The 72,089-nt window shown below is 36.8% G+C and overlaps 6 protein-coding genes across 17 annotated transcripts; 2 read left to right on the top strand and 4 right to left on the bottom strand.

Moving 5' to 3' along the window:
- Nucleotides 1-12,810: 12,810 nt before the first annotated feature.
- On the bottom strand, nucleotides 12,811-15,147 carry LOC110879407 (putative receptor protein kinase ZmPK1). The gene has a single exon (XM_022127860.2). The coding sequence runs from the start codon at nucleotides 15,055-15,057 to the stop codon at nucleotides 12,943-12,945; it is 2,115 nt and encodes a 704-aa protein (XP_021983552.1). The 5' UTR covers nucleotides 15,058-15,147; the 3' UTR covers nucleotides 12,811-12,942.
- A 6,217-nt stretch (nucleotides 15,148-21,364) lies between these two features.
- Nucleotides 21,365-23,939, bottom strand: LOC110879406 (putative receptor protein kinase ZmPK1). Its single transcript, XM_022127859.2, has one exon. The coding sequence runs from the start codon at nucleotides 23,880-23,882 to the stop codon at nucleotides 21,468-21,470; it is 2,415 nt and encodes an 804-aa protein (XP_021983551.1). The 5' UTR covers nucleotides 23,883-23,939; the 3' UTR covers nucleotides 21,365-21,467.
- Nucleotides 23,940-40,395: 16,456 nt separating this feature from the next.
- On the top strand, nucleotides 40,396-40,938 carry LOC110879405 (histone H3.2-like). The gene has a single exon (XM_022127858.2). It carries the CDS (start codon nucleotides 40,447-40,449, stop codon nucleotides 40,855-40,857), a length of 411 nt encoding a protein of 136 aa, XP_021983550.1. The 5' UTR covers nucleotides 40,396-40,446; the 3' UTR covers nucleotides 40,858-40,938.
- A 1,003-nt stretch (nucleotides 40,939-41,941) lies between these two features.
- LOC110876679 (putative receptor protein kinase ZmPK1) lies at nucleotides 41,942-44,606 on the bottom strand. The gene has a single exon (XM_022124843.2). It carries the CDS (start codon nucleotides 44,604-44,606, stop codon nucleotides 42,195-42,197), a length of 2,412 nt encoding a protein of 803 aa, XP_021980535.1. The 3' UTR covers nucleotides 41,942-42,194.
- A 3,560-nt stretch (nucleotides 44,607-48,166) lies between these two features.
- Nucleotides 48,167-51,880, bottom strand: LOC110879403. 12 transcript variants are annotated; one of them, XR_004867734.1, is made up of 11 exons: nucleotides 51,652-51,842; nucleotides 51,501-51,589; nucleotides 51,235-51,294; nucleotides 51,059-51,157; nucleotides 50,771-50,892; nucleotides 50,213-50,387; nucleotides 50,057-50,138; nucleotides 48,916-49,326; nucleotides 48,719-48,788; nucleotides 48,503-48,601; nucleotides 48,167-48,372 (listed from the first exon to the last, which is right to left on the bottom strand). XR_004867734.1 is itself a non-coding variant. In XM_035977804.1 (11 exons), the coding sequence occupies exons 7-11, from the start codon at nucleotides 49,229-49,231 to the stop codon at nucleotides 48,277-48,279; spliced, it is 516 nt and encodes a 171-aa protein (XP_035833697.1). In that variant the 5' UTR covers nucleotides 49,232-49,326; nucleotides 50,057-50,387; nucleotides 50,771-50,892; nucleotides 51,059-51,157; nucleotides 51,235-51,294; nucleotides 51,501-51,589; nucleotides 51,652-51,840; the 3' UTR covers nucleotides 48,167-48,276. The 12 variants fall into 12 exon arrangements, 9 of the variants coding, with proteins under 9 accessions (XP_035833697.1, XP_035833698.1, XP_035833696.1 ...); XM_035977804.1 differs by having other exon boundaries at nucleotides 48,916-49,103; nucleotides 49,169-49,326; nucleotides 50,057-50,387; nucleotides 51,652-51,840; XM_035977805.1 differs by having other exon boundaries at nucleotides 48,916-49,103; nucleotides 49,169-49,326; nucleotides 50,057-50,387; ... (1 more) ...; nucleotides 51,235-51,589; nucleotides 51,652-51,840.
- Nucleotides 51,881-61,360: 9,480 nt separating this feature from the next.
- LOC110879402 (F-box protein GID2) lies at nucleotides 61,361-62,418 on the top strand. The gene has a single exon (XM_022127853.2). It carries the CDS (start codon nucleotides 61,601-61,603, stop codon nucleotides 62,207-62,209), a length of 609 nt encoding a protein of 202 aa, XP_021983545.1. The 5' UTR covers nucleotides 61,361-61,600; the 3' UTR covers nucleotides 62,210-62,418.
- The last annotated feature ends 9,671 nt before the right edge of the window (nucleotides 62,419-72,089 follow it).

The following is a 72,089-nucleotide window of genomic DNA, read 5'->3' as shown; positions in this document are numbered from 1 at the left end:
CCTGGTTTACCTCCTCACCGTCAGGTCAAATTTCAAATCGAGCTCGCTCCAGGAGCAGCACCCATAGCTCGCGCACCATATCGTCTAGCTCCATCAGAATTGGAGGAATTGTCAAAGCAGCTACAAGAGCTCTTGGAAAAGGGCTTCATCCGTCCAAGCTCTTCGCCTTGGGGAGCTCCAGTATTATTCGTGAAAAAGAAAGACGGTACGTTCAGGATGTGCATAGACTACCGTGAACTGAACAAGGTGACGGTGAAGAACCGTTATCCTCTTCCACGCATTGACGACTTATTCGACCAGTTGCAAGGGTCGTGCTACTATTCGAAGATAGACCTGAGGTGAGGTTATCATCAGCTGAGAGTCCGGGAGGAGGACGTCTCCAAGACAGCATTTAGAACTCGCTACGGTCACTACGAGTTTCTTGTCATGCCGTTCGGGTTAACGAACGCTCCTGCCGTATTTATGGACCTTATGAACAGGGTGTGCAAACCCTAACTTGACAAGTTCGTCATAGTATTCATCGACGACATTCTGATTTACTCCAAGAGTCAGGAGGAGCACGAGCAGCACCTACGCCTTATTCTGGAACTCCTACGGAAGGAACAGCTGTACGCTAAGTTGTCGAAATGCGACTTCTGGCTTCGTGAAGTCCACTTTCTAGGCCACTAGTGAACAAGGATGGGATCCATGTCGATCCATCCAAGGTAGACTCGATCAGAAACTGGCCTGCACCACGTACGCCAACGGAAATACGCCAATTCTTGGGTTTGGCGGGTTACTACAGGCGGTTTATTAAAGACTTCTCAAAGATTGCTCAGCCGCTTACACTACTGACACAGAAGGGTGTCACCTACCGTTGGGGCAACACGCAGGAAACTGCTTTTCAGTACTTAAAGGATAGACTTTGCAGTGCACCTATCCTCTCTTTGCCAGAGGGCACAGACGATTTCGTAGTATATTGTGATGCATCCATCCAGGGTCTTGGGTGTGTATTGATGCAGCGCGACAAGGTTATTGCTTACGCTTCACGCCAACTTAAGATTCACGAACGGAACTACACGACGCACGATTTAGAGCTGGGAGCTGTTGTTTTTGCGCTTAAGATATGGCGACACTACCTGTACGGTACCAGGTGCATGATTTACACCGATCACAGGAGTCTCGAGCATATCCTTAAGCAGAAGGATTTGAACATGCGTCAACGGCGATGGGTCGAGTTACTGAACGATTACGAATGCGCTATCAAGTACCATCCAGGCAAGGCCAATGTTGTGGCTGACGCCCTCAGTCGGAAAGACACTTTACCACGGCGCGTGCGAGCGCTACAGCTTACGATTCAGTCTAGCCTTCCAGCACAGATACGAAATGCTTAGGTAGAAGCATTGAAGCCCGAAAACGTCAAGGCTGAAGCCTTACGCGGCTCACGACAACGATTAGAGCAGAAGGCAGACGGCGCCTACTATGTAACGGGGCGTATTTGGGTCCCACTTTACGGCGGTCTACGCGAACTTGTAATGGATGAAGCTCACAAGTCTCGCTACTCGGTACATCCAGGGTCGGATAAGATGTACCACGACATTAGAACTACTTATTGGTGGCCTAGCATGAAGGCCCACATCGCTACATACGTTGGAAAATGCTTGACCTGTGCGAGAGTCAAGGTTGAATACTAGAAACCAGCGGGACTACTTCAGCAGCCTAAGATACCTCAATGGAAATGGGAAGAAATTTCCATGGATTTCGTTACGGGCTTACCTAGATCCCAGCGTGGGAATGATACCATATGGGTGATCGTGGATCGACTCACCAAGTCTGCACACTTCCTAGCTATAAAGGAAACGGATAAGTTCTCCACTCTCGCAGACGTCTATCTTAAAGAAGTTGTTTCGAGGCACGGAGTGCCCACTTCCATCATTTCGGATCGGGATGCACGATTCACGTCAGAACTATGGCAAGCAATGCACAAATCTTTCGGCTCACGATTGGACATGAGCACAGCGTATCACCCACAGACGGATGGGCAGTCTGAGCGTACGATTCAAACTCTTGAAGACATGCTTCGGGCATGCGTTATTGATTTCGGCAACGGCTGGGAAAAGCACCTCCCTTTGGTGGAGTTCTCGTATAATAATAGTTATCACACCAGCATTCAAGCCGCTCCATTCGAGGCATTGTACGGGCGTAAATGCCGGTCACCTCTCTGTTGGGCAGAGGTGGGGGATAGTCAGATCACGGGTCCAGAAATTGTAGTGGACGCCACAGAAAAGATAGCACAGATACGACAACGCATGGCGGCAGCACGCGACCGTCAGAAAGCCTACGCGGACAAGCGTAGAAAGCCATTGGAATTTCAGGTCGGGGACCGGGTTTTATTAAAAGTTTCACCCTGGAAGGGTGTAGTTCGTTTTGGCAAACGGGGCAAACTAAATCCGCGGTATGTCGGACCGTTCGAAATCATTGAGAAAATCGGCAAAGTGGCCTACAAGTTGAACCTACCAGCTGAACTCGGTGCAGTTCACAATGTCTTTCACGTGTCGAATCTGAAGAAGTGCCTATCAGATGAGACCCTTATCATTCCTTTTAAGGAACTCACAATCGACGAGCGGTTGCAGTTCGTCGAGGAGCCAGTTGAAATCACGGACCGGGATGTGAAGGTCCTCAAAAACAATAGAATCCCTCTTGTTCGAGTACGTTGGAACTCCAAACGTGGCCCAGAGTACACCTGGGAATGCGAAGATAGGATGACAGAAAAGTACCCCCAGTTATTCGGAACCAATGCAACCACTACTGAGGCTGAAGCTACTACTTCGGAATTTCGGGACGAAATTCCAGATCAACGGGGGGAGGATGTGACACCCCAGGAAAACCAGTGAACGATTGAACTTATCTAGCTTCCTCAGTGAGTGCATACCAAATTTCGGGACGAAATTTCTTTTTAGTTGGGGATAATGTGACAACTCGAACTTTAGACCTACTTTGTGTAACGTATGTGAACGTTTTATGATTATATATACGAACCTTATCTATTGAACGTTATGTTGTTATGCGATATGTGTTTTAATGATTTTGTACATGATACGTTATGTGTATGTATATAAGTTACATGAAACTCGAACTGCACAACACCTACACACTCGACCGCACAAGCCTTTGGGCCGTATCACTTGTATCCGGTTAGATGGCAGCCCAAGTGATGGGTTCGGCCCATCCTACCTTAGCCGATTAACATATGGGGATGTTGTAACCATTCCTCACTTTTTACAAAATCACAACACACACAAGAAACCCTAGACTTCCTCTCTCTCTCTCTCGTTTTGCTTGAAACTCGACGGCGAACAACCAGGCAAACAACCATTCGGATCGAGGATCTTGTGTTTCATTCGGCTTACCTTCTCGTTGTTCGAATTCAGCCGGTTAGTGTTTGATTGTTGTGATGTTTTTGATAGGTGTTATAATAGTCACGCATGATGTTATAGGGTTCTTGCTTATCATGATCGATTATGTTAATTGAATGATATATATGTTTACTTGTCATGTAATCGGCTCGCTTGTTCCGTATTATAGATCGATTTAGTGTTGTTAATCACTTGATGCTTGAAGTAACCGGCTGTGAAATAGTAGAACTCGGATTGATGATTAGTTTTAATTCGATTAAATGATTAATAGGTTGTTCATGAATGGTTCGGTTAGGGTTCTTGAAGAAACATTTGATTATGCATGTTTGATCCGTATAAGTTGTAAGATTTGGATGGAAACTGTTAATTGAATATCATAAATTTGGAAACCATTTAATTAGTTGTAACCGAATGCATGAAATCCGGAAATAAAAACTGATCGGGCAAGGCTCCTCTCAATCGCACAAGACTTCTTGGTCGAACAAGAGGTCCAATCGCACAATACGACCCGATCACACAAGGTGGTCCACTCGCACAAGACCCCTTGGATCGCACAAGTTGGGCCGGGTAAACATACTGGATTGGGCTGGTACGGGTCACACAAGCCCAATTCCAATCGCACAAAGCACCTAGTCGCACAAGCTTATCAAATCGTACAAGGACCTTCGGATCGCACAAAGTATAAATTTGTTAACTGTTGGGCCATAAAGCCCAAGACACGATCGCACAACCCGAATTGGATCGCACAAGTTCACTACGCGTTATGTTTTTGGGCCGCATATATTGTTGGATCACTTACACTATTTGGGCCGATACATGATGGATCGCACAACATGTTGTGGATCGCACAACATGTTGGGCCGTTTACATTTGGGCTAATAGTTTAGACGCACAAGTATGATTGCATTGTTATGCTTTGACTGTTTACGTGTTATACGTGTTGCTGTGATTTATATGTGCATTACTAGAACCAAACCTGACTTGTGTGGTAACCCTGTTAGGGCGTGGTTGACCATCCTTAGTTCAAGAAACCCTTTTTGTGTGTATCTGCCGAGCAACCCAAGGTGAGTTCACACTCTTACCAAGGCATGGGATTCCCGGGGTGTTGGGAATGGGATTGATAAGGATAAGGTTGGATAGACTCATACGGACACTGTTACTAGACTACTATACCATCGTCCTCGGTTGTGCAGGACACATACGTAAAACCTACGTATAACCAAGTTACTCGCTATCCTCGGTTGTGAAGGATACTCACGTAAAGCCTGCGTGAACGGATACTTACTACTGCCTCGGTTGTGTCAGGCACTTACGTAAAACCTACGTAAACCCCCGCGTACCCTATCCTCGGTTGTGAAGGATACTTACGTAAATCCTGCGTAAACTTGTACGTAATACTGTTCTCGGTTGTGAAGAGCACATATGGTTACGCATAGTCTAGTGGATTAATAACATGGGAAGCCCCCACCAATAGGAACCTATATTGGCCCAGTAGAGCCACTTGATACTCATGAACTTACTGTTACGCATTTACTTTCTGTGAACTCGCTCAACAAGTTTGTTGACTCTCTACTACATGCCTTGCAGGACCTTAGGTACTTTATGAAGCTTGCACAGGGAGGAGCAGGTCGTTGTGGGCAAAGGATCGTGAATGCTATTTGAACACTTATGATATTTCACACATTAATACTTATGTTTGGGTTTACTTAAATGCTTCCGCTATACTTAACTATGTTGGTTTGATAAACACCTTTCGTATTGATGGATAACTATTACTATTTATTTACATGTTCAATATGATTGGTGGCTTGATCCTGGTCAGTCACGCTCCCAAGCGGTGATACGCCGCGTGTGGATTTTGGGGTTGTGACAAATCGGATATCCGAAATTCGGATTCGGATAGTGATTTTCAAAATTTTCGGATATCCGAAATATCCGAAAATTTAATTTTCATTTTTTTCGGATATCCGAATATCCGAAAATATCTGAAGTATCCGAAAATATCTGAAATATCCGAAAAATATCCGAAAAATATCCGAAAAATATCCGAAAAATATCCGAAATATACGAAAAATATCTGAAAACTTATATTCGGATATCCGAAACTATCCAAAATATCTGTTTCCGAATATGAAAAAAATAATAAAAAAATAAAAATTAAATAAAAAGTTGGATTTTCGGATATCCGGATATCCGAAATTTCGGATACGGATTCGGATAGTGAAATCTGGTATCTGAAAATTTCGGATATTTGAATTTCGGATATCCGGTTTTGAATACCCCTACCTTCCAAAGGTTTGCTTGGGTCCTAATCAAAGGTGTACCACTGCAGTTCTGGGGTCGAGACATCTTTAATCAAATTGGAAATATGGTCGGAAAGGTGATCATCCCCTCAAATGCTTCCGATGAGGATTCCGACCTATCCGTTAACATGATAGGTGTCTTATCCGATAAGGTCGGTCGTATCAATAATAAGTTAACGCTACAATGGAGTGGGGATCCTTTACTAATTTGGATTTCGGAATCGGACGGATACCGGAATGAGTGCGTAGAAGACAGCCGGTCACCGGAATGGGGAAAAAGAATTCCAGAGGTCATGCACATGGATACCGAAACATCATAATCGGAGACTGAATAGTCGCGTAGTGGAAAGATTGATCTTGAAAAAAACAAATGAGCCATTAAAAAAGTCGGCTAATAAGCTGGCTGGAGATTTGTGTTCCAAGGATGGTAGCTGCGATATGGGGACCACACAAGAATCCAATTCGGAACCACCTATTATTGATAATTATAATGCTGAGTCACCACTCCCGAATAATAACAACAATAATTCTGCAAATCCTTTTGACACCCCCCCCCCTCCCCCACCAGATCATCATTTTAGATCCAATATGAAGCCCAATTCGGGCTTGGGCCTAGATAATCTGTTTAATGAGGAGGAAGTTGTGGAGGATACTCCTTCCAACAGGCCCAGTGAAGATTATAACAACGGTGATAATTCGTCTGACCCATTTAACCTAATGGAAATTATTAATCAGGTGGCCCAATAACATAAAAAAATTGACCTGAATAATATACCGAGCTCCTCACAACAGAGTGACAATGATGTTAGGTGCTCTGCACAGGCTCCTCCTACTCAGCAGAAACTAGGGCAAAAGAAGAAGAGACACAATTTTCCATCGATGAAAATGAAAGATGCTCTTTGGTTGGGAAGAAACTCTGAATCCTCAAAGATCAAAAGTAAAACAATGACTGGTGGTGGGATATCGTCGATTGGCAGCGAAGATGAGGAGGATGGTAACACAAGAGACACTAATTATCGATCAATAGCAGAGGAGGCGGCTTCGACAATAAAGGTTGGCGAATCTGTTGTTTTTCGGGTTTTTGGCTATGGTGAAAGAGTCACGAGACAAATCAGAGAGGCACAGGCGACAAATCATTCTCAATGGATTTTGTTACGGCTAATATCAGGGGGGGCAAGTGACTCTAGCAAGGCGGAGCACATAAGGAATCTCAAACGGAACAACAAACTCGGATTTATTGCTATTCAAGAAACACAGATGTCAAATTCCTCGAACATACAGGTCAGTAATTTTTGGGATAATAATCACTTTGATTTTGATTCTATTGAAGCTACTGGTAGATCGGGGGGTCTACTCAGTATCTGGGAGCCTGGGCTCTTTGCTAAAAAGATGACAGTAAAGAACAGATACTTTTAGCCACAATGCGGGAACTTTGTAATGGTGGGGGAGAGATTTCAGTCGTAAATATCTATGCACCTCATGACCAAAATCAGAAAAACAACTTTGGGTAGACTTACTCGTTCTAATGAGATCCTTCTCTGGCTCGTGGATCTTCCTTGGTGATTTCAACTGTGTGAGGGAACCCACTGAAAGAAAAAATTCCAGATTCAATAAAAAAGAGGCAGACGACTTCAATTCCTTCATCAACGAAGCAGGTTTGGTGGAATATTCCATGTTGGGGTGTGCCTTTACATATGTAACCGATGATGATGTAAAGTTTAGTAAAATTGATCGGGTTCTGGTGTGTCATTCTTTTCTATCTTTGTGGCCTTCGGCAAACTTTTGGGGTTATCGAGATACAAATCGGATCATAGACCATTACTCTTGCTATGCTCTGATGTGTTTTTCGGTAGACCACCCTTTCACTTCTTCAACTCTTGGTTAAAAGAGGATGGGTTAGCCGAGATTATGAAGAAGGCGTATGATGAAGTCACATGCATCTATCCTCCAGATAAATTATTAGCAGCAAAACTAAAAGCGGTCAAAGCTGCAATAAAACCTTGGTGTGAAAAGATAAAAAACAGGGATAGCAAATTGCTAAAAGATCTTCAAAAAGAGGTGGATGATATGGATTTGAAAGCTGAATCTATTGTGTTAACTGAACAGGAGGTATGTGAAAGGGGCTCGTGGCTAAAAATGATAAATGAGTTGGACGATAACAGGTTGGAAGATCTTAAACAGAGGGCGAAAGTTAAATGTGCGGTAGATGAGGATGAAAACACGGCATTCTTTCATGGCGTCATTAACGGACATCGAAAAAATAATAGAATTAATGGGCTGAATTTTGATGGGGTATGGATATCACAACCGGAGGAGCTTAAAGCAAATATAAAAAGGTACTATGAATCCATCTTTACTGAACAAGAGGCCGTTAGACCAAAATTCAGTAACAATGGTTTCAAAGTACTAACTATGCCTCAGTCCGCCATCTTAGTAAAAAGATTTTATAAGGAGGAGATTAAGGAAGTTGTATGGAGTTGTGGGGGGAGACAAAACACCGGGTCCAGATGGCTTTACTATCAAGTTCATAAAGAATTTTTGGGACTTGTTTGAAAAGGATTTCGAGTCGGCACTTGATTACTTCTATGTTCATGGCAAGCTGAATCGGGGGTGTAACTTGAGCTTCATTTCACTCATTCCCAAAACAAACAACCCTCAAACAATTAATAATTTTAGACCAATTAGTTTGATTGGTTGTATCTTAAAAGTTGTGACCAAAATTCTATCGAGCAGGCTCAAAAAGGTCATGGATTTCTTGGTTAGTGACGTGCAAATGGCCTACATTGAAGGGCGGAGTATTCTTGAAGGACCTTTAATTATCAATGAACTCATCTCTTAGGCAAAAAGCAGTAAAAAGAAAATGATGCTATTTAAGTTGGACTTTGAGAAAGCTTTCGACTCGATAAGTTGGGAATTCTTGGATTCAGTTTTAGATCAAATGGGGTTTCCGGCTCTTTGGAGGAAATGGGTGATGGGAATATTAAAAACGGCTAGAACATCGGTTTTAGTTAATGGGTCACCAACTTTGGAATTTGAAATTCAAAGGGGGGTCAGACAAGGTGATCCATTATCTCCACTTTTATTCATCTTGGCGATGGAAGCATTACATATAGCTACGGAATCTGCGGTTGACTTGGGAATTTTCAGAGGTGTCACAACACCGGGAGCAGGTCCTAGCGTTTCACATCTTCTATATGCTGATGATGCACTATTTGTGGGTGAATGGTCGGAAGATAACTTCCACAACCTTGCTAGGCTTCTAAGATGTTTTCACTTTATCCTTGGGTGTGAAAGAGGCTCGATACCGTTTACCTATTTAGGTCTTCCGGTCGGTTCCAATATGGGTTTGGTAAAAAATTGGAAACCAGTCATTGACAGATTTGTAAGCAAACTTTCATTATGGAAGGCGCGGACACGATCATTTGGTGGACGAACGACACTTGTGAAAGCAGTCTTAGGTAACCTTACAACTTACTATTTCTCCTTATTTAGTGCACCTTTACATGTCATTAAATATTTAGAAAAAGTAAGGCGTAAATTCCTATGGGGAGGTTGTATGGATAAACATAAGAAGTGTTGGGTACCTTGGTTTAAAGTTGTGGCACCAAAACAACAGGGAGGGTTAGGTATTGGCAGTCTAGCTTCAATGAATAAAGCTATGATGGTAAAATGGATAGTGAAACTTAGAAATGAAACATCACATCTCTGGGCGAAAGTTATAATGGTGATACATGGTAGGAGACGCATCCATATGCCTATTCCAATGAAGAATTCGATAAGTGGTGTATGGAAAAATATTGTGCAGCTAGGAAAGGGTTCGAATCTCACGCTATCAGATGTACAAAACAGGCTGGAGGTAAAATTGGGCTGTGGTAACAAAACATTTTTTTGGTTAGATAAGTAGGTAGGCGACTACTCACTAAAGGAACGATTTCCTAGTCTTTTGCATTACAAACTGATAAATCTTGTTTGGTTCAGCAACGGTACAGTCTTACAAATGGGCACATCGTGTGGAATTGGGGTGGCGGGTCTCCGGTTACTCAATCAGAGACGAGTAAACTATGGGAAGAATGTGTAAAACTGTTAGAACAAGTGAAAACAGAGAATAAATCAGACATTTAGTTATGGAAACCGGAGGAAAAACGGGAAATATTCAAAGTGTGCGATTTTCGGTCAGAACTGGATGGTATAAATATGATCCTGGAAACACAGGTTCTCAAATGGCTTAGCTGGATACCGAAGAAAATAAATTGCTTCCTATGGAGAGTGGTGCTGGATCGAATACCGACTAGAGACGCTTTGGCTTTAAGAAACATACATATCCCGTCGGTTTTATGTGCATTATGTAACTCAGCTACTGAATCCGTTGATCATTTATTGATTTCATGTCAATATGCTCAACTAGTTTGGACGGCGGTCTCGCTATGGGTCAAAATACCCCTTCCGAGATATCTACTGAGCTTGGTGGGACTAATGGAATATATCGAGTCACATAGTTCGTCACAAGATAAAACGAAGGCGGTCTACCTTATTATTGCAGCAACATGTTGGATATTATGGCGGATAAGAAACAACTTAATTTTCAATGGGAAGACAACTCACGTCTCAAGGGCAGTCGGTAACATTAAGGCTATTTCGTTCTTATGGGTTAAAGCAAGGGCTGGAAAACGGATTTAGAATAGAAGGAATGGAGCGAATTCAGATGCTTCAAATAATGTTTACTTGCTATTAATCATTGTATTTCTCTTCTGTTGCTGTACTGGACTACTGCCTTAGCACCTTGCTAAGGTTGTTTGTTTGTTTTTCAATTTTATAAAACCGCCTTTTATAAAAAAAAAAAAAAAAAGCCAAAAGTTGGAAAATCAAGTAAATTAGGGATTGGTCGATTACACAGGCCTTGGTTCTAGATTTTTATATTTGGTGACGTGTCACTATCATGGAAGTCAGAATGAAAGCAAATATCCATAATATTAAGATAAAAGACAAAAACCCATAAATAAAATCCGAAGTATTTTATTTCTTACATTCCCATTCATATTGGGTCTTAAAGTATTTTATTTCTTACATTCCTATCAGGGGCGGACCTACACTATCCGGTGGAAATAAGAGAGATGTCCACAAATAAAGTTCACGAATTCAAACACACATTTCCCCGTCCACAAGTAAAGTTCTTGTCTAACATCCACATGTGAAATTCTAATTTCTCACGGTTTAAGCACACAAGTTAAAACCACTTTTGGGCACTCATACAACTACATAGTTTGAGATCTCCAATTTCAATAACATATTACCAGTTACACATGTGAAGTTCTTCTTTCACACTACATAAGCACACATGTGAAAGTTGCCACAACCACATATGTAGGATCCAAGACCACATGTGTAGATTTTGGTTTTGAGATCACTGAAACATTAAGCGATGTTAACAGTGATATCAACAAAAGTTCCACCATAGACACATAGGGAATGAACAAATGAACGAGGAAATAAGAGAGTTGTTAAGAGTATAAATATAATATTTTACGAGATTAATTTAGCGATTGAATTTCCTTCATAAAAATATATTTTTAACACTTACACGCATTATCTTAAGGGAATCTTCTCATGAAAATTTGTCACAACAACGAATTTGCCATCGATTTTTTCTTAACTGACAATCTTAATTAATGACTTGCAAGAAACCTTATCATCCACTTTATTCATATGTACTTGGGACCGGCTTAATAAACTAAATAGTTTATAGTACGTTGTAAAAGCTAAACTATATGCTAAATTACATGTTTTATATGAAACAAATTGTAATATATTTGTATCAAAGAAATCATTTTGAATTAACAAAATAACCAAACAATTTATATTTTCTTGTAGTATCATGGATTTTAAGTAACTTTTATCAGCTGTAGTTTGAACTCTTTTTTATTTGATATGTAAGGGTAACCAAAAGTAGCTAACATGATCCTATATGTAATATATGCATTTTGAATTATTTTTTTGTTTGTTTGTTAAATATAGGTTCAATTCGTATTTTTTTGTTTGTTTGTTAAATGTAGGTTCAATTCGTATTTTAACAAGGTTGCCTTAAAAATTTAAGTTCCTAAAATAAATTTAAACATCAATATTTATCTTAGTTTACTATATAACAAGACCTTATTAGTTTAGAAGACTATTATGGCTTCTTCTTTTTTCAAAAGTTCATTTCACAATATATATTAGACAGTTCATTTATATAATAATTCAAAAAAACATATATCAAACCTTTCACAATATAGAGCCTAGGGACCTAATAACTAATTATTTTCTTAATTAGCAAGAGTTTCTCATTCCAACATGACTATATAAACAATATGTATTTAGGAAAAAAATAAATAATACTGTAATATAATTTTAAGGGTGTCACCCTTCTACATACAGTGGCGGATCCTGAAATGTTTTCTACCGGGTTCCTTTTGGTAGATTTTCACTAAGTCTCACTATTTTTTTAAAAAATCTACAAAATTTCCATTATTTTTTTCATTTTTTTCCCAAACCGAGGGGGTTCCTGGGAACCCCCAAAACACCCCTGGATCCGCCACTGTCTACATATACCATTTTTTTAATTTTTAATTCTTACTAGATATAGATACTGAAGTAATTATTTTAAAAGGCTTACGGTTTTATAGTTTAAATTTGAAACATTTTCAGCCAATTATTTATTTCTGTTATTATTCTAGAGAAAGTTAAGATCTTCTAAATGTTGGGACATAAAGCTTGCTTAACTTGAACTTGTAAATTGTATTCCATTATAAAACCAGCAGCCACCTATACATGCAAAGTATGCATCTCAGTTACTTGGAACATTTAATGCTTTGTGTATTAAATGCCTTATCAGAAACACGTAGCTACCATCTCCATTATCAGACACAAATAACTAAAATTGCATTATCAGACACAAATAATTAAAACTCAGTTAGTTGAATTTGGTTAGCATGGGTCATTGTCCAACTGGACCAACTCTAATATATTATAATTCGAATGGGCTTACAATATTATTGGAAGATTAAGCTATCTCAACTCACAGGTAGATTTTATGAAGATCTCCAATATAATAGCTATATCATATATTGGATAATATATAACTAAAATAAAGCAGGATTGTAATCATTCAACTATATAAAACTGAACAGTGATGAAGTTGTTAATATTAGTGCATAATTTATTAGTGACATATTCTAGCTAATAACATCATAATTAAAACCATTACCTTATTAATCATCTTCTTCTACATGCAACAACATGTCCACCACTTGGCTCATGGTTGGTCTTGCATCCTTATCTTCCTCACAACACCTTAAAGCCACCTTAATTAGAGCTCCCATTGTACTCATGTTGTAATTTCCATCGACTGTGGAGTCGACAACTTCTCGAATCCAATCATTCTTTCCACCCGCGGCTATAATCTTTTCTCTCACCCAGCTATCCAGCCTTCCCTCTGACCCCCCACATTGACTGGTACCTGTTATCATCTCTAACATAACCACCCCATAGCTATACACATCAACCTTTGAGGTTATAGGAAGATTAACAAACAACCATTCCGGTGCCATGTAACCTCTTGTTCCTCGCGCTCTTGTAAACTCCAAATCGCGAGTCCCATTTCTGTCCAATAATTTAGACAGCCCAAAATCTGCCACCTTTGGCTTGTAATCGCGATCTAGCAATATATTATGAGGCTTGACGTCGCAATGCAAAATCCATTCCAAGCATTCTTCATGTAGATAAGCAAGCCCTTTTGCAGTGCCCAATGCAATATCAAGCCTCTTATCCCAGTCCAGCTTATTGGACTGTAAATTCTGAGACAATGATCCATTCTCCATATACTCATACACCAAAAGCCTATGCTTACCCTCAGCACAATACCCCCAAATCTCTATCAAATTCATGTGGTTGAGACTCCCAAGGGTACTTATCTCTGCTAGAAGTTCAGCTTCATCTTGCCTGTTACTGAATTCATTAAGATGCTTGATCGCTACAACGCGGTTGTCTGATAACACTCCTTTATACACAATGCCACCTCCACCTCTTCCTATCTCTTCGCTAAAATTTTTTGACGCTTTTTTTAACTCTGCATAGCTGAATCTCCTAAATCCTGTGGCAGCTTGGAGGTAACCTTGTCCTTGTGTACTCAAACGTGAACGCGTTCCATAAAAGAAGTAACTTATGCAAATGATCTCCAGTGCACCAACTACATATGCAGTCAGCATCAGAAACTTGATGGATTCTTTTTGGTGGTTTCTATCATAACTTCTGTCAAGTTGGATAGTGGTTTTCACAGAACAGTTTAACTTGAATCCCTGAACATCCCTACTGTTATTCAAAGATAAAGGGACACTTTTGGGCACCTTTAGATACATGGAACCATTAAAATTTGCAGACCGTAATCCGTTAACCAACAGAAACTTTGGGTAACAAATAGAAAAACCTTTGTTCCAATCATACTTGAACTGGAACCCTTTGCAACTGCATCTCTTTATGCACTCTTGCTTACATTCACTTAGAGTGGTATTTGGCATGTATCTAGAATCATAACCCCAAAAATCAGAATGAGGAAGGAGCAAGAAGTTGTACTCGCTATTGCCACATGAAGTCGGTTTGAACTCCGGTTCACAACCATACGACCAATCCGTTAGATTGATCATCCTGTGATTTGGTATGCAAGAGCATTTTCTTCCATGAACAGGATCATTAGAACAAGTACTATTTTCTCCGCAACTTCCATGGATTTTACATCCTTCAGACATAGCTTGCCATGTAACTTGCCAAATTCCTCTAGATTCATCTAGACTATAAGCTCGAAAGTTGCCATCAAAGTCTATAGTCAGCCTTCTTGATGGCTGATCTCCAGCATCTGATGTGTTGAAGACTAGATCATCAGTTGAGATGAAATGACCGGAAGAATCCATGGTTGCAATCCGTTGGCTTCCGTATATATTCCTACCAGATTCCCATGCTCGAAACTCCGGGTTAGGCCAATAGATGCCTGTTAATCTAGAGTCGCTGTATACAAGTCTAACAACATTGTCGTTGTCGAAAAAGAGCTTGTAGAAACCAGAAGAATGATTGGTTGAACTTCTTGAAGAAACAAGTGACACAAGTTTTGTCAGTGGTTGATTTGGAAGAAGGGTATTTGTTGGGAAGTCAAAGCTTTGCCATAGAACTTTTCCATCTCTAGTTTGTATAAAAAGGTTCCCTGAATTATTCAATCTCAACATTGCAGTTTCTGTTGAATCTTTAGTGCTTGTGGTCCATATTGGAACCCGTTGATACGCATCCCTCAAGACCAGGTTGCCAGTTTTCAACAAGGAGCTTAGAGAACTTTCCATTAACAGGTGAGTCTCGGTTAGCCATCCACACTATGGTTTGTGTCCGGTCTGAGAGAGGCTTAGTTAACCAGATTGAAAAGCAATAAGCATTCTTTCCAACACTGTAGAATCCAGCAGTGTAATGGCTGTTTGGTGAGATCAAAAAATCATCTTTGTCCTCAACCGAGAGAGATGAGCCCAGTTTCAAGGCAAAGGGTAGTGAAGAAAAAGTGGAAGAGGATATGAGTGGTGTTAGGGATATGAATATTATTAACCCAATGACATTTAAAAGAAATGATGAAGCCATTGGTAACTAGAATGTTACATAAAGTTCTTCATAACATGTAGGCAGTAGACAAAATCTAGGCATTTTATAGTGTTATATTGGTTTGATGGCATTATAAGAGTTTGACTTTGATATTATGATAATTGAGGATTTTCTATTAAAAAATACGCGCCCAACTCCTTTCATATTTTTCAAAAGTATCAATTTTGAATTTTCTCTAACCCTGTTATGTAATACTTACACTTTCATATCATTATATTTTATATTTTTATTTTCCATAATAAAAATGTTTTATGTAAGACTATTATTTTTAAATTCATACAATTAAAAATAATATAATATGATTATATAGTATTATAATATATTTGATTTTTCTAAAATTGGGGGCAAATTTGAAAACTTGTAATTAATAAAATTAAACATTACATATATTAGAAGTTTCAAACAACAAACTTTACAAAAACTAAACTTTGATGCTATATAAAGCTTTAATCTTAGCAGACACATGCTCATGGGTTGCGCATGTGAGGTCATTTATGATTAGCAATTTCTTTTCTTCCGGTTCAAGAAAAGTCTTCATTTGATTATCGAAATTTCTAACCACTTTTGATTTTTGTCTGAATGTGTTGGTTAGTTCTTCAACGAGCTCGGCTTTGCTTTTGTCGAGAAATGATACCCCGTTCGCCTTCTCACCTTGTTCATCCTCATTGGACGTCGATGTTATCTTTAGCTTTGATCATAGCACACACATGTCCATGGGTTGCGCGTGTGATGGTCCATGTGGCTTATATCGATGATTAGCATTTTATTTTCTTTTGGTTTAAGGAAAGTTTTCATTTGTTATCGAAATTTCTGAACACTTTTGATTTTTGTCTGCATACGTTGGTTAGTTCTTCAACGAATCGGCTTTGCTTTTGTCTGAGAGAGATAATACCCCCTTCGCCTTCTCACCTTGTTCATCCTCATTGGACGCACTAGTGTCTCAACTAAAGCTGCATACAAACCAAACGTTCAGCGAATACTTCATAAATATTCGGCGGGAGGTTCGTTTGTTTCCGTTCGTTTAATAAATAAACAAACACGAACAAGAAATTCCGTTCGTCGAATTAAACGAGTAAACATGAATAGAGGTCACGTCCGTTCATCTATGTTCATTAACGTGTTCCTTTCTATTCGATAGTTCATTATGGTTTTTAATTTCGATAGTTCATTATGGATAGTAATGTTATGACCTCGAGATCTATGGACGTAGTTTTTAAAAGGCTTAGTTTTGCTATTCAAAAAAGGGGTAGCGGCGCAGCTTGTTGCCCGTTTACCAACTATCTCGATGTAAATTATTATACGTTAATACTAAAGAAAAAAAAAACAAAAAAAAAACAAAATATATAATAAATATCAGTGTATTGTCATATTTTATAATATTCCAAACTTTCAACCTCGGTTGCAGTAGTTTTTCTGTAGCACAACTTTGTTTGATTCATATTTTTTCCCTTTATTTTCTTTACCCTTCTTGCTTTCTATGTAATATCTAAGTCAACACTATTTCTAGCAAATGTAACATACATCCAAGAATAATAATCCAGCAAGAACAAGCCATGAAGCCATGTTAATTTCATACATGTGTATATATATGTGATTGACAATGATCTCTAGATCAAGTGGTGGAATGCTTGCATTTCTCTTGAGAGATCCAGGTTCAACTCTCACTTGGTACAGAGTGAGGCACTGGTGAACAATGATAGAAGACCCAGGGAAACCTGGTTTGAATCCTTGAGTCAAACGGGTTTTACTGGTAATTTCACTGTCGTTGCCTACGGGCGGGTGGGTTACTCGGTTTTCCCTGGAATTGGTGGTGGACTCGGGTTACTTTCGGAGTACTCCGTTTGTCCAGTAGGTGCCCCGAGAGTGCTCGGGATTGATTTTGTTGGACTTAAGAAAAAAAGAATATATATGTGTGATTATAGTTGAACATAAATGCTTGGTCAAGCTTAATTACTCACATCAAATGTCGACTTTCTGATTACCTTTTTCTAGTCAACGGTGGCTAGCTAGAAGTCCGTTATAATTGGTGGGCACTTTTTTTTTTTTTTTTTTTTGAAAAGAGAACTTCATTCACAACTCCGAACCCGAAGACCGGGCCGGAAAAACGAAACAAACAAAAACTACAAACACTACATACTCACAAATTTACACCAATCTCCCCACTCAAAAACCCCTTTCTTAGCTCTATGTTTATACCAAAAAAAACTGACAACTCTAACTTCACTAAAGATCTCCTCCACACTACTCCTATATCCGTTGAATCTTGCGTTATTTCTCGCTTTCCACAGCAACCAACAAGTCGTAATCATAATCCCGTGGAGGGCCACACGAACCGCTTTGTTGCATACCCCCACATTGTGTAACTCGATTAAATCCCTGAACGAAAATATGAATTACTTGATTCAAGTCATTGTCATATATACTGTATTAACCAAGGATACGTTTATGATGTTTGGAAGACCGGATTGAAGTTTGGTAAAGATGAAAGTGGTATCATTTCAAGAGATGAAATCAAGAGTAAAGTCGAGCAGCTTCTAAAAGACAAGGAATGTAAGGTTAGAGCCGCTGAACTTAAAGAAAAGGTTAAAATTGCTGTCAGAAGAGGTGGCCATTCTTATATGAATCTCAACAGCTTCATTGACTGGATACAGGAATGAGATACATGGTTTGACTATCATTCTAATAACACATGGATGACTTGAAATAGTAAGCACAATGTGTTAAAAAGTTACTAAATGATCTCTCCAATTTAGCTATATAGTGGCAGTGTGCGATGAGCACTGACTACTATCCATAAGTTTCAAGAAATAAAGAAAAGTGTGTTGGTTATTTTTGTTTCATTAATCGTTTTATGGAACTTAATTGTCACAAAGTGCTAAGCTAGTTTTATCAATAATAAGTTTATTAATTCAAATGAATTAGTAGGCAGCTGGCTGAACTTTTCATTAGATGTTAGTATCATATACTATGACCACCTCTATTGAATTATAACGGTTTGCTTATATGAACAGGGCCGGCCCTGAGAATTCATGTACCTTGTTCGAGTTCGAAAAAACGTACCCTTAGTTTTCATACAACTTTGAATTTCTATGACGTTTTTGCCATCCGGATGCTTGTTTAGGAGCCATTAACGCCTAAATAATCGACAAAGTTTGTATCAAATTAAGTTAACGCCTAAATAATGATCGACAACCACTACAAGAAACGGACACCTTTAGCGGCGCCAGGTGTCACTGCTATTGCCCTATTTTGTCGCCACTATTAACCTTTAGCGGCGACGTGTGGCCGCTAAAGGGTCGTTGGTATTGATGGGTCAGTATTGCCCAGTGTGTCGCCGGTAAAGGTCTATGTCGTCGCTATTGCCTGTGTCGGAGACTTTGCCGGAGATGGATTTCCATATTTCTTACCAACAAAACACGATTGACTCGCATGATATTTTGTTATTAACCAAGTTGAAGTCAATAATCCAACAAAACACGATTAACTCGCATGATATTTTGTTATTAACCAAGTTGAAGTCAATAATCCAACAAAACACGAATAATTTTCATTAAAATCTGTTTACATGATTTCTACAAATTCAACCTGTTTACATGCCTACATTACAAAATCTGTCATCACGCCGGAGATGGTGGTCACATGCCGGTGGAGCTTGACAGTGGTGGTGGTCCGGTGGAGCTTGACGGTGGTGGTGGTGGTACGGTGCAGTGCCGGAGATGCTTGCTGGGTGGTGAACGGTGAAGATGCTCGCTGATGACGGTGACGAAGATGCTTGCTGGGTGGTGAACGGTGAAGTGCCGGAGGTCGATGGTGGCGGTTGGCAGGTGAAGGTGGTGATTATTGCTTGGTAGTGAATGGTGGAGTTTGATGAACGAAGATGAAGGTTGAAAGGGGTGTTAAGATGGGTTTGTGTTTTAGGAGGATAAGGTATAAGTGGTGTGTGTTTGTTTGAGCAGGAGGTTGATGGTGGCCATTGGATCAATTTTTAATCAATGATCAGCAACAAATCTTGAAGAAGTACACGGATTGAGCCCTTTAGTGGCGACAAAGAGCCTTTAGCGGCAACGCGTGTCTAGGCCGTCGCTATTGCTCTTGTCGCCGCTATTTCCGTCGCCGCTAAAAGTGGTAGTTTCTTGTAGTGAACAAAAGGATCCTAAAATCATAAATCAACTAATCATAGAAATCGTAAATAATAAGTTCAATGTGAATCCTAAATCATAAGTTAACAACTCAATTTGACAATTTGATGTTTACCTGAATACGAGAACTGATCCGTGATCGAACTGTGAACTGATCCGTGATCGAAGGCTGTGAAATCGAAGGCCTGCTATGAACTGTGGGCTGATGAAATCGAAGGCCTGTGAAATCGAACAAAAACTTAAAACTGCAGAATGATGATGATGAAATCGCTCTCTGCTGATCTCTCCGGCCCTGCGAGTGACGTTCCAATACCCACCGAACTAGTTGCCGCCCATTTCTATTTCTTTATTTTTATTAGTTTTTAGAATTATTTAGGTATTGGGCTCACTAACCTAATGGGCTAACTAATTTAAACAATATGATTTTTTTAAGTAGGCCTATGTTATTATTTGTTTGACTATACACTATTAATTTTCTTTTACATATATAATATCGTATTTTCTTAATAAAAAAAAATTACGTGTCCTACGAAATCACAGGTCGGTGGTCCTCCCCGCCCATCTTCAAGGCCGACTTCTGTATATGAAGGGTATGTTTGGCAAAAGTAGCTGGTGGCTGGTAGCTGTAAGCTGTAAGCTGGTAGCTGATGGCTGGAAGCTGGTAGCTGTAGCTGGTAGCTAGTAGCTGGTAGCTAGTAGCTGGTAGCTAGTAGCTGGTAGCTAGTAGCTATAGCTTTTTAAATATATTTGGTGTTTGGTAGAGTAGCTGGAGCTTTTAATAAAATGTATAAAATGACCAAAATGGACATAACTAAAAATTTAGAAAGTTTGTGCATTAAAAAGTTTCCTATTTTTAGAGGTTAAAATAGTCATTTTTTCCCTAAAAGCTTGTAGCTCCTTCTAAACGCTACTAGTAGTAGCGTTCAACCAAAAATTTCAAGCTCCTAACCTAAAAGCTTAAAGCTCCTTCAACCAAACAAGACTTTTTATTGAGTAGGAGCTTTTTCTTAAAAGCTTAAAGCTAAAAGCTCCTAAAAGCTCCATGCCAAACATACCCGAAGTACAGTTATGGAAGATTAAACCATTTTCAAGGTTAATCAGCTTGTTATAAATTATTTATATTCTATCTCGAAATTCCGTATATATGTGGTACATGAAATCCCCAACCTTTTTACCGCCATTTTATAAGCATATAACAGATAAACCTGGGAGGAAACTAAAAAATTAACTCTAGCAAAGATAATGACTAAATAAAATTCTCAAAGTAATCACTATGATCCTCAACATGTAGCAGCAGGGGCGGAACTACAGGGGGGTCAGGAGGGTCCGTTGACCCTCCGGCCACCGGCCTACCATGTACGTTTTCTTTCTTCTTCCAGTGGGTTTTTGTATTTTGACCTCTAATATTGTTAGCAGAAGGGTAGTTATAGCGAAAATGAAGAAAAGCGTAAAAAATGGCTGGTCGGATCGATCTGTTCAAAGTTTACACCTGCAAGTGGATGGACTGGTGTGAAGAAGATGATATATTTGAGAAGAAGAGTATTTCTGTCATTCAACTTATCTAATAAAATAAAGTCTGAAAATGAGCTGTCAATCTCAGTAGCCAGTAGCTTTTCTTTTTAATTTTTTTTGAGCGTACATCGTTAGTTTTCAATTGCTTTAATATAGTTTTTAAATATAAAATGAAATAATAATCATACATAATAATCTATAAATATTAGTTTGGACCATTTCTTTGATTTGATTTTGCTAGAATTTTCAATTTTTTTTTTTTTAATTTTCGCTTTGTCACATTGTGTAATTTAGATAAAAAATGTCAAGATTCATATTTATGTAAGATTCTTTTATTTTTAAAGATTCTTTTATTTTTAATTTTCTTTGAGGCTTTTTTACACCATTAAAGTAATTATTATTACATGTTAGTAGATATAGTATATATATACATACACATTATGACCCTCCAATTAAAAGTTTCTGGTTCCGCCATTGTCTAGCAGCATATCCACCACTTGGCTCATTGTTGGTCTTGCATCTTTATCTTCCTCGGAACAACGTAAAGCCACCTTAGTCAGAATTTCCATCTTACTTGAGTCATAGTTACCAACAACAGTATTGTCTACAACTTCTTTGATCCAATCATTCGTTCCACCAGCTGCTATCATCTTTTCTTTCACCCAACTATCGAGCCTTCCCTTTGACTCGACACTTTGATCACCGGTTGGGCTCCTCCCGGTTATCATCTCTAACACAACAACACCATAGCTATACACATCAACTTTTGAGGTTATTGGATGATTAACAAACAACCACTCTGGAGCCATGTAACCTCTTGTCCCTCTTGCCCTTGTGAACTCCAAATTATGAGTTCCATCGCGGTCTAGTAACTTAGACAGCCCAAAATCTGCAACCTTTGGATTCCAATTGCTATCCAGCAATATATTATGAGGCTTAACATCACAATGCAAAACCCATTCCAAGCATTCTTCGTGTAGATAAGCTAGCCCTTTCGCAGTACCCACCGCAATGTCAAACCTCTTACCCCAATCTAGCTTACTGGAATGCAAGTTTTGAGCCAGTGACCCATTTTCCATGTACTCGTAAACCAACAATTTGTGTTTTCTCTCAGCACAGTACCCCCATATGTCAATTAAATTCATGTGGTTAAGCCTCCCAAGGGTACTTATCTCTGCCAGAAGTTCACCTTCACCTTGGTGGTTACTAAATTCCTTGAGAAGTTTCACTGCGGCAACTCGATTGTTTGAAAATTCTCCTTTGTACACAATTCCACCACCTCCTCTCCCTATCTCTTTGCTAAAATTGTTCGTGGCCTTTTTCAATTCCGCATAGCTGAATCTCTGAAATCCTGTAGCAGCTTGGATGTAACCTTGTGTTGTCTTCAATGGATTACGGGTTCGATAAAAGAAATAGATAAAGCAAATGGCCTCAAGTGCACCAAAGACATAGGTAAAAATCATTAGGGACTTGACTGACTCATTTTTTGGGTTCTTTTCGTACGCTCTGTCGATTCGGATTGTTGGTAATTTCTCGCTGCAAACTAAGCTGTCTCCATGAACAAAGTTTTTGTTGTTTGACGATAGGCGTATACTCTTGGGCACCTTTAGATACATGGAACCATTTGAATCCACTGTTCGGAACCCGTTTAGCAGTCTAAATTTGGTGTAACACGAGAAAACGCCATTCGTCTCATAGTTGAAGTGGAATCCTTTGCAATTGCAGATGCCTAGACACACTTTCTTACATTCATCTAGTGTTACATTAGGCACAAATCTAGCCTCATAACCAAAGAAATCAAAATGAGGAAAATGTAAGAATTCATCCTCATCATTTCCACATAATGTTATATTGAATTTTGGTCTACAACCATATGACCAATCTGTTTGATTAATCATTGTGTGATTGGGTATGCAAGAACATTTCCTACCATGATTAGGACTGATAGAACATGTACTATTTTCTCCACATATTCCATGAACTCTGCAAGTGTCAGCAATAGCCTGCCAAGTAACTTTCCAAATGCCTCTGGTCTCATCTAGACTGTAGGCTCGGAAGTTACCATCAACATCCACTGTCAACCTTCTCACCGCCTGATTTTCAGAATCTGAAGTGTTGAAGATTAAACTATCACTTGATACGAAATGACCATTTAAATCCAGGCTGGCAGTCCTTCGGCTTGCAAAGGTGCTCCTTCCAGACGCCCATGCTGTTATCATGGGATTTGGCCAATAAACCCCTGATACTCTAGGCCCATTATAGACAAGTCTAATGACATTATCATTGTCAAAATAGAGCTTGTAGAACCCTGAAGAGTAATTCGTTAAACTTCTTGAAGATACAAGTGGTGTATCTTTGGTGAGTTGTTGAAGTGGAAGAAGGGTATCAGTCGGTGACCCAAAGCTTTGCCAAATAACTTGGTTCTCTTCGTTTTTAAGATAAAGGTTATTGTTCATAACTAGCTGGGCAGGTTCTTTGGAATCTATAATATTTGTAGTCCAAATGGGTAATGGTTGTGCTGCGTCCCTTAAAACAAGATTTCCGGTTTTTGACAAGGAAAGCTTTGAACGCTTTCCATTAACTGGAACATCTCGATTAGCCATCCAAACAATGGTGTGGCTTTCGTCTGCAAGAGGTTTAGTAAACCATACCGAGAAGCAATAGGCATTCTCACCAACACTGTAAAAGCCGGCGGTGAAAAGCCCATTGGGTGAGATTAAGATGTCATCTTTGTTCTCCACGGAGAGAGATGAACCCGGTTTCAGTACCGAGGGTAGCGAAAGAGAAGTAGGAGAAGCAGAAAGCATTGGTGTTTTAGATAGTAACAGTACTAAACTAACCACATGCAAAAGAAATAGAGAGGCCATCAAGAAAGAAAGAGTATATATTTTAAGTGTGGAAGCTATTTTGTATTTATATATAAACACCACCTACATATATATCGATTATTCGATTTGTAATCAACTAATCACAGATATATAATATAGTCTGCGGTCCAAGGTCAAACTTGGAAGAATGCATGGGTTTGTATATAAATTAAGATAATGTTGTACGGGACCCAAACATGTATTATCACTGCATTCAATTCGGTAGTTGACATAATAATGCAAATATTTTATTTCCAGATAAAGTCTAACTTTTCTTTCGATCAATTAACATTCGCAAGGTGACAGACAAACGCGTCTAATTATAATATTAACTAGAAACTTAATTTGAACGCACCAAAACTTTGTTTCATTGATTGTGTTGTAGCGAATATGAATTTTAGTTACTTGAAACCGTTTTAACTCAACACATGCACAACGTTATACTACTCAACGCTTCAGATTAACTTGGGAAGCAATTGAACACAAATCCGGAGTGCATTCGTATGGTGTGGATTAAATTTCTTGCCTCAAATTTAGTTCCGATTGGACCAATACGAACATTTTTATGGTGAACTAGCGACAATTTTGAGGACAAATGCGATGGACACAGTGATGGTTTCCTAGACCGGTTTGCGTTGGAATTAGTGACGCTTTTTTGGACGAGTTTGCGACAAAGTTAGCGTCCGTTTGGATATCTCATTAACGACATTTTGAGATCCTACAAGCGATTGTTTTGGGGCCTATATGTGACGGTTTTGGGTGCATCTAGCGACGATATTAGAGAAAAATCACGTGACCCTTTTCCGACAAATTCCATCGCTTGATGCTAAACTGACTCGATTTAAACAACTCACTTTTTTTTATTTTCAGTCAAAGTACTCGAATTCACATTATTACAAATCACATCACACACAAAAAAAACATAGAGTAAATTACAAAACTCGTCCTTTATGTTGACACCAGATTGCAAAGTGTGTCCTTTATCTTCAAAAGGTAAAAATAACGTACTCAATTTTTGCAAACTCTTGCACATTATGTACTTTAGCCCTAACTCTGTTATTTTTCATGGTTAAATCAGACCAAATGTACCCCACAAAAGGGTATTTTGGTCATTTTATAACCCCTTCCCCTTTCCATCACCCACCTACCACCATCATCTCCACCACCCACCATCAACTCCCTAACCACCACCACATCATTCCAACAAGAGTTTATGGCTAAAAACCAGGAACCAATGAAGCAATTGCAAACCAAATCAAACTATTCTATCCATAATTTTTTTTATTATCATTTCAAAACAACATAACAACTTTCCAAACATAAACGTTCTATTTTCTTTTCGGTTATTTCAAATCGTATCTCAGCTTTTGGACCAAAATAAGAACACCTGAAATTGTTGCAATCATCAAACCTGCCTAAACTATTTTTCGTCACCGGTATAAAAACCTGTCCCTAAATCAACAGCAAACCTTTTCCCCATACGCAATTTCTCTGCCCGACCTTTTGTGACTCAATCCGACTCGCTGGAGACTTTATAACTCCGGCCATGACCCGTCTTTGTCATCCTCGCACCACACCCTCACCTGAACCCCACATCGAATACCCAAATCAACAACCAGTCGCCGCCTCCTTCCAGATCTGAGAGATGAATGGCTCGTGGGAGTGGTAATGGCGGTGGTGCGGTAGTCGTGGCGGTGCGGAGGCTGGCGGGTCGGGTGGCGCGTGGGAGTTATAATGGCGGTGTTGCGGTGGTCGTGGTCGTGGTGGTGGGGGTGTATGGTGGAGGTAATGGTGGTGGCTAGTGGTTGGTGGAGGTGATGGCAGAGTGTGTGTGTGTGTGTGGTGGAGGTAAATTGTTTTATATAAATAAATGGTAAATTACACTTTTCGTCCTTTACGTTTATACCAGATTGCAATGGATGACCTTTAACTTCAGTAATTACAGTCACAGTCCTTTATATGGAAAACTCGTTACACATTTCGTCCTTTATTACTAACCAGGTTAAAATTTAAGTTAAGTCGGGTCATGTACACTTCATGTGATGGCATTTCTGTCTTTTCATACTTTGTTTCTTCTCCATAATGAAATTCCTCTCTCTTTCTCAAACTCAGACTACTCAACTCAGACTTCTATATCTTTCTCAAAACCACCCTCACACAACTGGCACCGGCGGTGCACACCACCACTTCCATCCCCACCCTCACACAACTAGCACCCTAGATCAGATCGAGCCCTAAACCCTACTATCTGGAAACCCTGGGCCCGAATCTGGATGATGAACACCAAATCGAGCCCATGTTTAACCTAAATCAGAACCATAACGTCAAATATGGGTCGCCTAAGAGCTTAAATCGGACTGAAGTCGTCGGATAGATACCAAATCGAGCCCATGTTTAACCTAAATCGGAACCATAACTACCAAATCGAGCCCATGGTCTCGTTAGATACCCTAGATCATTGAATTGGACTAAAGTCGCCGGATCTGCACTGAAGTCGTTGGATTTTGGAGTGTTCGTTGTCGGAAAAACGGTGTGCGGCAGTGGTGGGTTCTTTCGAGGATCTAATGGGCGCTGAAGGCTGAAGGAGGTTGGAGATGACCAGTGCTGGTCTTGGTTACTGACTCATGTGTGCGTTTGTTTGTTTCAACGTGAAAAGGTGTTGCCGGAAAACATTGCAGGTCACCTGTGATGAGAGAGCGACAGTGAAAGCTTTTAGTGAGGGGGAGAGAAAGAGAGTATTTATATTGTTTTAATAAGTTTTGCACTTTATATTCTTTTATTTATTAAATGCTATAAATAATTAAGTTAAAAGACTAAACTGCCCTTGTATAAATAGACTTCACTTAAAAATTTAACATGGTTAGAGCCAAAGGACGTAGGGTGTAATGAGTTTTCTAAATAAAGAACTGTTACTGTAATTATTGAAGTTAAAGGTCATCTGTTGCAATTCGATACAAACATAAAGGATGAAAAGTGTAATTTACCCATAAATAAATGGTAAAATAACCAAAATACCCTCATGTGGGGTACACTTGTCTGATTTAACCATGAAAAATAACAGAGTTAGGGTTAAAGGACATAATGTGCAAGGATTTACAAACATCGAGTACGTTTTTTATACTTTTTGAAGACGAATGACACAATTTGCAATTTGGTGTCAACATAAAGGACGAGTTTTGTAATTTACTCAAAACATATAAATTGACTTGGTTTAAAAAAAATAAGAGTAAACTTCCGTTTTGCTTCCTGTGTTTTGGTCACTTTAACGGTTTTACCCCAAACCTTTAAAAATAGTCATTTTCCTCCAATAGTTTGTTATGGTTTTTCCAAGTATTTGAGTTCACATTATTACAAATCATATCAAACAAAGGGTGGGGTTCGGCTACAAAATCCATTTTTCCTACAAAGTATACTAAGTCATAAAACACCACAATTTCAGTCATAAAACACACTCCAAATCCACAAATTACAGAGTGAAGAACACTAAAACACAATATCCAAACCCTAATAGTCCATTAAAACTTCAAACACACCATCGTAGAACTATGAATATAAAACACAACATGATAATCAACATAAAACACACTAATGTTAGTCATTTGATAATCAAAGCATTATCATCCAAAACACAACACAAACCCACAAATATGGCGTTGTAGTAATCTTCACTTTGTTATTTGTGGGTTTTGAGTGTGTTTTATGGTTAACATTATGGTGTTTTATGACTTTTTACACTTTGTAGGAAAAATAGACTTTGTAGCCAACTCTCAAAATATATATATATATATATATATATATATATATATATATATATATATATATATATATATATATAGGGGGCTGCTAGAATGAGAACCACCCCGAGTTGTAAGAACCGCGAGAACTACACCCCACGGAGCGCCGTTCGCCATGATTTTTTTTTTACAAGTAGATGTGTGTATTATAAACACAGCCGTAAAAAATCATGGCGAACGGCGCTCCGTGGGGTGTAGTTTTTTACACCACAAGTTTGGTGTTTTTAATTTTTTTTTCTTTTTTCTTTTTTTTTTCACCAAACTTGTGGTGTAAAAAACTACACCCCACGGAGCGCCGTTCGCCATGATTTTTTACGGCTGTGTTTATAATATACACATCTACTTGTAAAAAAAATCATGGCGAACGGCGCTCCGTGGGGTGTAGTTCTCGCGGTTCTTACAACTCGAGGTGGTTCTCATTCTAGCGGCTCCCTATATATATATATATATATATATATATATATATATATATATATATATATATATATATATATATATATACCTATATATATACATATATATATATATATACATATATATATATAGGGTAAGGTTCATGCGAGAACCACCTTTATTGCGAGAACCAATGTGAATACAACCTAAAATAGCTAAAAAAACCCTAAAAAAACCTACCCCCAACCCCCCCCCCCCCCCCCCCCAAAAAAAAAAAACCCTACCCCCCCCCCAAGCTAAATGCTAAAAACTAAAATCCTCAAAAAACCTAAAAGAAAAACTAACCCCCCCCCCCACCCCAAGCTAAAAACTAAACCCCCAAAAAACCTAAAAAAATAAAAAAAAAAATCTAAAATTTTTTTTTAATATTTTTTATGTTAAAATCGCTACTTTTAGCAGCCAAAAAAAATATTTTTAAATAATTTAAAAAAAAAAGATTGGCTACTAAAAGTAACGATTTTTTTTTATAAAAAATATTAAAAAAATTGTGTGTTTTTAGCTATTTTTAGGCATTTTTTGTTGTGTTCACATTGGTTCTCGCGATTCTCGCAAAAAACGGATCTTTGTCCTATATATATATATATATATATATATATATATTAATAAAATTTGATTCGGTTTAAAAAATCACATTTTTTTATTTTCGGTCCAAGTATTCGAATTCACATAATTAAAATCATGTCAAAACAAAAAATAAAATATCTATATATATTAATTCCAAAGTTATTGTAACATAATACAATAACTAGGTTATAGCCCCGTGTATTACACGGGCTGAATAAATAAAAATATATCTTTAAAAACCTCCTTTATTGCATAGGTTGAATAAATATAATTTTATATATTAAATAATAAAAAGTTATATCTATAAGAACCATAATGTACGGGTTGAATAAATGTAATTTTATATACCAAATAATAAAAAAATTATATCTTAAATTCACGTGTATTACACGGGTTGAATAAATGTAATATTGGTTTACCAAATAATAAAAAAGTTATATCTTTAAAAACCCTCGTGTATTACACAGCTTGAATAAATATGATTTTATATACCAAATAATAAGCAAATTATATTTAAAAAAACTAATGGATATACTCCGTAGGCGATAGATATGGTGATTGCGGAGATGATTATTGAAAAGAAGATATAGTGGTCAAACATGTTATTCAAGAAGTAAATAAGCAGTCATTTGAGTGATAAAATATAAATTATATTTAAAAAAACCCGTAATAAATCTAATTTTATATATAAAGTAATATTAATATTATAAATGAGAAGTATACATTAATTTTAAACTAAATAATCTATACTATATAATAAAAGAAACCAACTTTGGGACACGTGTCATTCATTGAAGGGGTCTACGTTTTAATTTCCTACCTTTTCATACTTATCTTATATCAATTAATTAAATAATAAATAATCAATTAATATTAAATCTTATCATACTTTGAATGTCGGATAGAATCATTCTATTTTTTTCTAATAAAATATTATCTTCAAATTTAAATTATAAATTTAATATATTTTTTTAAATAATAGCACAACACAATAATTTTAAACTTAAAAAAAACAATAATACGTTCATATCAAAAATTTAATGTAAAGTTAATTACATAGTTAGTTCCTGTGGTTTGCACAAAGTAGCATACTTAGGTACTAATAGTTTAGAATCACATTCTAGGGTATTAACTTTTCATTTTGTAACGTTTGAAGGTATTAACGTTATTTTTAGGCTTAAAAGCACATTCTATTAGTACCTAAATATGTTATTTTTTGCAAACCACAGGGACTAACTATGTTAATACCCGAGAAGTTAATACCTCCAAACGTTACAAAATGAAAAGTTAATACCCTAGAAGGTGATTTTAAACTATTAGTACCTAAGTATGTTATTTTGTGCAAACCACAGGGACTAACTATGTAATTAACGTATAAACAGAATATACAAAATAACTTATCAGACATTAGACCAAACTTAAAAAAAAAACACTAAATAGGAAGAGAAGCGAATAATATTATTCTGTTTTTGGTTTTTTCAAATTGGGGTTCTAATCAATTCGAATAAAACTTAACCAAGTTTATGATTCAATTCGAATTAAGCCGAACCAAATTTATGATTTTTTAACCGAATCCAATAGCATATTATTTACAATACAAAAAGTACATTTATTTAACCCGTGGAATACACGATGTTTTTAAAGATATAACTTTTTTTATTATTTAGTATATATAATTAGATTTATTCAACCCACATAATACACGGTGTTTATAAAAATATAACTTTTTTGTTATTTAGTTTATAAAATTACATTTATCCAACCAGTGTAATACACAGGGTTACAAAATTACATTTATTCAACCCGTGTAATACACAGTGTTTTTAAAGATATAACTTTTTTATTATTTAGTATATATAGTTAGATTTATTCAACCCGTACAATACACGGTTTTTAAAGATATATTTTTTTTATTATTTAGTTTATACAATTACATTTATTAAACCCGTGTAATACACATGTTTTTTAGAGATATTTTTTTTATTGTTTGGTATATAAAATTACAGTTATTCAGTACAATACATGGGGTTCTTAGAGATATAATTTTTTATTATTTAATATATAAAATTACATTTGTTCAACTCGTGTAATAAACGAGATTTTTAAAGAATAATTGTTTTAATTTTGTTTATAAAATTACATTTATTCAACCCGTGTAATACACGGGGTTCTAACCTAGTAATTATATATAGTTAAGAAGAAAAGATTAAACAAAATAATATTTAGTAGGAGAGTTATCTATAATTAATTAGAAGAGATTATTTAGTAATCTATACTATATAATAAAAGAAACCATTTATGGGACACTTGTCATTATATTAGGTTATGTGTTATAGATAATTATTATTTAGTTTAATCTCTTCTAATTAATTTTAGATAACCATTTTACAAAATATTATTTAGTTTAATATCTTATAGATAATTATTATTTAGTTTAATCTCTTCTAATTAATTATAGATAACTCTCCTACTAAATATTATTTTGTTTAATCTTTTCTTCTTAACTATATATAATTATTATTTAGTTTAAATTTAATGTATACTTCTCATTTATAATATTAATATTACTTTATATATAAAATTAGATTTATTACGGGTTTTTTTAATATAATTTATATTTTATCACTCAAATGGCTGCTTATTTACTTCTTGAATAACATGTTTGACCACTATATCTTCTTTTCAATAATCATCTCCGCAATCACCATATCTATCGCCTACGGAGTATATCCATTAGTTTTTTTAAATATAATTTGCTTATTATTTGGTATATAAAATCATATTTATTCAAGCTGTGTAATACACGAGGGTTTTTAAAGATATAACTTTTTTATTATTTGGTAAACCAATATTACATTTATTCAACCCGTGTAATACACGTGAATTTAAAGATATAATTTTTTTATTATTTGGTATATAAAATTACATTTATTCAACCCGTATATTATGGTTCTTATAGATATAACTTTTTATTATTTAATATATAAAATTATATTTATTCAACCTATGCAATAAAGGAGGTTTTTAAAGATATATTTTTATTTATTCAGCCCGTGTAATACACGGGGCTATAACCTAGTAATTATCTATAAGATATTAAACTAAATAATATTTAGTAGAATGGTTATCTATAATTAATTAGAAGAGATTAAACTAAATAATAATTATCTTATCTATAATTAATTAGAAGAGATTAAACTAAATAATAATTATCTATAACACATAGCCTAATATAATGACAAGTGTCACATAAATGGTTTCTTTTATTATATAGTATAGATTATAAATATCCGAAATCCGAATGATAAATGTTTACAAAATAAAACAAATTCTAAACTTGGTGATGCGAAGTTTTGTGACATGTTTCTTAACATCCATTTCATTGTTTGCCTTCTCATATGCATAAGCTTGTACTATTTTTAGCTTCCATGGATTCTACACGCTTCAGAAATAGCTGCCAGGCAACTTGCCAAATTCCTCTAGTCTCATCTAGACTGTAGGCTCCAAAGTTACCGTTAGAATCCATACTATGTATTGAATAATATATCACAAGTTAAGATGAAATGCTGAAGAAAATACTTGGTTGTGTCCAAAACACAACATATGGCGAAAATGTTATTAATTATGATCTTAAACTGTCACACATGCACTAAGATATTTTATTATATACACATACAAATAGGATTTGAATTTGAATGTAAACAACTCATTCAATATTGTACTAATTAAATTATTTAGTTGAAATAATGTCCCTCTCTTTATACGCACGCACATAATTAGAACTAGTTTATTAATCAAAAAATGCATTAAAAGGCTGCTGGTTGACATTAGATCCTATATGACGACGACCTTTATTGAGTAATTAATCGTTCGCTGGCTAGCTTCATATATATATGTGATAGGTGAAAGGGTTGTATTTGTATTGCAAAACTGATAATGATTAGGCTATCCGTAATGGTTAATGTCTTTTAAGGGAATTTTCCGCCACATCAGCATTATAATGTCCCTATAAAAAAATATGTAGTGGCTAACGCCTTTTAATGTTCTTTCAATCATTACTTTCCAATTATTTTTCTCCCCGTTTGGCATTATATTAAAAAATACTATAGGAAAGACATAAGCCTTTAAGTAAGGAAATAATACTAAACTAGGGTTAAGACCCGCCCGCGTTGCAGCGCGGGTACACCATAAACATTGAATGGATTAGTCCAAACGTTATATGATGCATTAACCATATGAAAACACACATTTCGACGTATCCAGTTAAACTCAATGTAACATGTATAAGCATTGTGATTGGATCAAACGTAAAGTAAGTCAAATTCATATCGAACAATCATAACATATTATATGTGACCCAACTCATACATAGAAAACGTAACAGGTATGAAGGAAAATATGCACATGTAATCGAAATGGATTAATTAGAGCTTTCGGAAAAAAAAAGGGAGAAAAAGAAACCATAATTTGACTTCACTCGGTTTGAAACAAACTTTACGAAACATACATAAAATAAACACCAAAACATATTATATTTGACAATAATCATTTCCCAAAAAAGTTTATGTCGAAACGTAGAACAACTTGAATTTATACGAAAACGTACATAAAAATATACACGTAAAAATGGTTTCCTTAAAAGAAAATGTATTATATTTGACCTGACTTGTCTATAAAAAAAGTATACGTCGGGATGTAGAACAAATCATATTTATACATACCCGTACATAAAATATGCACGTAAAAAATAGTTTTTAAGTAAAGGAAGTATAGGGGTAAACCGAAACAAAATATTAGTAAAAAAAATTAATAGGTTAAAAAGGTTTGTAAAACCGTGCCAAGTAGCACCAATGCCACAACCACATCGACTCTCAACATCGTAAAAATAAAATAGATAAAATGGTAAAAATTACACTAAATGAAGTAGACTAAAATCGTTGAACCACGCACATCCGTTACAGTGTGTTAATGCGAAGAAATTAACCAGAAACGTAAAACTTAGAAAATAATAACTTAGTCGATCTAGGACCCGCCCGTTATGGCGAACTTTTCAAAAGGGAAAAAGGGGACGTGTTGTGACGGGTCTGTCAGATATGAAAAAATAGAGCAAAAAACGTTGAACCTCACATGCACGCTACGACATGTTAACTCGCAAAATTTAGAACGAAATGCAAAACGAAAAACTTGCGAAAGATAAAAACTATGGGGATCAAAGTTGTAAATAATAAAGTGTTGTGTTAAATTACAGAAGATGAAAAACTTTGAGTTAAAAGTAAAAATTTCAAATGGGTTAAAATGTAAAAGATAAAACTTTTAGGTTAGAAAGTGAATATCAAAGTTTTTTTTTTTGAAAAACTCCCTAAGCTTGGGGTACAAGTGCTAATGCACTTTGAGTTAAAAGTAAAAATTTCAAATGGGTTAAAATGTAAAAGATAAAACTTTTAGGTTAGAAAGTGAATATCAAAGTTTTTTTTTTTTTTGAAAAACTCCCTAAGCTTGGGGTACAAGTGCTAATGCGCTAAAAAGTTGCTAAGTTATACATGGAATAATGATTGAGTAACCGATTTGACTATAATTTGTCTATACATTATTTGTATAACTTTGACTTTCTTGATCATATGTCTTCATTCCTTATAATATATCACCCCACTTTTTGGTGGGCCCTGATGTAGGGTTTGAGTGTGATGATTGAATATCGGTTTCAGAATGCAGTGAAAGTAGAGAGTATAAGATAAAATACAAGTATTAAAACGTTAAATTATATTAAAACTTTATAATGTCAAACATTTGATACAAGTATCCCAAAGGTAGGATCTAAAACAAAATGGATTTTAAGACATCATAGGTCTTTCGCCATTGGAGTCGCAAATTCCAAAGCTTTTGACCGAGCATTATCTAGCCTGCTATTGAGGCTCGCCACCTGTATGTTAATATTTAAAAATACGTCAACTTTCGTTGGTAAAAATAATTAACCGACACATTTGTAAAACTTTTGAAAATCATTGGGATAATAATCTTGTTACCAAATTTACATGTTTATCACATTCGGGATCCAGTGTTCAAAACCGGCTTTTGCTTAATATACACACTATATATTTTGTGTCTGTCAGGTGTATGCATACACCCCGCACTTAATTGTCATTAAAAAAATGAAGCGGGACATCCAGATACGGTACTATTAATAGTCATTAAATAAATGAATCGGGACATCCAGATACGGTACTATTAACCCCCAAATGTTTTATGTTAATCAAGCAATACGGATTAAACTCGGGTTATCAACATCCAGATACGGTACTATTAACCCCAAAATGTTTTAAATGGTTTATCCCATTTTAACGAGTCGTTTGCCTAAATACGGGTCGGATGGTCAAATGGGTCCGTGACAAGTCAAATATGTTAGAACATATTCTTGTGGTGTTGTACAATCTGTTTTGGTGTCAAAACTCTAGGTTATAGTGCTTAAAAGTTCATTTGCCGATTATTACATAAAGCTGAGTTTAAATTTTTAGAATTTCAAGTTTGACTTATCATTTTAACCCATTTAGACGTGATGATCTCGTAATGTGAATGTAGGGTTTTAATCTCTACATTCTGAAGACTGTTTGGTTGAGTTTGATTTTAAATTAGTTGATCAAAGTGGTTAGAATCGAAGGTCATAGAAAAGTCAAACTGTTGACAATTCTTTGACATTTGCACTAAATTAGACTATGAAACTACTTTCTAATGAAAAAGCTAAGGAAAGAAGACTTACTAGTTCAAAGGAGGACTTCAAAGATCATAAGAGAAGGACTAAAATGCTGAAGAAAACTCTCACACTTATTCTCAAGAGTGTTTTGAGATGGTGTGAGTAGAAATGGCACACAAGGAGGCTATTATAGCCAAGCCAAAATCAAAAGGTGATGACAAGTGTTTATGTAGGTCTTAGGGACTGATTAGTGTCCCTTGATGTGTCAAATGCATGTTTAAGGTGGAAATATTGCGAGATATGTGGCAAAATGTTAAAGAAGGCTGCTGCCAAAAATAATTGTGTTGTCCAAGGACTCCTTGCGGACCGCAAGAGATACTCCATACGGTCCGTAAGGACCTTTAGCGCTTCAGAATTTCCAGACACCCCTTACGGACCACAAGGGGTTTCCCATACGGTTCGTAAGGATATGGTCCTTACAAGTCGACACAAAATTCTGATTAGAAGCTGTTAACTTACAACACTTAACAAAAACGTGTACAAGATCATTATTAACTCAATTTCAGCCATTCTAGCATGCATAAGCCCTTGTGGGTCAGATTTAGCACATATTCTATCAAAATCATGCTTCTATGTAAATCCTAATCTCTATACATGCTTGTAATAACTCCTACTTGCACAATTTTCACAATCAACATCAATTACCATCAAAACCAACATATGTACATGATCAATTTAATAATTTTATAAATTTTGGTTGTATGGGTAATCTAGGGTTTTGTGATAACATCAAATTAAAACTTGAAAACATGGAATTGAAGATAAGTTACTTACTATTTGCGTTGTATAGTGAAGGGAATGATCAAAATTGCATCCAAGATCCAAGATCAAGCTTCAAGAGGAAACTAGGGTTTGTGTGTGTGGTTGAAGTCGTAAAAGGAGAGAGGGAGGGGAAGGGACGATTTTTATGGGTTAGAGTTGGGTTATATTTTTTTTATAAAAATCCAATTACAAGGGGGAGTCCATAGGCTCTAATTTAGGCTTTTTATAAAATTATGAGCCATTACCTAATAAAGATGTTATTTTTACAAGAATTCCCCAAGCTTATATTTTTCTAAAAACTGCCACAACTAAGAAAACATGAAACTGAACAACTACACGTAAAAACACGCAAGCACGTAATTTACACATAATACACGTAGATACCGAAAATCATATACATTCACATTATATATTCATTTAACCTTTCTGGAATTATTATTTCACTTAATCACCAACGTTCGGGGACAGGTTCGTGTACGGTTCGAGAGTAGGGGTCGTGAACTCACCTTAGTTTTGCTCGTTTAGAATTATGTGACTACTATTAAACACAAGCAGCGAAACAAACATTATTTGATAAACTTGTGAACTCACTCACCATTGTTGACGCTTCTTCTTGCATGTGTTTCTCAGGTCGTTAAGGTATCTCTCACGGCTAGGTTGCACACATGGATGTCAAAAACAATTTTATTTATTTGCATGGTTTCATTTCATAAACTTGTTAGTTTTTTTTTGGGTGTTGTTTTGCGCACAGTTTTACTTTACATTTACTATGCTACATTCACATTATATATTCATTTAACCTTTCTGGAATTATTATTTCACTTAATCACCAACATTCGGGGACAGGTTCGTGTACGGTTTGGTAATTCGGTTAATTCACCGAATTTCCGTTATGTGGATGTTCGTGTACTATCTGACACACTTAATTAACCTTAATCAAGTGTAATGCAATAATGAATGTGTATGATAATGTTAAAGATAACGGAGTTGTATTAACAGAGTTAACCTGAAAATTCTTAGTTGTCACACCTCCAAAGTTTCAACATAAACACAATTGCACCCAACTCTAAATCGTGAGTTGTGTAACTCTTCTCATTCACCTTCAGTTTTCGTGATGCAAAGGCGATCACCTTGCCTCTTTGCATCAAAACACAACCTAGGCTTGTGTGCGAGGCATCACAATATGCTACAAAATCCTCTACTCATTCGGGTAAGGAGAGAACATGTGCGTTACTTAATCTCTGTTTCAGAATTTCGAAAGATTCTTTTTGCTTAGGCCCCCATTCAAATTTGACAATCTTACGGGTTAGAGTAGTCAAACGGGTAGCTAGAATTGTTCTCAATAAATCTTCGGTAATAGTCTGCCAGTCCTAAGAAACTACAAATCTCAGTAGGTGACTTGGGTACTTCCCAGTTGGTGATAGCTTCAATCTTAGTGGGATCCACTTGAATACCACATTCGCTTATCATATGTCTTAAGAACGACACATCTCTAAGGCATAAATTGTACTTAGAGAACTTGGCATAAAGCTTCTCTTGCCTTAGAAACTTCAGAATACTCCTAAGGTGCTCTTCATGATCTTCCATATTCTTAGAGTAAATAAGGATGTCATCAATGAAAACGATGACAAACTTGTCTGGATATGGTTTGCAGACTCTATTCATGAGGTCCATGAATGATGCAGGTGTATTTGTAACTCCAAACGTCATAGCTCGGAAATCATAGTGTTTGTATCTCGTCCTAAAATCATTTTTAGGAACATCATCACTTTTTTATTTTTGATAGCTTTCGTCCCTCGACTTTGTATTTTCTCTTTTTGACAATTCTAACCCCTCTATTTCAGTAGCGTGAATTACGCTAAAAGGGTTTTTAGACACGTGTCACTTTAGGATTTGATCGATAAATTATCGGGTGTCACAATACGGTCCACTCCCCCCTGCAAGATAGAGGTTTGGTAACCATATCAACGAGTTTATCTGGCGAGCTGGTATGGAAAACCCATAGTTGACTAGTGGAAACTTTCTTTTGTACGAAGTGATAATCAAGTGATATGTGCTTCATGTGTGAGTGGTAGACTGGGTTCACACATAAATATGTGGCACATGTATTGTCGCAAAATAGTGTTGGCGTGTGTTTGTAGGAATGCCCAATTCTTAGAATAGATTTTTTATCCATGTTAGTTATGCTGAAGCATTTGCCAAGGCCTTGTAGTCGGCTTCCGTTGAAGAACGACAGACTGACTTTTGTCGTGTGTATTTCCATGAGAAAATATTAGTGCCAAGGTAGAGAATTTAAGCCGTAGTGGACCATCCAGCATCATTAACACCACCCCAGTCATGATTAGAGAAGGCCGAGAGAGTGAGAGGAGAGTTACGCTTAAAAAAAGACCATGATGGATGGTACTTTTAAGATATTGAAGGACCCGTTTACGGGCTTTCTAATGGGCTTATTGAGTGGCATGCATGAATTGGGATAGTTTGTTAATAGTAAATGAAATGTAGGGGCGGGTTAAGGCGAGGTATTGTGGAGTACCTACTAATTTGCGATAAGGAGTGGGATCATAAGGTGAAGGGTCTGTGGTGCTAGGGGGTGATAACGCCTTTAGCACCATCCATGTGGAACTGGTTGAGGATGTATTGGATGTGAGGGTGTTGAGACAAGAAGAGACCTGTTTAGGTAGGAATGACTTTAACTCCTAAGAAGTGATGAAGCATGTTAAGATCCTTGACTGGAAATTTGTTGCTCAGGGCTTTGATAAAATTATCAAGGAATTTAGGATGGTTACACATAAGGACAATATCGTGTACGTAGACCATAAAATTACAAGTCACCTGGCGGTGTTGGTAGATGAATTAATATGCAGCGGGCAAAGATTTTGTGAGTTTGAACCGAAGAATAAAGTTGGTTAGCTAAGTGTACTAAGCGCGAGGAACTTACTTTAGATCGTATAATGACTTTTTGAGCTTGCAAATATGATGAGGAACTTAGGGGGTTAACGTAACCCGGTGGTTGGATCATAAAGACATCCTTGTGTGGAGACCCATGAAGGAAGGCATGTTAATGTCAAGTTGATGTAACGACCAATTTTTGGAAATAGGCCACCGAAAGAATGGTGCAAATAGGGATAGGTTTGGGTATAAAGTAATCTTTCCCATATTGTTGAAGAAAACCTTTGGCTACAAGACGAGCTTTATATTTTGCAATCGAGCCATCAGGGTTTTGTTTGATTCGAAACAACCATTACCCCATTTATTCTATTCCATTACCCTTTACCAAACAGACTCTAGGAGTGTTGAGATATTTGGATAAGATCTAGGCCTTTTTTTAAAGGCTGAATGTAAGTTATAATGGTAAATGGGCTCCAAGTGATCTATTGCGATAAGTAAAATGCATGTTATATAAAGTATGTTTTTATATATTTTAAATTATTAATTAATTATAATATTATCTGGTTTGACCGGTTCAACTAGTGATTCGATGTCTGATCCGGTTATAAAAATATTGGTTATATGTGATGACTTTGGGTGCTTCTAGTGACAATATTAGAGAAATGTGCCCATTTTAACAAACTTCCATCGCATAACCTGATATTAATTTGACTCGGTTTCAAAAAACAAATTTTTTATTTGCTATCGAATTCACATAACTAAAATCATGTCAAACAGAAAATTATATGTATATAATTTGACTCGTTTAAAAAAGCGCTTTTTATTTTATTTTCGGTCCAAGTATTCGAATTCACATAATTACAATAATCTGTGTATGGTTCCTAAAGTTTGATGAATAGTGTCATCTTACGTTAGTAATAATCATGTTTTTTTTTTCAAAACAATGAGGTAGTGGTCTATTAGCAAATGCAAAATATTTAAACATGTCAGTTTAAAAAGAGAACGTTTTGGGTTAAAGTCTCATAGACGAAATGAATTATAAGAAATTTGTTATTACAAAAATATCATGTTTGTTTTGTTAAAGCATTTATTATTTATTGTTATTTTTAAATAACTTTAAACTAGCGCAAAAGAAAACATAAAACTAGAAATCACACGGATCGTAATCCTCATCACGTTTTAAGAAAAGATCCTGACCGTCACTTTTCAATTCCACAATCCAACGGTACACACTGTTCATCCCCATTTCCCCCCTAAAAACTTCACCACAAACCCTAAATATATATAGACAAACACCTTCTTCTTCTAAACAATTCAAACATCAACCAATCGCATATTATTCAAACATCAAAAAATGGCGCGAACAAAGCAAACCGCCCGCAAATCAACCGGTGGAAAAGCTCCTCGGAAACAATTGGCGACAAAAGCCGCCAGAAAATCAGCTCCGGCTACCGGAGGAGTGAAGAAGCCGCACAGATTCCGGCCAGGAACCGTTGCGTTGAGAGAGATCAGGAAGTACCAGAAGAGCACTGAGCTGTTGATCCGGAAGCTTCCGTTTCAACGTCTGGTGAGAGAAATCGCACAGGATTTTAAGACCGATTTGAGGTTTCAGAGCAGTGCGGTTGCTGCGCTTCAAGAGGCGTCTGAGGCGTATCTGGTAGGGTTGTTTGAGGATACGAATTTGTGTGCGATCCATGCTAAGAGAGTTACAATTATGCCAAAAGATATGCAGTTGGCTAGGAGGATTAGAGGTGAGAGGGCTTAGGTTTTTGTGTTGATGATCAACTGTATTTTGTACTTTTAAATGTTAAATTAATGAAAATGACTAATGTTTTCTTGCATAAAATTTTCTGAATGATTCATTTAATGAAAAGGGTCATGTTCAATGTTCAATCTCATTGCCATTGGTTTTGCACTTTTGTGTATCTGCAAAATTATTCTTGTGCTTAACAGTTTAATATTTTTTGCAAAATCATTGGTGGTAAGCTTGTCTTGTTGTTGTCTATGGATTTCGGGTTTGATAGAAGAATTAGATAATGTAAATGGTCGAAAGTGCACCAAATACAAAGGTGTATATCATTAGATACTTGACTGACTCATTTTTTGGGTTGTTTTCGTATGCTCTGTCAATTCAGTGTACCGTCTAAGTTGTTGTCTCACATTGCTGTTGGTAATTTAGCGTAAGGATATTAGTGTTCAAGAATTTTAAAGTCGTTCCTTCGCTCAAGTTATACTTTGTTTTATATTATGTAAGCTCATTTTACTGATTTGTAAGTTTAATGGGCTCATTTTTTTGGTTGCTTTTGTTATTGGACTAATTAACGTATACACGCCATGTATGTTGGTCTATATTTGGAGTGGATGTACTCGGTTTCTTTCAGTTGAGCTCAATTGCAATTCCTCATCTGTTTTCGCATATTCCAAAATCCAAACCTTCAATCTTGCGTTCAGGAATTTGAACGTGGCACAACTTTGTTTTGACATATGTTTTTAATTGTTATCTCATTATACCAATTCTAAGAAATGTGATGTACATTCAGCAAGAAGTTTGTAAACTTAACTAATCACCATCTAAAGCCAACTTTCTGACTTGTTCTAATGTCAACGATGATTGGCCGATTGGCGGTCACTTTGAATTGCTTGATTCAAGTAATTGTGGGCTGAACTTTTCATTAGATGTCAGCATCATATATAGAGTATCTATCCTATGACCACCTCTGTGTTGAAATTCCACAAGTTGTACATAGTAAAATAAGCTATGAAATCCCCAATTTATATTATCTAAGACTTGGTGATGGACTCGGGTAGCCTAAGTGTAATATGTCTCACTATATGGAGAGACACCCTTGTAACCTTAATAAACAATTATCAATACAAATTATACAATACATCATTCATGGTTCAATTGACTCATACACCCATATACACATATGCGAACCGACGTGTCGTTTACATTGAATGGCACAGCCTACAACCAACCCTAATATGTTGATTTATAATTTACAACTTACCTCACCCTTTACACTAAACAAACACAATTTGACCCATAAACCTATTTTACAATATCTACATTTTGACCCCTATATTTAGTTTAGTCTTTCATTAATTCTCTACATGTAGCAGCATATCCACCACTTGGCTCATTGTTGGTCTAGCGTCTTTATCTTCCGCCGAACACTGTAAAGCCACCTTAATCAGAATTTCCATTTTACTTGTGTCGTATTTTCCATCAACGGTAACGTCCACAACCTCTTCGATCCAGTCTTTCGTTCCACCAGCTGCTATCATCTTTTCTTTCACCCAACTATCGAGCCTTCCCTTCGACTTGGCACATTGATCACCTGTTGGGCTTCTCCCTGTTATCATCTCTAACACCACAACTCCATAACTATATACATCAACTTTTGAGGTTATTGGATGATTAACAAACAACCACTCTGGAGCCATGTAACCTCTTGTCCCTCTTGCTCTTGTGAACTCTGAATTACGAGTTCCATCTCTGTCTAGTAACTTAGACAGCCCAAAATCTGCAACCTTTGGATTCCAATTGCTATCCAGCAATATATTATGAGGCTTAACATCACAATGCAAAACCCATTCCAAGCATTCTTCGTGTAGATAAGCTAGCCCTTTCGCAGTACCCACCGTAATGTCAAACCTCTTACCCCAATCTAGCTTACTGGAATGCAAGTTTTGGGCCAATGACCCATTTTCCATGTACTCATAAACCAACAATTTGTGTTTTCTCTCAGCACAGTACCCCCATATGTCTATCAAATTCATGTGGTTCAGCCTCCCAAGGGTACTTATCTCCGCCAAAAGTTCAGTTTCGCCTTGTTTGTTACCGAATTCCTTAAGAAGTTTGACTGCGGCAACTCGATTGTTTGAAAATTCTCCTTTGTACACGATTCCACCGCCTCCTCTTCCTATCTCTTTGCTAAAGTTTTTAGTGGTCTTTTTCAATTCCGCATAGCTGAATCTCTGAAATCCTGTAGCAGCTTGGACGTAACCTTGTCTTGTCTTCGATGGATTTCGAGTACGATAAAAGAAGTAGATAATGCAAATGGTCTCTAGTGCACCAAATACATAGGTAAATATCATGAGGGACTTGACTGACTCATTTTTTGGGTTCTTTATATAAGCTCTGTCGATTCGGACTGTTGGTAATTTCTCGCTGCAGATTAAGCGGTCTTCATGAACAATTTTTTCACTGTTGTTGGACAATAGGAGAATACTTTTGGGCACCTTTAGATACATGGAACCGTTAGAACTCATGGTTCTGAACCCGTTTATTAGTTTAAATTTGGCGTAGCAAGAGAAATAGCCCTCAGTCTCATAGTTGAAGTGGAATCCTTTGCAGTTGCAGATGCCTAGACACACTCTCTTACATTCATCTAGTGTCACATTCGGCACAAATCTAGCCTCGTAACCGTAGAAATCATAGTGAGGAAAATGTAAGAAATCATCCTCACCGTTTCCACATAATGTTGTATTGAATTCTGGTTTACAACCATATGACCAATCTGTTTGATTGATCATAGTATGATTGGGTATGCACGAACATTTCCTACCATGATTAGGACTGATAGAACATGTACTATTTTCTCCACATATTCCATGAACTCTGCAAGTGTCGGAAATCGCCTGCCAAGTAACTTTCCAAATCCCTCGGGTCTCATCTAGACTGTAGGCCCGAAAGTTACCGTCAACATCCACAGTCAACCGTCTAACTGACTGGTTTTCGGAATCTGATGTATTGAAGAATAGGCTATCACTTGATACGAAATGACCGGACAAATCCAGGGTAGCAGTCCTTCGGCTGGCCCAGGTGCTCCTACCAGATGCCCAAGCCGTTATCTTAGGATCTGGCCAATAAATTCCCGCTACACTAGGGCCGTTATAAACAAGTCTAATGACATTATCATTGTCAAAGTAGAGCTTGTAGAACCCTGAAGAGTGATTCGTTAAACTTCTTGAAGATACAAGTGATGTATCTTTGGTGAATTTTTGTAGGGGAAGAAGGGTATCAGTGGGGGAGCCAAAGCTTTGCCAAATAACTTGGGTTTCATTATTTTGAAGATAAAGGTTTCCGGTATCGTTTATAAATAGCTGGGCAGGTTCTTTCGAGTCTATAATATTTGTGGTCCAAATGGGGAGTGGTTGCGCTGCGTCCCTTAAAACAAGATTTCCGGTTTTTAACAAGGAAAGCTTTGAACGCTTTCCATTAACTGGTGCATCGCGGTTAGCCATCCAAACTATGGTGTGACTTTGGTCCGCAAGAGGTTTAGTAAACCATACCGAGAAGCAATAGGCATTCTCACCAACACTGTAAAAGCCGGCGGTGAAAAGCCCATTGGGTGAGATTAAGAAGTCATCTTTGTTCTCCACAGAGAGAGATGAACCCGGTTTCAATACCGAGGGAAGTGAAAGAGAAGTAGGAGAAGAAGAAAGCAATGGTGTTTTATATAGTAAGACTAATAAAACAACCACAATGTAGAGAAAGAGAGTACCCATTTAAAAGGAGTATATACATATAAATGTCAAGTGTGGAAGCTATTTATAATCAGAACAAAGATGTAATCTGTGGTGAGTGTGGTCCATGGTCAAATCTGGAAATACTAATGGATCTTGTTCAATTGTATATTAAGAGATAATGTTTCAAACAACTATTTTCACCATATTCAATTCGGTAGGTGACATAATAATGCAAATATTATAGGATCATTAGCATTGACTTTCTAAAATTATTCCGGGCAACAATGACATGTTTGAGTAACTTTGAACAAACAAAGTGGCTTTGACAATCCTCAGTGGGCCAGTGGATGAGCTCTCAAATAGATACACTTATTATTCAATATGAGTTTCTAGATAAAGTCGTTTAACATTTCTTTGAATCAATCAAGGTTGAGAATGGTGTTAGAAAATTATGCAAAGGAAATAAAACCACAAATGTTTGTGGACAAATTTTGGATTGTAAAGAAGAGTGCATTTTTCGGAACAGCAAGATATAATATAAGGCAACCAGTAAGGCGCATGCGAGTTAAACCAGATATAAGTTTTTACATGCCTGATCACAATGTTCCTGAACAGATGAAGTACAAAAGAAAGACAATAGTTTCACGACTTTAAATAGAGTTTCGGTATGAGCTTCTTCATTTTGGAAAAAAATGTCAGCAAATGATAAAATAAATACAATACAGAAAAGTAAACAAATATAATGATCTTAGTCTAGATATATGAAACAAATAAAATGAATAATACATAAACATAAAAACAAGGAGGTCCCAAAATTAATGCTTTTAAAATTTGCCACCTAGGCCCTAGGGGATAATTGTTTGCATTGCCCTCGACCTCGATCGCCATAGCGACACATTTGCTGGTCGTAATTTTTTGCTTGCTATGAGGGCAGGCCCATTAGTATTAGTATAAGCAAAAAAGCTAGGATTTAGGCCATAAACGACCCATTTTTTCTAAGCCTAGTGTTTTTTTTTTTTTTTTTTTTTTTTTTTTTTATGGTAACGATGTGAAAAAAATGGCTAATGAATCTATTAGTTGACGCTAAAGACATTCCCACATATCTTTGCTTTGTGATAGTCAAACCAGTATTAAGGCCATGGGGTATGGGGTTTGGGTTGGGGCGTGGGTTGGGGGAAAACGCCCAAGCCATCATCCCGGGTGGGTTTGGGTTGGGGCGTGGCTTTCAAGCCGGGCGTGGGGCGGTATGGCCATGCTAGCTGGCTGTCTCCCATTCGTTCACCCGCCACGTCATAGCGGATTCAAAATTTGAATTTAAAATTCAAACGGTTTGGGACACCAAACCGCCACCCGGTCACCCAACCACCCCTATATATTGTAACCCCAACCCACTGGTCCCCCCCATCCCACGAACCCAACCCCACCGGCTAACCCACTGTTCCCCCCGCTATAGCATCCTGGACCCATGAAGAAGAAATGACACTCGTCACTAGCGTCGTCGACGCTATGAAGGGACGGCCACCGGGCCAAACAAAATATTGGGTGGAAGCATTCGCGGCCTACCGACATAACGTCGGTAACGACCGCCACAACCTCAACGCGTGTCAACATAAATGGCGCGAGCTACGGCCCAAGCTCGACCGTTTCAAGGCTTACTACGAAGCGGTTCCGAGCGGCGAGTTGATCCACGAGGACCGGGTGGCGGTGGCGAACATAGAGTTTCGAGGCAAGGAGCGAAAGGCGTTCGACAAGATCGACCTTTTTGAAATTTATTTAACGCTCTAGGTTTATTTTGTAATTTTTAGAAATTATGTAATTTTTAGGATTATGTAATTTTAAATTTTAATGAAGTTGTAGGGTTTTTTTTATAAATGTTGTGTGATTGTTTATAAATTTTTTGTAATTTTTTTTTTAATATTCTGCCATCAGTGCACCCAACCCAAGCCCAACCCACGCCCCGCCATACCCCGCGGACACGTAACCAAGCGGTGGGGGGCTCCAATTCCACATGTCAACTGATGTCCAACCCAAGCTTCAACCCAAGCTCCACCATACCCCACGGTCTAATAGAATACAACCAAGTATACGATTTTTATTTTTTACACTACTAATACACAAGCCCATTAAAAGTTGAGTGGGGGCCTGCCTCTTCTAGGCTGGGCCTAAATTGCCCAAACATATTTGGCTTAGCTACAAACACATCAACCATGAGGTGATGACGTGATCATTGTTAAATTGTCAAGTAAGAACATTACATTACACATCCTTATAAAAAGGAAATACCAAGAAAACAAAAATGGTTGCAAGTAAAAGTGACGGTACTTAGTCCCACGTATGGTTGTCACTAGCTATAGAAAATTGACGCTTGGTATTTCATCGAGTCTTAAAGAAAAAAGTACATCATCTGAACGTGGCTGAAGTTTTGTGATACATATAGCACCATGCTACGGTAAGCAATACTTAGAACCATGTTGATCAGGGGCGGAGCTTAATGGGAACCGAGGGGTGCACCCCCTCTCAAATGTTTCGGTTAGAAGTGTGTAAAATTTCTGATTTTCCATCTGAAAATTTTAAAATTACAAAGGATCGCCCACCCAATTATTTTGCCTAAATATTTATACAATATATAAATTGGGTCCCATGACTCCCCCCTCCCCCGAAACTTTTGATCAAGCTCCGTCACTGATGTTGATAACGCATATTATCTTTGGTGTTTAGGTTGCGAAGACACTATTGATAATGTCCATTGATAAGCGGTTGATTTAAAAGTTGACAAGCGGTTGATTTAAAAGTTGACAGACTCTTACTAAGCTATCTAGATTGGGAGAAAATAAAGAAAGCCCAAACTTAACAATAGTGTAACTCTACTAGTGGAGACATGGGTCCTTAAAAGATGTGGCAATGCATGCCAAATTACGCTTAAATTTATGTCCTTAATTTCATTAATTATTAGATAGTCTTTAATTCCAAAAAAATAACACGAACACAAGTCTCATTCGTTCAATTGCGTTCGTGAACGTTCGGTAATATGTTCGGTTACATTCGTTCATGTTCGTTTGATTATATTAAAAATCATAAATAATAACCCTATTTTTTCTAAGTTAGCTAAAATTTGGACAAAGACATTTTTTGGGATAACTACGTCTAGGTTGGTTAACTTTCAATAATTATGTCTAAGTTAGTTAAACTTGATTCACTACTAGAAAAAACACCTTTCTTGACATGCATTGCGTGTCATGAAAGGGTCTTTATGACACGCAAATGCGAGTCGTTGATTGTGGAGTCATAAAATTAACATGATATACATTTGTGTGTCATGTTTTTATGACACACATTTAATGACACGTATTCATGACACACATTCATGACACTCATTTTATGACACCTTTTAATGACACACATTCATGACACTCATTTTATGACATTTTTTAATGACACACGTTCATGACAAGCATTTATGACACATACGTATGACATTCATTTACGCGTGTCATGCTTTTAATTGTATAATTTTTTTTATAAAATTACTAATTTGCCCTGGATACATGTATAATAACAAAAACAATAAATCTTTTTCATAAAATAAATACATATATATATATACCAAAACAATCCATTACATAATCATTTGTCAAGTATACTACAAATATTTTAACGTTAACAAAAAAAGAATTGTTTGTCAATACATTATCAACACCTAAAATACGATTTATAACTTAAAAATAGAGTTAACGGCATAAGTCGACCAATCTTCACAAATGCCATCCATATCCGCAGCCGAGTATTCCTCTACTCCTTTCCCAACCTGAGACAACAATTAAATAAAATAAATCTTAAAAATCAGAATTTAATCCTAATATATGAATTTAAGCATTTGTTTGGATATATAAGTACATATTTCTCTAATATACAGACTAAAATATACCGAAACTTACATTATCATTGTCAAGTATTTCAACTGCTTCGTAAGCTATCTCCTTCATGAAGTTCATCACATAGTAGCCGCATTCAGTACCTCCTGGCTGACGTGGACACTACACAATTAAAATATCAAGAAATGTGAAACCATTGCGATTTAAGTTTAAACTAAAGGGTTTCAATATTTACAATATCATTACAACCACAATTTAAATAAGGGATTTAGTGCTTACCCTAGCGTTAATCCAGATGAGTTTAACCCTTATGTTGGCACCACTTTGTGAAGCATACATGGCCATTGCCCTATAAAAAATCAAAATTATATCAGAAGCAGACCCTTTGTCCATTTTTCCTACAGACCGCCAACAAAGTTGAGCAAAAGAGACACCATACATGTGATGAAAGTAAAGAAACAAAACATGAAACTAACCTTGACATGTGTGCTAGGAAACACAGAAGTGCAAAGTGTGTCCTGTGTATCATCTGCAAGTTTTCTTCTCGGATGCTAAGAACAAAAGCAGCTTGGTTTGATGTAGATGCAGTTAATGTTATCCTATACCCAGCATCCCATCGTTTATGCATACCTTCATTTGGATACAACAAGTCCGGTTCCACAACCTAGGATCACATTAATACAAAATCAAATAAATTGCTCATGTAAATAACAAAAGAAATATTTTGACCTGGTCAGAGAATCCAGCACCACGGGACATAACAATTGCCCATCTGGTTCTCGCAGTTGCCATAGCAGTGATATGGAACCTTTCTCTCTATTTATTATTTATCCACTAAAAAGAAAATGATTCACTGACTTTGTAACACTGCTGAATGTATTGGGTACCTACATTTTAGACAAAAAAACTAGAAGATGAGAGAGCGAGCAGGCAAGCACTCAGCTTTACAAGATATGATTGCCCTTAGGGGTGTGCATGGGTCGGTTTGGGTCGGTTTTGACCAAAAACCATAACCATAACCACAATGTCGGTTATTGGATAACCATAACCATAACCGATCGGTTATGGTGGTTATGGTTATTCGGTTTTGATGGTTAAAGTGGGTCGGTTATGGGTGGTTAACCGTTTATTTAGCTTAGCTAAAAATAGCTTAATTTTTTTAACATGTAATAAATTGTTATTGCATATCTGTATATATTAGTATATTACATAGTATTAAAAAATACATATAATCTATAATATTGATACCAATTATTATCGAATATTCAAATAAAGTGATATTATACATTCCATAAATTCAAATAAACATTCAACCAAAACCACAAAATGATATGAAAAACCAATAAGTACTAAAAATGTTCAGTCAAAATCATCAAATATTAAAAATGTGAAAAGTCCTAAATCCTACAAAGATTTATTACATGTCGGTTCGGTTCGGTTATGGTGGGTATGGAAAAAATGATAACCATAACCGACCCGCTACATTCGGTTTTCAAAAAAACCATTAACCGACCCACCGGTTTTTTATTTGGTTCGGTTTTTTCGGTTCGGTTTTGTCGGTTAATTCGGTTATGGTTCGGTTAATTCGGTTTTTTGCACACCCCTAATTGCCCTTACCCTTAACTAAAGAACTCCCGTTGTTCGCACATGCTATCACGCTAATATAGCAGGATTTCTCCCACTGTTGCATAATCTAATCCTTTAATATACAACAAACTGCTTAGTAGTCTGAAATAAATCATTCAACAAACCCGACCCTAAAACATGAAGAACCTTGTTGAGAAATGAGGGAGAGAGTTGGTAAACTTGAGAGGTGATACAAGTGCAAGAATCCATTATAAGAGCCAATAGGTTTGAGCGAAAAGCCACATTGCAGATGAGCAACCCATCTTCGTTTCCTTTGTCACTATGTTGAGCAAGTCTCTGGTCTGCCACATCACAGTGATATCTACAGCAACACATTTACATGTAAGTTTATATAACATATGCTAAAGAAAGCAGTTTTTATAAGTGATGTCCAAATTTCGCAGTACGGGTTGGAACATAACAAAAAAGCATTTTTTTATAAGTGATGTCTAAATATGAAAACAAAAATATATTATTACAATATAATCTAGACCAAACGGTATCAGTAACGTAAATCGGTCAAGTAAACTGCGATTTTTTAGAACCAGGCCACATCTGCTCAAACTGGAAAAAAGTCAAAAAACAATAAACGAAACAATATGTGTAATTTGAACATCTGATTCTGGCCTAGTTTTTTACAGGTTCATTAATAAAGCTTCATGAAACCCTAAGTGAGACAATCGTGAAGGTATGATTTAAGGTAACCTGTTACACCGGTCTCCGGCGATGCACAAGACGATAAAGAGAGTGATTCTGAGGTGGAACTTGGAGGAGCGGAGGACGTCAGGTTTTCTAAAACTCGTTCTCTGGCAAAGATGCCTGATTTTCTAGACCATATGATTGGGGCAACCACCAAAACCAAGAAAAAGGTCAAACATCATCTCATAGTGAATTATATGAATCCAATTAACTATCACTTTTAAGTAAGAAACAAATTTAAATATGTCAAGTACCGAAAGATGTTACTCAATTACAAATCCACAAATCATTAACCTGAAAGCAAATCTTCTTCTTGTTGCTTCTCATTTAAACACATTCACCATGATCATACAGAAAACATTTTTTTCTCAGGACCTTTATTAATTTTCCAACCTGCATGATAATCATTAGGGCATTTTGTTAGTTTTTAGTACAATGACATATGCTAAATAAATTCATTTGTTTCAAACCTCTATCCCAATTCCATCGCCGCTCATTATGATTTCTTCATATATTCAACACAATGAACACTACACTTCATTAAAAAGAAACCATAATGCCTTAAACAAATCATCAAACAGTTCATGTACAAAACATGATATAGCTTTAATAAGATTTTTACCCTAAGAATCAATAGAAGGCTAGAAGCAATTAGGTGATATACTAGAAAATACCCTAATCCAGGTCATATATATTTAGGTTTATAAGCACAATCAATAGGGAAAAAAAATCAAACCTGAAGGTCGTAGCTATATGATAATAGCAATTGGGATCACAAATACTAGCCAACCCAATCCACTCGCACAGTCCGTGCGAAGACGATATCTAAACAAAAACTAATTTTCAGATCTGTGATTGGTAAACAAGAACTTAAAACAAGAAATTACCTTCTAAAATTAAAGCGGTGGTGCGATGGAGTGTTAAGGGAGGGAAACACCAATAGGAGAGGAACTCATTTAGGGCTAAAGGGGGATGAATGAGGGAAATCAGTTAAAATGTGAGCGCTCAATTTTTGGATGGGGAAATGAGGAAATCAAAATTTGGGAGAAATAAAGGAGGGAGGGAATTTCATTTTAAGGGGAAGTAAAAAAATTATAACAGAGGATTACATTTAAGGAATCGTAAGAATATAAAACTAATATATAAATTGAACACTAATGCTAACTACAAGTAAAACGAAAAAATAAGAATTAATTAAAGTTCATGAAATGTATGTTTTTTTAAATGATTTATATATTTTTGGGTGGGAAAAAGTGATCCAGTAACCTACCCATAGAATGTTTATGTTGGTCGGGTTTGGGTTTTTTAGTTACATTAATCTCATTTTTTTTCTAACATGTGTGAATTAGTGGCATAAAAAATGAAATGCTACTAAAAGTGTATGTCATGCAACTATGGCATGCGTAAAAGTGCCATTAAAAGCATAAATTAGTGGCATACCTCTTAAATGCCATTAAAAGCGTGTGTCAAATAAATATGGCATACGTAAAGTGCCATTAAAAACATAAATCAATGGCATAAAAGTTATATGCCACTAAAGATGTATGACACTAGATGGTTTTTTTTGTAGTGAGAAGAAACGATTTGAAGAAGTGTTCATTCTGGGCTCACGATGCGACGGTGGGATTTTTGGAGTTTTTGGCTCTATGAATGTTAAGGGAATTTTGTTTTGGACGATTAAGGGTTTTCTGGGACCTTAAGCGGGTTCCTACTTTTAGTTTTGGCGGGCCGGTTTAAATTATTTAGCTTTCTTTAATGCTTTTTTGGGCGAATTTGTTAGGCTATACGGTATGGGGAACGTCCCCCCACCCGTCCCACCCGATGCAGTTCCAAACACCATCCCCCCTCCCCCGTCTTCGTCGAGTAGGAGACGTTGGGGACGATCCGCTAGAAGACAAGATCTCCACCCTTTTCAATGCCTTTTTCGACCGTTTGAATTTAAAAAAAATATGATTTCCTTTATTTTTAAATAAACGGCTACAAATTCAAAAGCCACACAAAACCTTCAAATTATTATATAAACTCAACATTTTTATCTCATTTTTTACCCACTACCACCCCATCTCTCTCTCAAATTTCATACTTTTTTATAACAAATTAATCATGTCTTCATTTTCTTCATCTTTTTCGTCAACGTGGTATTCATCATCTGCGGATGAGAATGAAGCATTTTTCGAAAACAAGATTATGTACGCGGCTCAGATGTTCATGGCGAAGGATGAAAACTCTGAGCGTCGTCCCAACGGCAAACTAGGAGAGCCAAATTAAACTGAGACAAAGAAGGTAATTTAATTTTTTTAGAGTATGTTTATGTGACACTCTAGGTTTTTCCGAACAAACATCTTGTAATATCATTGTGTATATATATATTATTAAATGGAAACGTGACCTTTTTGCATGATATGTGTTGTATGTATGTATATATATATTTTTATGAGTTATGCTAGTGAGTCGAGACCATGACTCGAGACCACTCGGTCTCGAGTGGGCCACTCGGTCTCGAGTGGGCCGTAACCGGTTTGGGCCGAAACCCCCTTAGCCTATTTCGAAACCATGTATAAAACCCCAAACCTTTCCCCACTTCCTTCATTTCTTACACACACACACTCCTTCCTTCTCTCTTTCACCAAGAACCCCAAACCACCAAACCCATCTTCTTCTCTTTCTCTCTCGAATCTAACCGGTAACAACAAAGGATCTCGGTCAAGAAATCTCGGTCAAGCTCATCATCATTCGGACACTTTACTTTCTCGGTTTCTTCCTTGATTTAGTGCCTTCTTCATAACCGGTTAGTGTTATATTATGTGTGTAGGATATATATGTGTTTAATGAACTAGAAAGTGTTTAGTTAGAAGTGTTATGCATGATTTTTCGGATGATTTGTGAGTTTAACAATATGTGTAAACCATGATATGATGATGCTTGATAAAATGTTCAAAAATGACTAGTTGAATGTTTAAACTATATGGTGGGTAATTTGGAGATGAATGGTTGATTTTTATGCAAAAACATATTCTTGTAGGGAAATGTTGTTTATAGATGGTATGCAAGTTTGTTATAACAAATGTATATACATGATGGTGAACCAATGATTGTGTGTAATTTATGACTATTTGGTTTATGTTTGCTTTGAATATGAAAACCCTAAAAGATGAACTTGTTGAATATGATTTGAAGATTTAAAAAGGGCAATGTTTGATCCATATTAGTTAATGGTCAGATTAGGAAAACTTGTTAGTGAAACCTCATTGGTTGTTTCCTGATTTGGGCCTGATGCTTAGTACCATTAGCCTGACTATATCTGAATCTGCACGTGAACAAGACAAGGACAACATTGCGACTCGAGACCACAACGGTTGCGACTCGAGACCACAGCGTGACAACTCGAGACCGCAACGGTTGCGACTCGAGACCTCCTCGTGACAACTCGAGACCAGACTCGGAACCTCTGAGGTTGCGAGTCAAGCCTGCACCACTCGAGACCAGCCAGTACAAGCCGAGACCTCCTGGTTGCGACTCGAGACCACATGTTCTCGAGTCGAGACCACCTTGTCTCGACTGGGCTGCCCACTTTGGTTATTGGGCCAAAATGTGTTTAGTTTGGGCTACCTGTTGACTGGACTATGTGTTGCTGAAAAATCTGTTTGATTGTGTAGATATTAGGGCCGGCCCAATAACCCAATGTATGTATGCATGCTACGTGTTAGTTATGGGTAGAGTATACGTGATTGCTTGTACACCAAACCTGACCCCTACTGGTAACCATGTTAGGACGTGGTGACCAGCGTGTTTGACAAGTAACCTAATCTGCCGAGCAACCCAAGGGGAGTTCACACATTAAAAGCATGCGTCCCGTGGAGGGACACGGACAAACTGCCAACTTTGGGGAAAAATACTTTCAAACCATTATTTCCGGGGGAAATCAGATTGGGTAATTACTATCTCCGGGGGAGATACGTTTGGATATTATTTATAAATCACAACTAGCCAAGCTAAACGAAACTCTATCACCTTAAGTCCCTGCTTACAGTACCGATTAATCGCCGGGGGCGAACGGGTTATTAGTTGATAGCGCTATTAGGTTTGACAACCTCACACCGTGACCGGGGGAGATCGGGCGTGAACTAGTAGACCTTGCATCTTGGTCAATGACGATAGACATTGACTCGGGGCACAACAACTTTCCGTCAGCAGTTTCGGTATCTACAGTTTAGTGAGCTTACAGATGGGGTAGCTCCCCACAACGTGATTATAAATGCTTTATCTAAACAACTTAAGTTTTCGAAAACTAAAACTGGACAACTAGTGTACTCGCTCAACATTATTGTTGACACCTTACTGCATGCTTTGCAGGTAACCAGTGACTCAGGAGCTCGCAGCTTGGGAACGTGTAGTGGTCGTCAAAAACCCGTGTGTTGGGTTTTAATTACCTTGAACTGTGAACTGTCTTTAAAACTATTTGGTTTATGCTTCCGCTGTTTTGTTTAAACTAATTATCGAACTTAAACTACGATGTTGCTAACTACTTTGGATAGCAAATATTTCTACTGTTAATCAATGCTCAGTATAATTGGTGGCTGGATCCTGGTCAGTCACGCCCTCAAGCGGGTGATACTCCGCAGGTGGAATTTGGGGCTGTGACAGTTTATTTAAATTTAATAATGAATTTAATTTATTTTTCGTTTTAAATATATAGCCGCCCACGATAAACTTGTGGCCGATTATTTTGCCGACGAACCTGTGTACACGGACAAGATGTTTTGACGTCGGTTCCGAACGAGTCGTCGACTTTTTTTACGTATCTCATACGACATGGCCCAGTCTGATCCGTTTTTCACACTGCGATACGACGTTAGGGGGCAAAGGGGATTCACTACTTTACAAAAATGTACGTCGGCCATTCGCCAACTGGCAAATGGGTATGCATCCGATGCATTGGACGAGTATTTAAGGATGTCCGAAAAGAACCGCACGTGAATGTTTGCACAGGTTTTGCAAATAGGTCGTTAAATTATATAGCGATACCTGCGGAAACCAAACGCAAACGACGTTCAAAAATTATATCAAGCAAACGAACAAAGACATGGTTTTCCAGGAATGCTCGGGAGTATTGATTGCATGAACTGGTTGTGGCAGAACTGCCCTACTGCTTGGCAAGGTCAGTATACTCGGGGAGATCATGGTCATCCCACTATTATTCTAGAGGCTGTTGCGTCACAGGATCTCTAGATTTGGCATGCTTTTATTGGTCTACCTGGTTCGCTTAATGACCTTAACATCATATACTAGTCACAAATATTTGACGATGTAGTGGCGGGAACAGGTCCAGACACAAGTTTTACGGTTTCGGGGGTGGAATACAGGCGGGGATACTACCTTGCAGATGGAATATACCCAACGTACTCGACAATCGTTAAAACTATTCCGCACCCGACATAAGATAAAAGAAAGAAATTTGCGAAGTATCAAGAGGTTGCGAGAAAATATATTGAACGGTGTTTTCGGGTTCTACAAAAAATGGCATACCATTGAACATCCAGCACGTTCTGCTACTCCAAAGAGGTTACGACACATTATGTACGCTTGTATCATCCTTCATAACATGATCATCGAAGACGAAGGTAGAGCGATATGTGAGTACGACGAAAACGCATCTAACGGGAATTTTGTTCCAGTTAGTTTGGAACAACAAGATTTAAACATGTTCTCTCTACGTAATGAGTACACACATCATAACCTTTAAGCGGACTTGGTGGAGTACATTTGGGACAACGCACAAAACGAACCTGACGACCAAATGCTGGATGAAGACTAGTAGTTTCTTTAATATTTTTTAAGTTCTTACGATTTTTTTTAAGTTATGTTTTTTTAAGTGTATTTAATGTTTTTTAATATTAATGAAATTATATTCATATTTTATTTGTAAAATGTTAAAAAAAGTGAATGATTAAAAAAAAACTAAACTAGTGGGTATGATCATCCTCCCATTTTCATTGTTTTTTGTGGGATGGATCATCCTCAAAAGGACTATGATGCGGCGCCTAGGTGGCGCCCATCCTCCTTTGGAGGATGGGCACCATACCATGTAGCCTTACTATGTGGAAAAAACCAAGTTTTTTTTGGACGAATTCCTAGATAGCCCAAAAATATATTGTTTTTGGGCGGTTACTTTTTCAATTTGTGTGATTCTTTGGTTTTAAGATGGGCACAAAAGTATTTTGGGCGGGTTTAGGTTCTAGACCGCTGAAAATTACTTTTTCTAGTGGCCAAAAAAATCTTTTTTCTACTAGTATGAATAAGTTTACCTTTTCTTTTAAGACTATTCAGAACCAAACATGTAGACTTTACGATCATTGAAGTCGTAACCACAAACTCCTTCGAGCTAAATTTCTTCCATTCCTTATGTTTATATAATGTTTTTTTATGACGCTAAAAAGATAACACACAAAAACAGTTTCATCAATTTATTAAATTTTGTACAACCATTAAATCTTTTTTCTTGACATGCATTTAAACGCCATAAATTAAGTGTGTGTCATTAACCGCGTGTCAAGATAGATCATATTTTTTTATGACACTAACAGGATTGACAAACAAAAAAGTGTGTCATAAACATATTGAATTTTGTAAAACCATGACATTTTTTTTCTTGACAGACACTTTCGAAAGTCATAAAATGAGCGTGTGTCATTATTTGCGCGTCAAGATAAATCTTGTTTTTCTATGTAAGTTTACCAATATACTCTTATATTAAAATTAAATACAAATATTAAATGAAGTAATTATGCATATGTCTAAATAGTTTTAGAAGTTACAACACTAGATAAAAATATGCATATTGCCGTGATTACATCTTCGTTTACTTTCTACTGTTTTTTTTTTTTTTTCAAATAGATATGTTGTAATTTTAATGCGATGGCAATACTTATAAGCGAATTTGGAATCAATGTTTAAATGGGGAATTTATTCACAATAGCTAACTCTCACACACATACTCAAATTCTACTCTATGATACATCTTTTGTCCACCGTAACACTTAACCCTTACCACTTACAAAGAGAGACGGAAAATTATATATTCTTTGCTTCTTTTTACATCTTAATTACTAAGATGTTGCATCCTCATTTAGACGTTCAAAATCCTTTAGCCCACAGGAAGTGACATCGCTTTCACATTTTGATAACTCGGATGACATAAACACAAAAGTTATAGAGATAGAATTCTTAACAAAAAGTGATATATTATTGAATACTAACAAAAGGTGATATATTATTGAATACTTGAAACATTAAATGAGTACTCCTTTATGGATTTTTATAGTTTGACAGATGTCACATGTATTTTTTTTGTTCGTGTTCGTTCGTTAAGCTAATCACGAACATAAACGAACTTCCCGCCGAACGGCTCACGAACTGTTCGCTGAACGTTCGGTTCGTTTACAGCCCTATACACGAATGTCTGACCACAAGGCAAGTGTGGTCAACCCACGTTCAACTTCCAATCAACTAATTGACAAAGAGTTAAGCAAATTTATTAGAAGTGTCTTTATGGAATAAGATTACTTGTCAAAAGTATATGTATACGGGTATTTTAGATAACTAAACAACATACGTGCTCCTCACATCACACGTCATAAGAATTGAAATTGGATTTATGGAAACATTATTTTCTTGGAAACATATAACACTGACATAATGTAGTAGTGAGATATCTATGAAGTTTTCCACCCTTTTGTCCAAATTTCAAACTTTTGATTGTTGTTCTCACTTTAGACGTCATATCCAGTGGTGCACGTATTCATGTGTACATGCAACACCATTAAGCAAGTTTAGAAGCATTGTTTACATTAAAATCAATAACAAGGGTTCTCATATTGGTGCATTTGTACATCTGGATTGTTTAAATGCCTTGGTACAATAAACATAATATTTAATAAGTTGCATTATTTTTATTAGATCACAAGTTTCACATATGCTTATCTATTCCGGATTTGTATAAAACTATACAAAATATTTGATGCATTAATGCATTTATAGCTAGTAAAACATTGTGATTTTGAGAACATATCATCCGAAAATTGCAAATGTTTTTATCAATGCCTTGATCCGAAAATTGCAAATGTTTTTATCAAGTTATTCAGCAAGTTTTATGAAGCCTGCATGAAATTGTGAAGGGATAAAAATAATTTTTCGAAAAAAGAACGAATAATCCGGATATTGGTTGCTTAAGGTATAGTGGCGGACATACCTTGTATTAAGGGGTGGCCTACGCTACCTCTTGACGATCCGACGGTAGTGTAAATTTTGGAAAAAATGATTTTTTTTTGACGTTTTTTCGATTTCGTTACCCATTTTTTTAAACGTTACCCGTATAAGGATTTTCTAGATCCGCCACTCTTAAGGTATGTCATTATAAGCAAAAGGCCATATATCATCTGTATTGCTTGGAAACAAATATTGGTTTACTAGCAATCATAACAGTATAACACACATCATTGGCAAGTTGTAGGAGTGTTCAAGTACTTGAAAAGAACCATGGATTAGGGGGTAGGGTGCTCATCACTCACTCACAACCTCCAATCAAATTCCGCCATGTCATCAAGCATTATTCCATAACTAGGGATGAATTTTAGTGGAAATGCCTATCACTCACAACCACACCTAACAATTTCCCTCACAACCAACAATTTCCCTCACCACCCAACACTTCTTCACGTGATTCAACGCGTTTTCATTTTGACGCGTTATAACATTGAGTGGCGGTGATGTTTGGGATTGGATAGCATAAATACACTCATCACGGGGTAAAAGTTTTCCATCCCGGGTCCCCTTATGGTTTGGCATATGATGGATTTCCTTCTAACAAAGAATTCTATTCAAATGCAAGTTGGATTAGTAATATAGAAAACAATTTTTCTGCAAGTGCTTGGGTAGTCATATATACTTGGTGGGGGTGCTATCTCATGGGGTTCAAACAAATAAACTTGAAAAACAAATTCTACCATGGAATGTTAGCTTATAGCACCGTAGTCATTAGTGTGATACTTTGTCCAAGACTTAATATCAAGTTTAGACATTTAGGTATCATGATTCGTGAACCTCGTCAACATTTAACTATGTAGAAGTTATGGCTATATTATCTTTTAATGTTCAAATATTTGTCTCTGTTTTAAACACTAAAATGGAGGAGGAACATCTATAATTTTAGGGTCATTGAATCATTTTATTTGGGATTTACTTAATAACAAAAAACAATTTGTTTAAACATGGATACGAGGGGACACTCGTTCGAAACTAATTAGAGAACCTGAAGGAGGGAGGGGGGGGGGGGGGGGCAAGTTTAAGGGATGAAGCTTTGGTAGGGTCTTGAGCCAAGCTCATGATGTCTCACTGGTTGATGGAACTATCCGTACGAAATGGTCCATCACATATGATTTATTCGTAGAAACTATAAATTGGCCCATTATTAGGGACATAACTATCCATCACTACTAGGAAGTACATGATTAGAAATAACTGAGTGGTCAGTAGTAAGGGTGTAAGGGGTGCTCACCTAATAGGTGAGTCCCCCCTCTTACACGTAACCAACCAGAATAAGCCACGTCAACTCCCCTCTAACACTTCCCTAATACCCCTTTTTGATGGCGGCACTCCCCTGTTAGGGGAGTTGGTTTCGAAAGTTGTGCCATCTTCGAAAGATGGTTTCGAAAGTTGGTTTCGAAAGTTTGTCAACGGTCTCCCTCGAAAGTTGTGCCATCTTCACGCGGTGAACCCACACCCAATTCACACCCCGATTCGGGACCCCGCAGTGATGGTGGCGGTGTTCCCGATCGGGGAAACCCATCACCGAAACCACTCCCCGAGAACGCCCCGTACACCCTAACAATGTGAGCAATAGGAACCATGTGGTTAGCAAGAATGAACTTACTTTAACAATGAGCAATTCACTAAGGGTGAGCGGGGCACTCCCCTCTTAGGGGAGTCCCCTCTCTTACACACACCCAATCAGGTTATGCCACGTCAACTCCCCTCTTAAACTCCCCTCACACCCTCAATTTGATGGCGGCACTCCCCTCTTAAGGGACTTGTTTTTTATTAAAAATAAATAAAGAAAAATAATTGATTGGTTGTTACAAGCTATGGGCCCACCATCTCCTCTCTTCTTGTGCGGTGACTCCTCCCCCAACCCCCTCCCCGATTTGGGTCCCCGTAGGGATGGCGGCGGTGTTCCCGCTCGGGGAATGGGGTCACCGATCCGCCTCCCCGTTGGTGCCCCGCTCACCCTAATGACTAAGTTACCATTGACAAGAACCAACCAATAGCATAAACTTAGTTACCCTTCAGAAAGAAATCCTCAGTACATCTGGATGGACATAATGGGCTTGAACTCACCAATATAGACGAGCGACATAAATATAACATTTCGTATTGTTTGTCCCTAAGTGGAAGTATTTAATAATAGATTTTTTTTTGTTTTAATAAATATATATTTTTGTAAAATAAAAAACCTGTTTGAAAATCGAAAAGGCAAAGTATTTGTAGCAAGGCATGTATCCAAATCCAACAGTCAGGCAGTAGGTATAGAATACTAGAATACAAACAAAACCCATAGACCATGCCAATCCCAGTAAACCAGGTACGCATTACACACAACGAGGGCACAATAGTAATTTCCCTAACCGCATTCATTTCTTCACTTGTCGTTTTCTAAAGCAATCTAAAGCAGGTGGATACCCATACCCATCCCATACCCATACCCCCTAACACTTTTCTCTCTTCAAATCAACACCAAAACCTAAAACATTTGTTCAATTCACTTTCTTATTTCCATCATCCATGAAGAGATCAATTTCATTCTCACAAGATCACCTGAACGGCAGTTGCAATATTCATATTGATAATGATTCCGGCAACATGAAAAAGAAGATCCGCGCAGATCCGGTTCCGGAAACAGATCCGGTGCCGGACAACTCACCGGACACGCCGGAGACGACGACTGCTGTTCTGCTGGATGAGAATTTGCTGTATGAGGTTCTGAAACACGTGGACGCGCGTACGTTAGGTGCGGCAGGATGCGTGAGCAAGCAGTGGCATCGTACGGCTCAGGATGAACGGTTATGGGAGCTGATCTGCACCAAACACTGGGCGAATATCGGCTGTGGTAACACTCAGCTCCGGTCGGTGGTCCTCGCTCTCGGCGGTTTCCGGCGACTTCATTCTCATTACCTGTGGCCGTTATCTAAACCTTCTAGTTCCGCCGCTACCTCGTCGTCGTCTTCAACCGTCGCAACGACGTCGTCGTGGCCGTGTCTGCCGCCGCCGCGTGCGATTGTTCCGGCGAAACCTACGGCGAAAGCTCGTTGGGGAAAAGATGAGGTTCAGCTCTCGTTATCGCTCCTCTCGATTCGTTATTATGAGAAGATGAATTTCAGTAACCGAAAATGAAACAATTCGCCGATTTCATTTCATGTTTGGAATTTGGATTTGATTTTCTGAATTTGTTGTTTGTTTGTTTGTTTGTTTGTGATTTTCTCTAGTATGAAGTGTAGATCTGGTTTTTCTCTATCCTAACTAAGAACAACTAATTATTCCAATTCCAATGTAATTTGTTTTTAATTTTATTATTAATGAAGTATTTGTAAATTGAGATTTGAGTTTTGAGACACAATTGATCGATATTAGCATTTGAATCAACGAATCAGCATGAAACTGATTTAGAATTTGTCAGAAATCGATGTTTTCCGCTCGCGGGAGGGGTGTTTGGTAACGAGGATAAGAAAAAGAGGAGAGGCTAAAGTGACTGACGGTGAGTCAGTGGATGTGCTGTGGTGAGCAAAAGTACAAACATACAAAGACAACCCTTTAGTGTGGGTTAAAAAACTTGTCCTATTGTGGAACCTTCAAAAGTTAAAAAAAATTGTTTGATATTTGATGTTTTTTATATAGAGTTGTTCTCGCAAAGAAATGTTTTTATAAATTTTAGTTGTGAAAATTATTGAAGTGAAAATAATTTATAGGTAAAAAACAAGTGGAAGGAGAACAAAAAAATTGTGGGGTAGAGGTGGGGTGTAAGAGGGATCTGTCCTATATGTTGTTTGCATTATGTGTGAATGAAAGATTAGACGGAACAAAAAACAGGAAGGGAATAATGGTACCACTATGTTGTGTGGAATATTATTCGGCTCGATTCAAATGTAGAATATTACTTTTCTCATGCTTTTTTTAGGAATATAAGATATATATGCTTCAAAGGTGGTAAATTTAATAATGCATATCGTTATCGTCATTATAGAACTAGAACTAACATCGTTTTGATGCGGTTATTAGAATTAGAACTATCGATCTTTTTCTTTCTTGTCTCCTAAGTCGAATTTGTGGGTTGTTGAGTTCATTCTTAAAGATTAGCCAATTTGCATTTGTTATATATGTGTAATGGGTTGTTTAAGCTTTCTTAAGGATTTAAAAATTTGACAATATGTTAGTGACACCGGGTGAATCCTCAAAAGCGTTTTCTTGCAAAGCGAACGGCCTTGTCTGTTAAATTTTGCCTTTTTGAAAAGATTTCTAGGGGCTGTAGGTAGCTTGCTTAGACCTTAATATGAAGGATTTTATTTGGAGAGACTCAACGTTTTTAGAGGATTAAATCGAAATTTATGTTGGGATATCTTTTAAATTTCTTAGTTAACCATCCTCTTTTATTGGTAGCTAAATATGTATGCACGTATGTACGTGTGCGCATATGTGTGTATGCGTAGCTTACCACACTTAATTAGCCTATCCCACTGGAATCTAGCTCGTTTATTACATTTTGATATGCATACATACTGTAATACACAAGTGCCGTTCAAAAAAAAAAAAAAAAAACTACAATACACAAGTCAAACTACTAAATTTAATAATTGCATGAAAAAATCAAACACCAGAGAAGTTTAATTAATTCTTGTCCATTAAATGGACAGTTTAGTGTAGTATACTTAGCCCTAGAAAATTTTACATACTTTAAAACTTATGCTCCTAATCTTTACATCCTTGCCAAAAAAACAGTTATGAGTAGCTAAAAACTCAACTCCACAAGTTTTGCAATTTAATTTGGGTTATCATCCAAACTAGTTTCAAACCGGTCCATGATCATAGCATAAATTTACATAAAATCCAAGTCTAGGTCAAAAGCCACAAAAACTCATAATTTGGTTAAGCTACATAACTATTTCCAAAAATTAGACTCTTGGGGTTCAAATCACACTCAAAGTTTCTAAAATAGAAAAATGGCTTTAAGAGGCTTACATAGAGAGAGTATAAATGAGTTGATTTGAGCCTTAATTTTGTATTGGAATCTCATACTTTGTTTTTCTTTCTATTCTAATCCAATTATTAAAACGATTTATATTATACATTACTTATAATTTGAAACGCAAAGAAGTGAATAGTGTCGTCGCCTTTCAAATTTTATCATGTGGCAGTGAAACTCAAACACCAAAACAAACTGAGCTTATAAGCTGGGTTGTGTACAAATTTGATCATATAGGCTCACTGACTACAAATGGATCAAGCTGAGTTGTGTACAAATTTGATCATGTAGGCACATTTTCTATTTTCTATTTTCTATTTTCTAACTACAACAAAACACAATGTCGGCGGGAATAGGCATCCTCATTGATTGGAGGAAAGGGGCGGCAGGGGAATAGTGCCCGGCACCTGCCTGACACTCTCCTATTGGCCCAATAAATTTACGATTTTATCCCGTTTTAAATTTACGATTTTGCTATCAGTTCAAAATTACGGTTTTACCCCCGGTTAAAAATAAATTTACGCTTTTCTTCCCAGCTAAATATTTCAATTTTGCCCCCGGTTCAAAATTACGATTTTGCCCCATTTCAATTTACAGTTTTGCCATTAGTTCAAAATTATGTTTTTATCCCCACTTAAAAATAAATTTACGTTGTTGCTCCCAGCTAAAAATTCCAATTTCGCCCTCAGTTCAAAATTACGATTTTGCCCCGTATAAATTTATAGTTTTGCCATTAGTTTTTTTCTCACAACCAAATTACGATTTTGCCCTCAACTTAAATTTACATTTTGTCCACCGTTTTTGTTTGTTTTCCTGGTGAAATTACAATTTTGCCCCCGGTGTAAAATTACAGTCATGCCGACAGCTTCCTGGCACTCTCCCATTGGTCCATTTAATTTACTATTTTATCCCTAAATTAAAATTATTATTTCGCTCTCAGTTAAAAATTACGTTTTTCACATCGTTTTAGTTTTTTTTAGCAAAACTATAAAGGTTTTTTGTTTTAATTTGTTTACATGATTTAATTTTTTTTTCGTATCAAGGAGCTGCTTAACACTGACTCAGTAGTCCTGAAAAATTACAGTTTTGCCCTGAGCCCAAAATTACGGTCTTATCATCATTTTTGTTTTTTTTTTTTCATAGCAAAATTATAATAATGTTTTTTTAATTAATTGAAATTATTCGGCCATCACCCCGCAACACGGACATGGCATCAACTACTAGTTAACTACAAATGGATCAAGACATCAAGCAGGGAAAGTTTCATGACTACCTTTAAAATCTTCCACCGCTAAACAAAACTTTTATTTTTCTAACCATATTGATATGAAACTAATATTTTTCTAATGATATTAATATAAATTAATATATTTTTCGTCGAAACTAACTTTGCAGTTTCATTTTATTTTTTTTTCTTCAACATTATGGTGTAAATTATTTTTAAAATAAAGTATCTTTTTAGTATCGTAAGTTATATGATGATGAACCAAATCACTTCGGACCAAACATCATAGGTACCAATATCTATATTATCAGAACCGTTATCGGTACATATTTTATGGTTTTTGATATACATAAAACAGATGTTAATATTCATTTTGTTCTATCTGAAAGACAACCGAGGAATAGTAACTCATCCAGTAGGAGAACGTCATGTGAAAATTCAGCCAGCAAGTGAGTGCCACATGGAAAGCACTAAGATTTTTCTTTTGTTTCAGCATGGCTTCTTGTATGTATATGTAACCACTGATGGATACATAATTTTTTGTAGGATAGACACAATACGGGTCAGTTAAAAATAGGTCACACAAAAAAACGATGACAAAACGAACACAATTCATTAGATAATTAAATATAATAATGACATACCTCGATTACTAGATGGAATCATTAAGAGTTCCAACAAAAAAAAAACAAATATAAATCAATAAAACAAATAACCCTAAGTCTCTATGAGTATATAAGACCATAAAAACGTAAAAATAAGACACCTTGTTTAAAGTTATGTGAAGACATCACCGAATTAGGTTAACATATGTTAAAAACAATGGTATTGTGATGATTCAATAACAGAAACAACAAGAACAACACAAAATAGCGACAAAACAAAGTGAAAAAATCTTATTTAACCCAAACCAAAAAAGTACCCCCCAAACCCTAGATCTTACAATCGTAAGATCAATACAAAGAGGAACGATACAACCAGACTTGATGATCATCCACTGATGATCATCTATACCAACAAGTACAGCAGATCTCTCCAACAGATGAGAGAAGACAAAGTACAACCGGAGATACAACCGGAGATAACAAACCCTAGATCTAAACAGAGAAACGTAACAATAATTGGGAGTGAATAATGATCAAATGAGAGAGAAAGTGACTTTTATACTCCTGCTGATCAACAGATTCACTTAGCACCATGAAGTATCAGATTGTCCAAAATACACCCCTGCAAGTTACAACGGACTACCTCCAAAATATCTGGCCCATGAATCTGTTATAACAACTTAAACAATAATAACGATCAGTAGACACAACCCACATATTAGGCCCAATAAATAAAACAGTATAACCCAAATTGAATGAACAGCCCAGTATCTTTTAACACTCCCCCTTCATTCAATTGGGTTTAAACAAATCCAATAATCCCAAACGATCACAAAAACCATTATGTTGAGTAATACTCAACCCTTTTGTAAAGATGTCTGCCAGTTGATCCTCGGATTCAACCTTTGTTGTAACAATGAAACCATTCGACACCTTCTCTCTTAAAAAATACAAATCAATCTCAAAATGTTTCGTACGCTCATGAAACACAGGATTTGCAGCTATTGACATAGCTGCACTACTATCACAAAATACTTGTATTGGAAGACTACATTTGACATTCAACTCATTTAAAACATTCACAATCCACACAAGTTCACAAGTAGCTGAGCACATGGCACGGTACTCAGCTTCACCAGTCGATCTTGAAACCGTGGATTGCTTTTTACTTTTCCACGAAACAAGATTTTGACCCAAAAATATACAGAAACCAGTGACAGACTTACGAGTATCCAAACATTTAGCCCAATCAGAATCTGCATAACAGGACAGATCAAAACTACCACTCTTTTTGAACATTAAACCTTTACCTGGACTAAGTTTTAGATACCGTAACAACCTTAAGGCAATTTTCAAATGAACAGTCAATGGCTTATGCATAAATTGGCTTAAGTACTGAACAGAATAACTAATATCAGGACGAGTTATAGACAAATAGATTAACTTACCAATCAATTTTTGATAATTGGTAATATCAATCAACTCAGTCCTATCACTTTCAGCCCTCTTATTCACAACATGACTCAACTCTATTGGAGTATTTACAGGTTTACACCCAAGATACCCAAATTCAGCTAACAACTCCAAACAATATTTACGCTGATTCAAACACAGCCCACTTTTATCATATACAACTTCCAAACCAAGAAAATACTTTAGTATTCCCAGGTCTTTAATTTGGAAATTATTACTAAGCAAAGTTTTCACTTTATTGATTTCCAAATCATTATTACCAGTTACAATTATGTCATCAACATACACAAGTAACACAACAAATACAGAGGGCTTGGATAAAACATACAACGAATGATCACAAGAACTTTGAACAAACCCTATACCAAGCAAAACATCAGTTAGCTTTTCATTCCACTTTCTAGGGGCCTGTTTCAGCCCATACAAAGACTTAACTAATTTACAAACCTTAGACTCATTTTTGCTATAATAACCTTCAGGAAGAGTCATATAAACATCTTCCGATATTGAGCCATATAAAAACGCATTATTTACATCTAATTGGTACAATGACCAATTATACTGAACAGCCAAGCTCAAGACACATCTTATAGTAACCATTTTGACTACCGGTGAAAAGGTTTCACCAAAGTCAATCCCTTCCCGTTGGTTATACCCTTTAGCAACTAACCTCGCTTTATAGCGCTCAATCTCACCATTAGACCGATACTTAATCTTGTAGACCCATTTACATCCAATGGGTTTCCTACCACTAGGTAAGTCAACAAGTTCCCAAGTGTTATTCCGCATTAAGGCTTCCATTTCAAGGTTCATTGCTTCGACCCACTTAGAATCCTTTGAAGCCTCATTATAACAACTGGGTTCAGTTGACTTACTTAGTTTACTAATAAAGCTCACATTTTCAGCAGATAAACATGCATAATTCACAACTTTATTAATATCATATTTCACATTACCACTTAACACAAAATCCTGGAATTTTTTAGGAAAAGATACATTTCTAGAAGACCGTCTAAGACCTTCTAAATTTCCCTCAGCTGGGCTGATCTCATCAGTCGACACAACAGTGTCCTCTGCCCTGCCAGACTCCCTACTACTACTACCTTCTACACTAGAACCTAAGTTATGACCTGAACTACTTAGACCAGGAGCGGCAGACGTAGAGGGACCTGGCTGCTGATCATCACTGACTGTGTCGTGAGAATCAGTAGTACCCTCTTCATCATTGGGAGTTAAAGAAAACTCAGGTGAATTTGTTTCATTTTTATCAAAAAAGTTTATCAAGTTTAAACTGTTATCAATATTAACTTCACCATTAATTTGTTTAGACTTAAAAGGATACACATGTTCATAAAACTTGACATCTCTAGAGAAAAAAACCTTTTTCTCATCTATACTCCAAAGTTTATAACCCTTTTTTACATTAGAGTACCCTATCAAAACACACTTATCAGCATGATAAGCAAATTTGTCAGGTTCATTCAAATTAGTACTGAAACAAAGACACCCAAAATTTCTAAAATAAGACAGAGAGGGTCTAAAACCAAACATTAGCTCATATGGACTCTTTCCACTTAACACAGAAGACGGCAGCCTGTTAATGATATACACAGCAGTTAGCACACAGTCACTCCAAAATCTTAAAGGAAGGCCACTCTGAAACATTAAAGTTCTGGCTGTATTTAAAAGATGTCTGTGCTTACGTTCAACTACCCCATTCTGTTGTGGGGTATATGAACATGAAGTCTGATGCACAATACCTTTCTGTTTACAAAATGTACTCATTTGATTATTTATAAATTCTGTACCATTATCACTTCTAAACATCTTTACCTTCTTTTTAAACTGTGTTAATACAAGTTCATAAAAGTATTTCAAATTTTCAAACACTTCAACTTTACTTTTAAGCATATAACACCAAACAGTTCTAGTAAAGTCATCAACAACAGTTAGAAAATATTTATAACCTTCATAGCTAGACACCTTGTAAGGTCCCCACAAATCCAAATGTATTAGATCCCCTAATTCCTTTGACTTATGATCACTCAAAGGAAAAGGAACCCTAACCTGTTTGGACCTGTGACAAACCTCACAAGGATTATGTTCAACAATTTTAACATCCAAACTATCTTTTAACACAGCCAAAACTTGATCAGACGGATGACCTAACCTACTATGCCAAAGATCAGATTTAACAGAACTATTAAAGCACAAATTAGCAAAATTACCATTTCTACCAACAAAATACAACCCATTCTCTTGCCTACCAATCACCAGAATTTTCTTTGACCTCAAATCCTGTAACATACAGTTGTTCTCATTAAACAAGACAGCTATTTTATTGTCTTTTGCTAACTTGTGAACAGACAATAAATTGACACTATACCCAGGAACATAAAAAACATCTTTTATAATAACATTGTTAATCAATTTAAGATCACCAATTTTTAACACACTAACACTTGTTCCATTTGGGTGACCAACTTTTAACCCACACTCAGACACATCTATGCAATTAAACATGTCCTTATCACTTTTAATCATGTGCTGATTAGCACCTGAATCAACAACCCAATTATATTCATGACTAAAACACACACTGCTAGAACAACTCAAAAAACCAGACATACAAGCAGACATACCTCCCATATTGGACTTCTCCTGATCCCCATCAGGTTTTTCACCAACTAAACTCATTAGCTTTGCAATCTGTTCTGGAGTAAAAGGCAAAGCAGACACAGCAGAACTAGAAGGACCAGAAGACATACCAGACCTACTAGTATTATTACCATTATTTTTACCAAAAGACATATTACCCCTTTTTTTCATACCAGGTGGATAACCAATTATTTCAAAACACCTATCAACAGTATGACCTATCATATTACAATGAGTACACTTTAGATTTGAATTAGGTCCTCTAAAATTTCTTTTTGATGTGTTTTGATTAGATTGATTAGACCTAGCCACATAAGAGACACTTTGACTCTTAGAACCACTACTTGAGAGTCTATGTGACTCCTCTCTAGAAACAATAGAGAAAGCAACTTTAACTGATGGAAATGTTTCTCTTGTTAAAATATTAGTTCTCACAGGTTGATAGATATCATCAAGCCCCATGAGAAACTGCATTAACTTTATAAGAGCAGAGAAGTCATTATAGTCCTTAGCAGCTTGACAAGAACATGAAGGCAGTTGAAGCATTGCATCAAACTGCTTCCACATTGTTGTCAACTTATTATAGTATTCAGCAACAGTACTACCATTTTGAGCAATACAGTTTATTTTCTTATACAGATCATAGACAACAGAACCATCAATCTTATCAAAAGACTCTTTTAAATCAGTCCAAACTTCAGAAGCTAGTTTAGAAAAAACTTGACCAAGAAACAACTCTTCTGAAACAGAATTCAATAACCAAGTAAGTACAACAGAATTGCATCTATCCCACTGAGCAGCTAATATCTCATCATCCTTAGACTTTTCCACCTTACCATCTATAAACCCATACTTGTTTTTAGCTTCTAAAGCCAACTTCATAGCACTAGACCACACAGCATAATTCTCAGTACCTTTGAGTTTAACACTAACAATGGTTAAACTACTGGAGTCACTAGGGTGTAAGTACAATGGATCTCCTATATCCAATTTACCAATCAAAGTCTGAGAAGTACTAGGAGCAGGTTCAGGAGGCATAATGACAAACAATAATAAGACACCAGATATACAAACAAACACCAGCAGGTAAACACCAAATATACAAACAAACACCAGCAGGTAAACAACAGCAAACACACAGAACAAAAGACAAAACAGCCAAAAAAAAACACTATGGCGAAACTGAGTCAGGGACCAGATTCCAGGTTCATCACTCAATAGGTGCCTGGACAAGCCTTTACTCAGAAGCCAATCTACCCTAGACAATCAATAACAACCAATAACAAATATATGTGCCGGTCCTCACTACCCCGACTTCAACTACTCCAATCAACAGAAATAAAAAAGAGAGATAGAACCAGCTTACAGTGGGTGCAATAAAACCTTCAAAGATCACCAGATCTGTAGTTTTCAAGAACTACTGGATCTGATGCAAGAAACCACAAGATAACCCTTCTGGTCAGTTTGCCCTAGATCTTCTAAGGATCTAGAGACCAACACAGAAGTCTTGACAAGAAGAGGGTACAAAGATCCTTCAGATAGTGAACAGATCTAACCAGATCTGTTAACAACCAGCCAACCCTTAGCTAGGGTTTAGTCCAATCACCACCAAGAACAACCAGATCTAACCAGATCTGATATCAACACAAGTTTCCGAGCACAGAAACCCTAAACAACAATAAAGAAACTAATCAGAAAACACAAGACCAAATGCAGCGGATATACAAACAGATCATCAACAGGAGCTCAAGGCTCTGATACCATGTTAAAAACAATGGTATTGTGATGATTCAATAACAGAAACAACAAGAACAACACAAAATAGCGACAAAACAAAGTGACAAAATCTTATTTAACCCAAACCAAAAAAGTACCCCCCAAACCCTAGATCTTACAATCGTAAGATCAATACAAAGAGGAACGATACAACCAGACTTGATGATCATCCACTGATGATCATCTATACCAACAAGTACAGCAGATCTCTCCAACAGATGAGAGAAGACAAAGTACAACCGGAGATACAACCGGAGATAACAAACCCTAGATCTAAACAGAGAAACGTAACAATAATTG

The sequence above is a fragment of the Helianthus annuus genome, chromosome 9, assembly GCF_002127325.2.
Source record: "Helianthus annuus cultivar XRQ/B chromosome 9, HanXRQr2.0-SUNRISE, whole genome shotgun sequence".
NCBI classification, from domain to species: domain Eukaryota; kingdom Viridiplantae; phylum Streptophyta; class Magnoliopsida; order Asterales; family Asteraceae; genus Helianthus; species Helianthus annuus.
Note: the sequence above shows the minus strand (reverse complement) of the source record. Positions and strands in the feature narration are given on the sequence as shown.

Bases quoted from the DNA above. Each gene is read 5' to 3' on its own strand.
- LOC110879407 (XM_022127860.2), bottom strand. From the start codon at position 15,057: ATGGAAAGTTCTCTAAGCTCCTTGTTGAAAACTGGCAACCTGGTCTTG.
- LOC110879406 (XM_022127859.2), bottom strand. From the start codon at position 23,882: ATGGCCTCTCTATTTCTTTTGCATGTGGTTAGTTTAGTACTGTTACTA.
- LOC110879405 (XM_022127858.2), top strand. From the start codon at position 40,447: ATGGCGCGAACAAAGCAAACCGCCCGCAAATCAACCGGTGGAAAAGCT.
- LOC110876679 (XM_022124843.2), bottom strand. From the start codon at position 44,606: ATGGGTACTCTCTTTCTCTACATTGTGGTTGTTTTATTAGTCTTACTA.
- LOC110879403 (XM_035977802.1), bottom strand. From the start codon at position 51,091: ATGAGAAGCAACAAGAAGAAGATTTGCTTTCAG. The intron at 50,893-51,058 runs GTTAATGATTTG...CATATGGTCTAG, and splicing joins AGAAGAAGATTTGCTTTCAG to AAAATCAGGCATCTTTGCCA. The intron at 49,104-50,212 runs GTTCTTCATGTT...ATGTGATCCTAG, and splicing joins CTCCCTCATTTCTCAACAAG to GTTGTGGAACCGGACTTGTT.
- LOC110879402 (XM_022127853.2), top strand. From the start codon at position 61,601: ATGAAGAGATCAATTTCATTCTCACAAGATCACCTGAACGGCAGTTGC.